Source organism: Molossus molossus, unplaced genomic scaffold (genome assembly GCF_014108415.1).
Source record: "Molossus molossus isolate mMolMol1 unplaced genomic scaffold, mMolMol1.p scaffold_m16_p_13, whole genome shotgun sequence".
Classification (NCBI taxonomy): Eukaryota; Metazoa; Chordata; class Mammalia; order Chiroptera; family Molossidae; genus Molossus; species Molossus molossus.
In genome coordinates, this window is record NW_023425348.1 from 48250359 (window position 1) to 48307251 (window position 56893).

General features: G+C 35.4%; 3 protein-coding genes across 3 annotated transcripts; all 3 read right to left on the reverse strand.

Moving 5' to 3' along the window:
* Nucleotides 1-10072: 10072 nt before the first annotated feature.
* LOC118628566 (olfactory receptor 52K2-like) lies at nucleotides 10073-11017 on the reverse strand. The gene has a single exon (XM_036259546.1). It carries the CDS (start codon nucleotides 11015-11017, stop codon nucleotides 10073-10075), a length of 945 nt encoding a protein of 314 aa, XP_036115439.1.
* A 19034-nt stretch (nucleotides 11018-30051) lies between these two features.
* LOC118628567 (olfactory receptor 52K2-like) lies at nucleotides 30052-30996 on the reverse strand. Its single transcript, XM_036259548.1, has one exon. It carries the CDS (start codon nucleotides 30994-30996, stop codon nucleotides 30052-30054), a length of 945 nt encoding a protein of 314 aa, XP_036115441.1.
* An 11787-nt stretch (nucleotides 30997-42783) lies between these two features.
* LOC118628568 (olfactory receptor 52D1-like) lies at nucleotides 42784-43734 on the reverse strand. Its single transcript, XM_036259549.1, has one exon. It carries the CDS (start codon nucleotides 43732-43734, stop codon nucleotides 42784-42786), a length of 951 nt encoding a protein of 316 aa, XP_036115442.1.
* Between the last annotated feature and the right edge of the window lie 13159 nt (nucleotides 43735-56893).

The window sequence follows — 56893 nt, forward strand, 5'->3', positions numbered from 1 at the left end:
AATCAATAAATGTGATACACCACATAAACAAAATGAAAGATAAAAATCATATGATCATATCAATAAACGCTAAAAAAGCATTTGACAATCCAGCACCCATTTCTGATATAATTGCTCAGCAATGTGGGAATAGAGGGATCATACAGGCCATATATGAAACACCACAGACTACATCATACTCAATGGGAAAAAATTAAAAGCATTTCCCTTAAGAACCGGATCAATACAAGGATGCTCACTTTCTCTACTCCTATTTAACATAGTACTGGAAGTCTTAGCCCCAGCAATCACACAGGAAGCAAAAATAAAAAGAATCCAAATGTGAAAGGAGGAAGTGAAAGTGTCATTATTTGCAGATGACATGATACTATACGTAGAAAAACCCCGAAGACTCCATCAAAAACTTACTAGACTTAATAAATGAATTTAGCAAAGTAGCAGGATACAAAATTAACGTCAACAAATCGATGGCATTCTTATACACCAATAATGAACTAACAGAAATAGAAACTAAAAAAAAAAAAAATACCATTTACCATCGTGGCAAAAAAGTTAAGATACCTAGGAATAAACTTAACGAAAGAAATAAAGGACCTATTTGCGGAAAACAACAGGTCATTGAAAAAAGAAATAGAGGAAGATATAAAAAGTGGAAGCACATACCTTGTTCATGGATTGGGAGAATTAACATCATTAAAATGTCCTTACTACCCAAAGCAATGTATAGATTCAATGCAATCTCCACCAAAATACCAATGACATACTTTACAGAACTAGAACAAATACTTCAAAGGTTAACATGGAACCCAAAAGACGCTGAATAGCCACAGCAATCTTGAAAAAGAAGAACAAAGTAGGAGGGATCGTATTACCAGATTTCAGGTTATACTTCAAAGTCACGGTAATTGTCACAGCCTGGTACTGGCACAAGAACAGGCAGATAGATCAGTGGAACAGAACAGAGAACCCAGACATGGTCCCAAGGCAATATGCTCAATTAATATTTGACAAAGGTGGCAAGAGCATACAGTGGAGTAAAGACACCCTCTTTAATAAATGGTGTTGGGAAAATTGGACAGTTACATGCAAAAAATTGAAACTAGACCATCAACTTACACCCTACACCAGAATAAAGTCAAAATGGAATAAAGACTTAAATGTGACTCATGAATCCATAAAAATCCTAGTAGATACTGTAGGAAACAAAATTTAAGACATCATACCCAGCAGAATTTTCACTGATAAATCACCTAAGGCAACAAACAGAAAAAAAGGAGAAAATGAACACATGATGCTACATCAAACTCCAAAACTTCTGCACAGCAAAAGATACAATCATCAAAATGGAAAGGCAATCCACTGTATGAGAGAGCATAATTGTCAATGGTATATCAGATAAGGGGTTAATTTCCAATATATATTGAGTGCTCATACAACTCAACAAAAGAAAGAAAAAGAACCAAATTAAAAAATGGGCAGAGAAATTGACACCTCTCCAAAAAGGACATGCAAATGGCCAAGAGTCATATGAAGAAATGCTCAACATCACTAATCACCAGAGAGATGCAATTTAAAACAACAATGAGGTATCACCTCACACCTGTCAAAATGGCCGCCATCAACAAATCATCAACCAACAAATGTTGGTGAGGTGTGGAGAAAAAGGACTCTAGTACACTGCTGGTGGGAATGCAGACTGGTTCAGCCACTATGGAAAACAATATGGTGTTACCTCAAAAAACAAAAAATTAAACTTTCATTTGACCCAGTGATCCCACTTCTAGGAATATACCCTAAGAAGCCCGAGGCAACAATCAGAAAGAATATATGTACCCCCATGTTCATAGCATCACTATTTACAAGAGCTAAGATCTGGGAACAGCCCAAATGTCCATCAGTAGAAGAATGGATAAAAAAGCAGTGGTACATGTACACAATGGAGTACTATGCAGCTATAAGAAAGAAAGATCTCTTATCCTTTGAGACGACATGGAGGGACCTGGAAAGTATCATTGTAAGCAAAACAAGCCAAACAGAGAAAGACAAGTATCATATGATCTCACTTATTTGTGGAATATAATGCACATAACCGTCTGAGGAATGAGATAGTCCCAGAGATGTGGAGGTGGGGTACAAACTGACAATCCCCAGAAGAGGGAGTGTTGGGGGAGAGATAAACCATAGAACTTATATGCATGTGTGCATGAGCAATGGACATGGACAACAAGCTGGGGACCGTGTGGGGAGGGTTGGAGAGGGGGGAATCAGTGAGGGAAAAAGGAGAAACATCTCTAACAAAAATTAATTAATTAATTAATTTAAAAAATAAAATATATGTTCCATTTAAAAAAAAATTTAAGACCATCTACACTTTCTTTATCCTAAGATTGTATTACAAATGCAACTCAGAGAAGGATGAAAAGATAGACAACTGGTGAACTACTGAGAGGCCTTTGATAGCATATAAGGAATGGAAGAAGAAAATAAAAGTTAAATAATTGTCTAGTGCAAAGAAAGTAAACATAGACTGTCCACATTATGGAAAATTATATAATTTATATATACTCAAACCAAAGTTTCATGAAAAGATTACAAAATGCTCAATGTGTTTTTGTTCATATATTCAATTACATTTTTAAAAATTTTATTTATCTTTTCAGTGCTCCTCAAATTAAAAAAAAAATTCAGCATCATAATGAAAGAAAATGTATAGTCATTGTCATTATGAACAAATTGAGATGATCTATATCATATAAAGAGAAGTTAAAAACAGATGCTGCAGTGGGTGGGATGGGAATTGGAGGAAGGTGGTTTAAATGTACAAACTTCCAGTTATGAGATAAATCAGTACTGGGATATAATGTACAACGTGAAGACTATAGTGAACTCTGCTGCATGGTATATTTGAAAGTTGTTATAAGAGTAGATCGTAAAAAAAGTTATCTCTCATCACAAGAAGAACTTACTTTTATTTATTTTTTCATTGTGTCTATATAAACGGTTAACTAAATCTTTTGTGGTTATCATTTCACAATTATGTGAATCAAACAATCATGCTGTATATCCTAATTTACACAGTGCTGTATGTAAATTATGTCTCAATATAGCTAAAAAAATAAGAGAAGCTGCACGTCTCCTCAAAATTAACCCATGTTGTTCTTAGAAAGCGACTTTACAGAGTAATATTCTTGTTGGAGACGAAGTTGTATGCAGATTTCCACTAGACCACCATCAATTTCTATTTCTTTTCCTTTCTTTTTGTTGTATATATTTTTTCCAAACTGAGATTTTTTTAAGGTGTATGTTATTATTAAGGCAAAACATCTCCTAACTTCTATCTATGGCACATAGTAAGTTCTATAAAGCCTCTACATTAGTTAGCAAAATTACAGACTAAATTATAAGCAAAAATACTTTTAATAGGAATTTTCCTCAATCCTTGATCATTTTTTTGTTTGAATTCATATAGCATTGACATTGTTCAAAAGTCACAAACTTTATTAAAACGTATATTCAATTCAGGTATGTGAGGAAGAGATGTGGAATTAACCAGTAATATTTGTTTTAACCTTAAAATTCAAAAGGTAAAAGAGAGAGTGGACTCTACCATAGGGGAGAAAAAAGAACAGGCCCTAAAGCAAGGATGTTTTGCCCCATATCTCATTTACTCTCCCCTATATAAATACCACCTACTAAGTGCTAGAAATGTAGCATGTGCTTATTTAAATGGGTTATCATTTTATTAAATGTAAAAATGAATAAGAAAAAAAGAGGCTGGTTTTCAAGTGAGACTTAGAAAGTTATTTCTCTGATTATATCTCTAAAACGTGTTTTAACCTATGAGGCCCATTTATTTCTCTTCATTGAATAATTGTTTATGTATAAACCCATTATAATTACAAAGAAAATTTCTAGTTTAGATTAAAACAGTTCTTAAACCTAGTATAAGTCAAATTATGTGAGTGTATTCTGATTGATAGGCAAAGACATATTTGAATATTTGGACCATTTAAACAGAGCATGATATTTAGTTTTACTTGATCTCGACATTACTGTCACTTTATAAAGTGCAAACAAAGGCATCTAGCCATATTTCCCAGACACATTTCCATAGTGGTGGCCCAATGTGCACTATCTCAGAGTATACTTAATTTCATTTATCATTATTCTATGTTTTTAATATGTTTAAAACTCCAAAATATCTTGTTCAGCTGTTCATACTAGTGAGTCCTTAAAAAATGACCGCATTTAAACAATTCTGTTGTTGACAAATAGGCTACATTTTGAATTCACTAAGGGGGACTTTTTTTTTTTTTTTTGGTGGCCCACCACAGTCTATTTTTGAGACCCTGTAAATGCCCTTACAATTTAGCCACTAAAGAACAGTAATCAGGGCTGGCACAGCAGGAGACATTCCTGACCCTGCTTCAGCCCTATGGCTGGAGTCCATTTGTTGCTCATTATCCTTGCTGTGTAGATTGTTAAAGTTTTAAATTCCTCTCTGTTTGTCTTCTCCAGTAGAAGTGCAGCTGCCTCAGGCATGCCTACCTCTCCATCTAGCTGGCCTTCTGGCCTGGCTTGCAGTCTTTACTCAGAAGGCTGTAAGACAAAGCAGTTGCCTCCCACTCTTCCTCTGAACCTGCAGCCTTTCAAGAGGGTTGTACAACATGAAGGCCTCATGGGAATGGCTGTTGATCACAAATGACATTATCTGTCTTTGTTCCTGTCTAGAGGTTTCTTACTGTTTGGCCAATTGACATCCTTTGAGAGGTTTGCCATCACCACAGGACTAGCCTCCGGAACCAATAAATGAAAAGTCTGAGGGCAGACGTTAGGGTCGTGATGGTGATTGTTTTCTTGTACTTTTGGGAGACTATGAATTTACCGATTATAGAGGCAAAACTTTCTCTTCACAGCATGAAACTGATTGAAATGTCCATAATCCCACATTTAATAAAAATATATGTTTCAATGATTTTTTAGAGAGGAAGGGTGAGAGAGAGAAAAAACATCGATTGGCTGCCTCCGGCACACCTCCTAATGGAGATGGAACCTGAAACCCGGGCATGTGCTCTGACCGGGAATTCAAACAGGACCTCAGTCCATGGAATGCTGCTCACATTTTTTAACAGTATTATTATAAGTCAGTGTGGTTTAGAGTAGCAATTTTTAACTGTTTTCATCTCCTGGCACATATAAACTACTAGTAAAATTCTGCAGCACACCCAAAAACATATTTTTTTGCTGATCTGACCACAAAAAGTATAATTTTGATTGTTTTACAAATAAATAAATAAATGAATAAATAAATGAATAAGTAAATGAATGAATGAATGAATAAAAGTAATTACCTATCCTTTTTGCTCCAAAGTGATTGTTTAGGGTTAAATATTGTTTTATGAAAAATTTATTTCATTTATATATACATTAAAATTCTCATATGTGTGTAAGTATGTGTACATATGCTTATATTTTCCAGGGCATAATGCAACATATATTTTTCCTGGGGTCTCTGTCAAAACAGTTTGCAAAACAGTGTCCTAGAGAATCTTCTGAATGTGTGTCAAATGATGTCTGTACAAGAGTGTTCTCTGCAGTGTTGATCAAGCCCTAGGAAAGAATCTGAATGGCTTGCACAGAGTCCCCTATAATTCACCTAAGCATGAAGCACTTCCTTCACAGTAGTTGTCCTTTGGTGAGCATTCACATGCACACAAATATTCTGTAACTTTGGGCCTATTCGGAGCGGTCCATCCATGTACTTCCTCCTCAAGCCTTGGCACCAATCTTCCAGTCTTATTCAATACCCCAATTATCAACTACAGTCCCATACATCAGTGTAAACCCTGACTTTGGTCCTCTGTACTTCTTGCAAACATGGGCAGAAAAGTAAGATGCATTCATCAAAGTTCTCACTGCACAGATTTCCCTTTCCCCACTGTGCGTCAGGACCACATCTGATTGGGACTGTAATAACCACAGCCTATTTCCACATGGTTGCAGTACATCCTGGAGAGCCCTTCATTAAACCAGACTACTCAGTCTTTCTCCCAAGTTACCGGATCATAAGAAACTCCCAAAGAACTCACACGTGTGGGTTGAGGAACAGGTACCAGTATAGGGAGGACTAAAAGCCCAATTTTTGCATATATCCTTCCTCTTTGATGGTGGAGTTCTACTGGCTACACTATACTTTATGGCTTAGTCAACACTCAGTGGAGAATGAGCAGCTAAGGTCACACGATCATCTAGAGTCTCATGGTCTGTCTCTACCAGGGCCATTACAAAGCTGAGAGCAGTTTCTCCTCTTTTTTTTTTTATCCTCACCCGAGGGTATTTTTCCATTTTTTGTACAGATAGAGTGGGTGGGAAAGAGAGGAAGGGAGAAAGAGAGAAACATCGATGTGAAGGGACACATCGAGTGGCTGCCACCCGCACGACCAACCAGGGCCGGGGACAAACTGCAACCGAAGTACGTGCCCTTAGCGGGAACCGAACCCGGATTTCTCCAGACCGCAGGCTGACGCGAGAGCAGTTTCTCAAAAAGACAGTAAGTACTTGCAGATGGAGGCGTGCATTAGCTTCAGCCATAGGGTCCAATGATATGATTCTCTTATCAGAGATTACTGCAAACTCCATGTGGCACTGAATTCTATTACAGACACATGGAGCACAATTGGATTCCCTGGGTCACCAGAGCTTGCTGTCAGACAATTGAAGAGCCTTCCTTTACTCTGTGTCCTACTAAGTACTGGCTCCTTTTCTTTTTACCTATAAAATGGGTCGTGCCCAGCTGGTATGGTTCAGTGGATTGAGCCGCGTTCTATGAACTGAGAGCCCTGGATTCCATTGCTGGTCAGAACACATGTCTGGGTTGCAGGTTCAGTTCCCAGTGGGCTGTGCAGGGGGCAGCTGATTGATGTATCTCACTCACATCAATGTTTACATCTCTCTCTCCATCCTCTCACTCTAAAAAATCAATAAAAACATATTTTAAAAATATGGTTTGGAACAAGATACCCACCTGTGGCAAATTTTATCCTCAACGTCCAAATTGGCCCACCAATTTGAGATTTCGAAGTATATAACGGGGACTAAAGATATTTTGGAATTTTATTTGACAGGTAAATTTATTTTTTATTAGTTTTTAATTGAAAACTGCCCTTTTAACATCTACTTAAAGACACACTGGATTTTGGCTCTGGCCATTTTGGCTCAGCAGTTTAGCATCAGACTGCGGAGCAGAGTCTTGGGTTCGATTTCAGCTATTGGCAAGTAGGACATACGCTGGCTTCCTTTTGGAGCCATAGAGAAAAAGATATATTTACTTCCTATCACAGACCTTTAAACATGTGAAGACATCTATAAAAGGCCTTAGGCCATGCTGTTTTTTTTGTTTTTGTTTTTGTTTTTTTTAAGAGATGATGTCTATATGCTTCATCAGCTTACTTTCCTGGATATTTGCCAATCTGTTCATGTTCTTAAAATGAGGGTGCTGGAGCAGAACATAGATTCTTATGATCTTGACTTCAGATATATTCCTTTACAAAATCTTAGAGACTTTCTTCAAAGTTTATCATTTCGGAATTTCTTTTGATATAAGTAAATATTTCCAACAGTCTTACCCTAGAACATAGTTGCTGAATGAGGTCACATTAATTATGAGAGTTAGGTTTAAAATTGGTAAATTTTAAACTGCTTTGTGAGAGCAATTCCATAAAGCCACAATGGTTTTAATGGGAAATACACTTTATAATAATAGAGAAAATCATTATCATTTATAATTAAGAGCTAATTTTTAATTGCATGTTGAATTTCATGGCCCATAATGAGAGAAAATAAAATCAAAACAGTAATTTGCCAATACATTGTAACCAGAAATAGGCATTGTTGTGTGTTTAGAAGACTTGTGATGTAATTATTTGTAAAGCATATTAGACTTAGACTTAAATGGACTTTACACTTCATACAGAAACATAATTGCATAGTTAAATTTCTTAACAGCATTATTCCTGAGTCTAATCAGAATTAGGCACTAAGGTCAGAGCTATTTCTAGAATCATTTTTCTTAAGCCCAGACAGTATCCAATGTATCCCTAATACAAATATACAAATATAGAAAAGCCGAATGTCTAGTGATCCAGAGAACATGGCATTTCAATTACTTCAGCTAACTCCATGGGTTTATTTGTTGGTTTTATATTGAATTATTTAAACTCACATTTGAAATTTAATGAGTTGAGTTTTCCATTGTATCATAAATTCCCTACATGGACACTATATTTAAAAACTGTTTTCTTTCAAAACATGTTTGGAATTCTTATATTACACTTTACTCTCTCTATTTTTAATAATAATAAAAACAATGAGGGTAGCCAACATTTATAATGTGTTTACTATGGATCAGGAACTATAGTTAATGCTGTAGTGATATCAGTGATTTCTAACACAGTTGATGAACTGTAGGAAACATTTTAGAATTTTATTGGTATGTTTTTGTCACAATTTGGGAGGCTCTATTAGATTTAGCCAATATAAAACAGAGTGAATCCTCCTGCAATACAAAAAGTAATTCCTTGGTACTTCACACCCTCACCAAAATCTTCTGAGTCTGAGAGAAACTTCAGATATGCTACTGGATAATGTGTAGTTAAAAAAATACTATACATTGTGCAAAGTATAATAAAGCAGTCAGAGAAAGACAAGTTCCATATGATTTCACTCAATCGTGGAACGTAATAAACAAAGTAAAAAGCAAAACGGAGAGAGACTCATAGATTGAGCAGACTGACAGCTCAAGGTGGGAGGAACTTGTGGGCTACTGGAGAGATTGAGCAACAAGGGAAATAAAAGAGGAAGAATTCATGGAGGAGAGCAACAGTGTGGTGTTGTGGAGGGGAGAAGGGTGTATGGAGATGGGAGAGTGTATAGGGGGATACATGGTGATGGAAAAAATAAAATAAAACTTGAAAAATACTATAATGTTTTGAATGTATAATTTTACCTTGCTTTGTATTTACTATTCGGAATGTAGATTTTTTTATTACCTCGTTTTACTAGTTTTTATAAATTATCTTTTCATGCTTCTAACATGTAAACATGCGCTGGATATTCTAGAAAAGTAACTATCATGTATATCAGAGAATATTGTATATTTTTGTGTTCACATTATGAATAATAAAAGTTATTCAACATTTTTTATTTTTTCTACAAAAATATAATTTTTTTTCTTTTTTTAAAACTACATCACCAAATGCAACATTTCTCATAGAGTTCGAGTAATCCATAAAATACACCAAGATTAACTGGCATGTATAAATTTCCCATTCACTTTTATTCTATGCATGGGCACAAGGACCTGACTACTTTATTATGTCATCTAGTACTGTTATACAGAAGTAAATATGTTGCTATTTTTAATTTTATATTATTCTTTGTTGTTTCGTAAAAAACGTACTATATTTGATTCAGGAGGGATACATAGACATTAGGAAACTTTGTTACATAATGAAGAAACTATATTTGATTATGTCCAGAATTATTAATGCATATTACTTTATTTAAGACTCCAATTCACAACAATGGATTATAAGTTATTATCCCTGTATCATATATAAACCTTATTCAAAATCTCACATCTCAAGAAACAATTATTTTCAAAGAATTTATAGGAGACAATTTTCATAACCCAACGTTAAACAATAAATTTCTTAGATATGACACAAAAAGCATGACTCATAAAAGAAAATAACATAAATTAGACTTCATTAACATTATTTTAAGATAAGGTTACTTATGGCTTATTAAATCTTGAAGACTAGTAAATACTAATTTTGAGAAGATAAATAATAATAATAAAAATTTTGCTATAATTTTTTCTAATTCTGTATCCTCTGTTCTTGCTACTTCTCACTGAATGTCAACAGACTTACCAAGTTTTACTATTCAAGATTAATCCAAAATTCAGATGAAAAGTTTCCTACTTTAAGATAATGCTGATTCATTTTTAACATTTGCTGTTTAATAACTCTTATCTTTTTTGATGAGCTGGGGAATCTCAAACCTTGCTAAGTCAAACACATTTTACTACTAGCAACTTAAAGAATCCTTCCCTGATTCTTTTGGTTTTAACACCATAAATAATAGGATTCATCATGGGTGGAATTAGTAGGTATGTATTGGCTACCAAAATGTGGATATGTGGAGCAATGTGATGACCAAATCTATGAGTGAGAAAAGAGAAAAAGGCTGGTGTATAAAACACCAAGATGACCCACACATGAGAGACACAGGTACTTAAGGTCTTGAGGCAGGCAGCTTTGGATGGAAGATTGAAGACAGTGAAAAGAATAAAGACATAGGAACAGATGATCAATATGAAATCCACTCCCCCTGTCAGAAATGCCACAATTAGGCTGTAGGCTCTACGAATCTTGGTCTCAGTACAAACCAGCTTTATCAGAGACATAAACTCACAGTAAGTATGAGAGATGATATTCGTTTTGCAGTAGGAAAGCCACCTCAGAAGGAAAGGGTGTGGACTGAGGAGGACAGCTCCTCTGAAGACAATGAACATACCCAAACTTACAATCACTGTAGGTGTTAAGATAGTGGAATGTCTTAGTGGGTGGCAGATAGCTACATAGCGGTCAAAAGCCATGGCCAAGATAAATCCAGATTCCATTGTAGACAGAGAATGGATAAGGTACATTTGAGTGAGGCAGGCTTCAAAGTAGATCTCTCTGTCATTGAACCAGAAGAGACTGAGTATCTTGGGAAGTGTAGACGAAGTAAGCATCAAATCAGCCATTGAGAGCATGCATAGAAAGATGTACATAGGTTCATGAAGTTTGTGGTCTGTCTTGACAATTAATAAAAGGGCAACATTTCCCATCAGCGACACTAGGTAGACCAAGCAGAAAGGGATGGAGATCCATATGTGGGCATCCTCCAATCCTGGAATGCCAAGCAGTAGGAAGGTGGTGGGTTGAAAAATGGTCCTGTTATCACCTACCATTATGCAAATAATGGATATCCATGATCCTGTCCAAATTAAACATCATAAATATTTTAAATATACAAAGATTAAAGCTTTTTTGTCATTGTTATGGTCAGAGAAAAATGATAATATCTTGTAATATGCAACTGGTTATTGAATGATTTCTTTGCTAATAAATTGTCTTAATGTATCAGATACATGGGACTGTGCATTTTGGGTAAGAATAATAGTAGAAAGGAATTCTCTATCTTTCTCTCTCTCTTTCCCTTACCTACCTCACTTTTTCTCTCTCTTTCCTCTGCCTTGTCTGTCCTTTTTTGTCAGAACGTATTGTCCATTTGGCTAAATACATTTTATTAATATTATGTAGTATTATAGAGGTAGTCGTTGATATATTTCTTAATACTGAGATATAATTTCCTACCATCTGAAATAGTAAAAAAATTAAAAGGCCAATCATCATGAATGAGATTAGCCATTTGTACATTTAACCCCTCTTACCCTATTCCCAAAGTAGAGCTTACAGTTATAAGGAAAAAGAAGATGTGGGAAATACCAAAGATAAATTGAGTCAATAAAGAAGTGAGAACAAATCTGATCTTATATTGAAAAGTGAGTCATTGACTTCATAAAGGAAGGAGCCTTATCTTCATAAAATCATCCAAATAGAATTGTAAGAAATCATTATTTTGCAAAGATAATACAGCACAGAAAGTGACTAAGACTGGAAAACATGGGCATTAGGCAACTAGATATTTATCTTCTTTATAAATATGATCAATTAAATTATTCTAGAAGTTATATAATATATTCTTCAGTTATACAAAGAACTTGATGCTGATTTTTGCTTCCCAAAGTAAACTTAAATGCAACTCTTGGCTCAAGATATCAGGTTATTTATTTTATTTTTGTCTATACTCACCTGAAGATATTTTTCCACTGACTTTTTCTTTGTTAGATAGAGTGAAAGAGAGGGAAGGAGAGAGAAAGAGAGAAAGAGAGAGAAACATTGATGCAAGAGAGACTCATCGAGTGACTGTCCTCAACACAAGCCTGGGCCAGATTATCAGAAGTGTATCTTGAAATGTATGAAGAATTGTTTAGTCAAGATATCCTAAAAATTCTAAATTTTAAATTGATAAATTATTACTTTGGTTCAAATATTTATGTAAAATAAGCTTATATAATATGAGGCATCATGTTAGTCTGAATAAAACAAAGTTCAATAAAAACAAGGTTTTGAGCAAATGTAGTTCGGGACTAAACTCTGAGGCTAGGTTAACAAAAAACATGAAGAACGTTCACATGTCAGCTTAAATATGAGGTTAATCTTCTTCTACCTTATTTTTTGTCAAGTCAAGAAGTTGTGTCATTTTTCAGAGAATCACAAAGGCTATGTCTTCACTGCTGTGACTAGACCTAGGACCTCCAGCCTAGGCTCCTCCATTCCCTTCTCATGGAAGCACTGAATCTTCCTTTCTGACTTGAACCACACCTCTGCTGTCTATAACCTGGTTTTCTTACCTCCACAAAGAGATGGTCTCACTGTTCTGCCTGAGGCCCATCGTAATATTGGATACAATTACGACAGGTGCCATTACTCTTCTTACCCTGGGGGAACAGAGGCCTATGAGGAATATTCTATATATAGACTCTTAGGAGAATGCTGTTTGATTATAGGCAGTTTCATTAATTTCTCTCTACAGGCAACATTTGGTCTCTTGGAGGGATTCAGTCTTATGGTGTCCATACCACCTGATTCTGCCTTTTGAAAACAGTAGGAGAGAGTCTCTGGACTCCAGGTTTTGTGCTATAATTGATTTATTGTATCTTTGGATTTAAGCATTGAATGCTTTCTTATGAGAGCTAAGAATGGAGACTATTTTGGAGCAAGAGGTTTATAAATAATCAAGGTGATTATATCAATATCTTCACATGCCTCTAGATATTCTTAAGTAATCCATCTGGACCAGTTTTAGTTCTGAAAATCAATAAAAACTTCAGGACATTTTATGTCATGTTCTTATGCTTGCATTCCTCTGAATTTTATTGTTTAAATACAGGGTATGCATTTTCCCCCATGTGTTTTAGTTGGGATGCTATGTAATGATTGAATATGTTTTGCTACAGATACGTTCTTTCTCATCTTTTTCCTCTGCTTTGTATTTCAGGAAAAGTGAACATTACAGGCTATGTTTCATAGGATCACAGATCATCTGTATTTAGGCAGGGTTTGTTCAATGGAATGCGAGGATAATTCTCTCTATTTCTCAATTTCTTCAACTGTATCGATTTCGTGGCTTCAGATTCTGCCAGAGGGCACTTCCATGGTTTCATCTTCTTGTGGGAGACTCATTTCTGAGATGTGATTTAACAAGTGGTGCCTCAGGGTTTTGCTGGCTAGAGTTGGTGTGGATTTTTGTGGTTTCTAATTTCTGGGTGGCCTCACTGTCAAATTTTAGGCTTCTCAGACATTCTATAATTGTGTAAATAATTAGCTGTATTAAAGGTGCTCTGTAATAAATACATAAGTGTTATTTCCCGGTTCAGTTCTGACTAATAGAGAGGCCATTCATGATAATTTAGGACTAGTGACTTCAAAAATTTCTTTAGTTGATAAAATGATAGAGTATAGTCCTCCTACTTATCTCTTTTAAAATGTGAGAAAGGGAATAATTAAAAAAATAGTAGCAACCTCAACATTAAAATGGTTATATGTGAAAAACCCAGAACTACATTGTGCTAAATGATCAAAACTACCACTCTTTGGTCAGGCGCAAGATAAGAAGGCCCACTTTTGCTAGTTGTATTCAACATCACACTGAAAATCCTAGCCAGATAAATTAGACAAGTAAAAGAAATAAAAGTCACCAAAATTGTAAAGTAAAATGCTCTGTTTACAACTAAAATGATCTTATAAATTGGAAACCATAATGATCACACACACACACACACACACACACACACACAAATACACATTATAGACCTAATAATCAAATTGAGCAAATTACAGGATACAAAATTAACATGCAATAATCAGTTGCATTTCTACACACTATAAATAATCAATCTGAAAAAGAAATTATACAAATTATATCATTGACAATAACATTTAAAAAATAAAACTGGCAAAAACTTAAACTAAAATTAAAACTTGCACAATGAAAACTATAAAAAATGCTACAAAAAAAAATGAAGAAAACACAAATGAATGGAAATATATCTTATATTCATGAGTTAGGAGACAATATTTTTAATAAGCCCAAACTAAATATTTAACACAATTTCTATCAAAGATGCAATCAATGACATTTTTTTTTGCAGAAATATAAAAATCCACATTAAATCTCCTGGGACCCAAATATCCAAAATAATCTTGAAAAATAAATTTAATATTTTGGATTTCATGATTTAAAAACTGACTACAAAGCTATGGAAATCAAACCAATATTTTACTGGGATAAAGCCAGACATACAGACAATAAAATACACTAAAAAGTCCCAAAATAAACTCTCACGAATATGTTTAAATAATTTCTGCAAAGGTGCAAGACCATTCAATGGTAAAAGGGTAGTCTTTTCAACAAATTGTGTTGAAAAACCCAAATATCTACATACAAAAGAATGAAGTTGAACATCTATCTTACATGATTAGAAAAAAGAAAAAGAAAAAACTCTCAAAATAGATCAGAATCTAAATGGAAAAAATAAAACTATTAAATTCTTAGAGAAAAAAACTTTCATGACATTGAATTTGACAATGATTCATTGGTTATGACAAAGGCAACAGAACAAAGACAAGAAAAGTAGAAATAAATAAACTAAACTTCACCAAAATTAAAAAATTTGAGCATCAAAGGACACCATCAACACAGTTAAAAAGCAACCCAGAGAATCAGAGAAAACATTTGCAAACCGTATATGTGATAAGCAATTCATATTTAGAATGCATTTAAAAAAAAAATCTCAAACTCAACAACAATAACAAAAATGACTATCTTAAAAATAGATGAAGGACTTGAATAGACATTTGTTTAAAGAAAATATGTTCAAATAGATAATAATTACATAAAAAGATGCTCAACATCATTAATTATTAGAGAAATACAAAATAAAACTGCAATGAAATACCACATCATACCAATAAGAGTTGCTATTCTTGAAAGAAAGAAAGAAAGAAAGAAAGAGAAAGAAAGAAACAAAAGGAAGAGAATTCTTGATATAGATGTGAAAATGTTAGGAGTATTATCTGTAGATACATGAGAGGATTAACAAAAATGAATTCACATAACATTAAAAAGAAAGGAATTTCTTACACATGCTAAAACATGGTCGAACCTGGGAGATATTACGCTAAGTGAGATAGCTAGTTACAGAAGGACAAATATTTTGTGATTCTGCTTATGTGAGTTACCTAGAGTAGTTAAATTCATAGAGACAGAAGTAGAATGGTAGTTAGCATTGTATTTGAAGAAGTGGGAATGAGAAATTAGTGTTTTATGAATATGTGGTTTCAATTAAGAAAGATAAAAAAAACCTCTGAAGGGGCCGGTTACACAACAATATGAATGTACTAATTTCACTGAACTATACACTTAACAAAGTTAAAGTGATGAATTTTGTTATGAATATTTCACCACAATAAAAAAGCATACCAGTTAAATGCTCTTTAGTTATATTCCACAGTAATGGTAAAAACATGAGTGATGATATAAGTTAGATAGATAGATAGATAGATAGATAGATAGATAGATAGATCTTTATGAACTGTAGGGATAGCACTGGGATTTCACAGAGCTAAACTTGTGATTCAGCACACCTCAAATACATGGAAATATGTCATAAAAACACAGATATTTCAAGATTGCAGTTCTAAATATACTCAATGAGATGTGAAAAATACATATAGGCAATTTAATGCACTCAAAAAAAGATAAATGAACAAAATGAGTGCTTTACCAATTAGATTGAAACTTTAAAAAGCATCATTCAGAAATTTTGGATATGGAGCATTCAATTAAGGAGATCAGGAGTACTACTGAGCATAGCAAACAGAACTAACCAGATGGAGGAAAGAATTAGTGATACTAAAGATAGAGATCTAGAAATGAAACAGGTGGTAAAAGAGAGAGACTTGAACATAAAAAAAATAATAAAGACCTTTATGAGAACTATTTCACTTCATCAAAAAGAGCAATATAAGAATAATAGGCATTTCAGAAGAAAAAGAGAGGAAGAAAGGAATGAAGAGCCTACTAAAATAGTTGATGAGACCATCCCAAGCCTAAGAATAAAAGCTACATCCTTGAATCCAAGAAGCAAACAGAACACTTACTTACTTCAATCCAAAGAGGCTTTCTCTGGGGCTAATTGTATTAAAACTGTCAATAATTAATGACAAAGAAATAATTCTCAAGGCAGCCAGAGAAAAGAAGAAAGTAATCTATAAAGGAAAGCCCTTTAGGTTATCATCAGACATCTCAGCAGAAACTCCACAAGCCAGAAGAAAGTGGACTCAAATATTTAAACTACTGAAAGAGAGAAATCACCAGTTAAGAATAATACTCAGCAAAGTTATCCTTCAAATATGAAGGACAAATAAAGACATTTCCAGACATATGGAAGCTGAGGGAATTTCTCACCAGAAGACTTCCGCTGCAGGAACTACTCAAGGGGTTATTCTACCTGAAACAAAGATCAAAGGTCACAAAACTATGAGTAAGATCACCAACAAACTTACAGCATGAACAGGAATCATTTGTGACAAAAGAAACATTAAAGGGAAAGGGGTAAATGTCTGAATTTGCAAAGAAAGATGGAGATCAGATACATTCAATAGAAAAAGGACTATCGTTTATATAAAACTTTCTTTTATATAAACCTAATGGTAACACACACACACACAAGTGCAAAAAAAAAGTACTGAGACACATAGTTTTTAAAAAAGAGTAAATGAAAGATGTACAGAACACCACCAAACAAAAATAATAGACAGAAACACAAAAGAAAAAAAATACAATGTGGACACAAGGGCTGCCAAAAAACAAAGGGTGAAATTGCAACATAAAATCCTCATACATCAATAATTATCTTAAATATAAATGGACTGAATTCACCAATAAAGAAACACAGTGTAGCCATACTTATATCTGACAAAACAGATTTCAAGATAATAAAGGTAGCAAGAGAAAAAGATGGACATTTTATAAGGATAAAGGGTCACTACATCAAAAAGACAGAACACTTCTTAATATATATGCACCCAGCCAAGGAGCATCAAAAAGATAAAGCAACTACTAACAGAATTAAAGGGAGAATCAGACAAAAACACAATTATAGTTGGGTACTTTAATACTACACTGACAGCTCTACATAGATCATTCAAAGAGAAAATTAATAAAGAAATATTGATCTTAGAGAGGCCTGTTGCGGTCCAGCAGCTCACAGGAGCAGTGGGAAGCAGGAGCCCTAGAGGGACTGGTGCAATCCAGCTGCCAGGCCATGGTACCTGTGAGGTGCTGGGGCACCAGAGAGGCCTGTGAGACCCAGCAGGGACTGTGCGATCCAGGTACCCACGGGTCGTGCCCCGTGCTGAAGCACCAGAGAGGCCTGTACAACCCAGCAGCCCATAAGATAGGCATAGAGCCTGGTCCCCAAAGGCACTGTGTGATCCAGTTAGGCATAGGACCTGCAGGGTGCTGGGGCACCAGAGAGGTCTGTCTACTCAGCTGCTGACAAGATAGGCTTAGAGGATGTGAAAATGGAGGCGGAGTGAATGGAAGCTAAACAGAAGATTTCTCAGGACCAAACAGGAATTACAACTTAAATAAAGAGAAATCCTCAAAAAACCCCAACAGTAAAGCAGCAGGACAGGACCATATACCCAGGGACACTGGTAGGATCAATGGAGGACCAAGAGGGTGGTGGGCTGGGAGACCATGGACAGCAGCATTCTTAGCTGTGAGCAGTGCCCTTGGGGAATAAAGACCAAGACCTCTCCATAGCTCAGAGAGCCAGGACAGAGTGCTAAAATAGCCACAGCCACTCACCTGGAGGCTCCAGCAGAGGGAGGGCAGACTGGGCAGAAACTCTGTGGGGACAGAGTTTTTGCTGAGTTGTGGCCACAAAGGATGGTGGCCAGTGTGCTCCTTCCCAGAGCTGTGGAGAAATGAAGCAGCCCCCCACCACTGAGAGATTCAGAATTTCCCATGTGAGGCAAAGAAATGCAAATTGAGGCTCATTAGCAAACAGCATCTATCCCACCCTCTGGAAATCCTCTTATGCAGAACACCAGGGCTACATTTCAAGGCACTGAGTAACTGACTCTACTAGCCACCAGAAAAAAGCTAGAAGATAACTGAACATTTCCTGCCCTTGCAAAATTACTCAGGAAAGTAAGACTTGACAGTGGTGTTTAAATGTGGGCCTGCCTAGGCTCATCCAAACCCAATAGAGGGAGCCACAAACAGCATCAAAAAGATAAAGCAACTGCTTTAATTAGTGGAAAAAATGGGAAGAAAAATATAACCACACTAAACAAAAATGGCAATGAATAAGTACATACCAATTATCACTTTAAATGTGAATGGTTTGAATGATCCAATAAAAAGACACAGAGTGGCTTACTGAATAAGAAAGCATGACTGACATATATGTTGTTTACAAGAGACCCAACTCACAACAAAAGACTTACATATGTTGAAATTGATAGGATGGAAAAAAATCTTTCAAGCCAAAGGAAAGCAAAAATGCTGGGGTAGCAATACTCATATCTGATAAAGTAGCTTTCAAAATGAAGGCCATAACGAGAGGCAAAGAAGGCCCCTACATAATATTGAAAGGATCTATCCAACAGGAAGATATAACCTTGGTAAACATATATGCACCCGATAGAGGAGCAACAATATATACAAAAAATCTTCTGGAGGAATTAAAAGGAGAAATCAACAGCAATACACTTATAGCAGGGCACTTCAACACCTTGCTGATATCACTGGATAGATTTTTAGACAAAAAGTTAAGAAAGAAACACAGACTCTAAATGAAGCGATAGATCAAATGGATTTAATAGATATCTACAGAAATTACACCCCAAACCTACAGAATTCACATTCTTTTCAAGGGCACATGGGACATTCTCAAAGATAGACCACATGTTGGGACAAAAACTAAGTCTCTTCAAGTTGAAGAAGACTGAAATAACATCAAGAATCTTCTCAGATCACAATGGCATAAAACTAGAAATCAATTGCAACAAGAACATGCAAAGACATTTGAAAACATGTAGGCTAAATGGCATGTTATTGAACAATGAAAGGGTTACCATGGATATCAAGGAAGAAATTAAAAACTTCCTGGAAACCAATGAAAATGACCACACAACAACACAAAATCTATGGGATGCAGCAAACGCAGCTCTGAGAGGGAAGTTCATAGCACTACAGGCCTACCTCAAGAAGCAAGAAAAATTCCCTGTAGACTATCTAACCTCACAACTTAGAGAACTAGAAAACAAACAAAAAGAAAACCCCAGAGCAAGTAGAAGGAAGGAAATAGTAAAGATCAGAGGAGAAATAAATGACATTAAGAGCAAAAAAACAATTCAAATGATCAATGAAATAAAGAGCTGGTTCTTTGAAAAAATAAACAAGATTGATAGACCTTTAGCTAGACTCACCAAGAAACAAAAAGAGAGAACACAAATGCACATAATCAGAAATAAAAGAGGAGAAATAATAACTGACAGCACAGAAATATAAAGGATTATTAACAAATATTATGAACAATTATATGGCAACAAACTTGACAATCTAAGCAAAAGGGTCAAATTCCTAGAAACACATAGTCTCCCAAAACTGAACCGGGAAGAGATACAAAACTCGAACAGACTAATAAAAACAAAAGAAATTGACAATGTAATCTAGACTCTCTCAGCAAACAGAAGCCCAGGCCTGGACTGCTTCACGGGAGAATTTTACCAAACATTCAAAAAAGAACTAATACCCATTTTGTCAAACTATTTTTAAAAATTTAAGAAGAAGGAAGTCTTCCAAACTTGTTTTATGACTCCAGCATAATTCTAATTCCAAAACCAGAAAAAAAAAAAAAATACAAAGAAAGAAGACCACAGGCCAATATCCCTGATGAACATAGATGCCAAAATCCTGAACAAAATACTAGCAAATCAAATCCAGCAATACATCAAAAAAATTATTCACTATGATCAAGTGGATTTATCCCAGGGATGCAATACTGCCACAATATTTGCAAATCAATAAATGTGATATACCACATAAACAAAATGAAAGATAAAAATCATATGATCATATCAATAAATGCTAAAAAAGCATTTGACAAATCCAGCATCCATTTCTGATATAATTGCTCAGCAATGTGGGAATAGAGGGATCATACAGGCCATATATGAAACACCACAGACTACATCATACTCAATGGGAAAAAATTAAAAGCATTTCCCTTATGAATCGATTCAATACAAGGATGCTCACTTTCACCACTCCTATTTAATAGAATACTAGAATTCTTAGCCCCAGCAATCACACAGGAAGCAAAAATAAAAAGAATCCAAATGTGAAAGGAGGAAGTGAAAGTGTCATTATTTGCAGATGACATGATACTATACGTAGAAAACCCCGAAGACTCCATCAAAAACTTACTAGACTTAATAAATGAATTTAGCAAAGTAGCAGGATACAATATTAACGTCAACAAATCGATGGCATTCTTATACACCAATAATGAACTTACAGAAAGAGAAACTAACAAAAAAAATACCATTTACCATCGTGGCAAAAAAGTTAAGATACCTAGGAATAAACTTAATGAAAGAAATAAAGGACCTATTCGCAGAAAACAACAGGTCATTGAAAAAAGAAATAGAGGAAGATATAAAAAAGTGGAAGCACATACCTTGTTCATGGATTGGGAGAATTAACATCATTAAAATGTCCATACTACCCAAAGCAATCTATAGATTCAATACAATCTCCACCAAAATACCAATGACATATTTTACAGAACTAGAACAAATACTTCAAAAGTTCACATGGAACCCAAAAGATGCTGAATAGCCACTGCAATCTTGAAAAAGAAGAACAAAGTAGGAGGGATCATATTACCAGATTTCAGGTTATACTTCAAAGCCACAGTAATCATAACAGCCTGGTACTGGCACAAGAACAGGCAGATAGATCAGTGTAACAGAATAGAGAACCCAGACATGGTCCCAAGGCAATATGCTCAATTAATATTTGACAAAGGTGGCAAGAGCATACAGTGGAGTAAAGACAGCCTCTTTAATAAATGGTGTTGGGAAAATTGGACAGCTACATGAAAAAAATTGAAACTAGACCATCAAATTAAACCCTACACAAGAATAAAGTCAAAATGGATAAAGACTTAAATGTGACTCATGAATCCATAAAAATCCTAGAGGAAACTGTAGGAAACAAAATTTCAGACATCATACGCAGCAGAATTTTCACTGATAAATCACCTAAGGCAACAAACAGAAAAAAAGGAGAAAATGAACACATGGTGCTACATCAAACTCCAAAACTTCTCCATAGCAAAAGATACAATCATCAAAATGGAAAGGCAATCCACTGTATGGGAGAGCATAATTGTCAATGGTATGTCAGATAAGGGGTTAATTTCCATTATATATAGAGTGCTCATACAACTCAACAAAAGAAAGAAAAACAACCAAATTAAAAAATGGGCAGAGAAATTGACACCTCTCCAAAAAGGACATACAAATGGCCAAGAGTCATATGAAGAAATGCTCAACATCACTAATCATCAGAGAGATGCAATTTAAAACAGCAATGAGGTATCACCTCACACCTGTCAGAATGGCCGCCATCAACAAATCATCAACCAACAAATATTGGTGAGGTGTGGAGAAAAAGGACTCTAGTACACTGATGGTGGGAATGCAGACTGGTGCAGCCACTATGGAAAACAATATGGTGTTACCTCAAAAAACAAAAAATTAAACTTTCATTTGACCCAGTGATCCTACTTCTTGGAATATACCCTAAGAAGCCTGAAACAACAATCAGAAAGAATATGTGTACCCCCATGTTCATAGCAACACTATTTACAAGAGCTAAGATCTGGAAACAGCCCAAATGTCCATCAGTAGATGAATGGATAAAAAAGCAGTGGTACATGTACACAATGGAGTACTATGCAGCTATAAGAAAAAAAGATCTGTTATCCTTTGAGACGACATGGAGGGACCTGGAAAGTATCATTGTAAGCAAAATAAGCCAAACAGAGAAAGACAAGTATCATATGATCTCACTTATTTGTGGAAAATAATGCACATAACCGACTGAGGAATGAGATAGTCCCAGAGATGTGGAGGTGGGGGTACAGACTGACAATCCCCAGAACAGAGGGTGTTGGGGGAGAGATAAACCATAGAACTTATATGCATGTGTGCATGAGCAATGGACATGGACAACAAGCTGGGGACAGGGTGGGGAGGGTGGGAGAGGGGGGAATCAGTGAGGGAAAAAGGAGAAACATCTGTAATCAAAATAAATTAATTAATTAATAAAAAAAGATAAAATATATGCTCCATTTTTAAAAAATTTTAAAACCACCTACACTTTCTTTATCCTAAGATTGTATTACAAATGCAACTCAGAGAAGGATGAAAAGATAGACAACTGGTGAACTACTGAGAGGCCTTTGATAGCCTATAAGGAATGGAAGAAGAAAATAAAAGTTAAATAATTGTTTAGTGCAAAGACAGTAAACATAGACTGTCCACATTATGGAAAATTATATAATTTATATATATTCAAACCAAAGTTTCATGAAAAGATTACAAAATGCTCAATGTGTTTTTGTTCATATATTCAATTACATTTTTAAAAATTTAATTTATCTTTTCAGTGCTCCTCAAATTAAAAAAAAATTCAGCATCATAATGAATGAAAATGTATAGTCATTGTCATTATGAACAAATTGAGATGATCTATATCATATAAAGAGAAGTTAAAAACAGATGCTGCAGTGGGTGGGATGGGAATTGGAGGAAGGTAGTTTAAATGTACAAACTTCCAGTCATGAGATAAATCAGTACTGGGATATAATGTACAACGTGAAGACTATAGTGAACTCTGCTGCAAGGTATATTTGAAAGTTGTTATAAGAGTAGATCGTAAAAAAAATTATCTCTCATCACAAGAAGAACTTACTTTTATTTATTTTTTCATTGTGTCTATATAAACGGTTAACTAAATCCTTTGTGGTTATCATTTCACAATTATGTGAATCAAACAATCATGCTGTATATCCTAATTTACACAGTGCTGTATGTAAATTATGTCTCAATATAGCTAAAAAAATAAGAGAAGCTGCACGTCTCCTCAAAATTAACCCATGTTGTTCTTAGAAAGCGACTTTACAGAGTAATATTCTTGTTGGAGACGAAGTTGTATGCAGATTTCCACTAGACCACCATCACTTTCTATTTCTTTTCCTTTCTTTTTGTTGTATATTTTTTTCCAAACTGAGATTTTTTTTAAGGTGTATGTTATTATTAAGGCAAAACATCTCCTAACTTCTATCTATGGCACATAGTAAGTTCTATAAAGCCTCTACATTAGTTAGCAAAATCACAGGCTTAATTATAAGCTAAAATATTTTTAATAGGAAATTTTCCTCAATCCTTGATCATTTTTTTGTTTGAATTCATATAGCATTGACATTGTTCAAAAGTCACAAACTTTATTAAAACATATATTCAATTCAGGTATGTGAGGAAGAGATGTGGAATTAGCCAGTAATATTTGTTTTAACCTTAAAATTCAAAAGGTAAAAGAGAGAGTGGACTCTACCATAGGGGAGAAAAAAGAACAGGCCCTAAAGCAAGGATGTTTTGCCCCATATCTCATTTACTCTCCCCTATATAAATACCACCTACTAAGTGCTAGAAATGTAGCATGTGCTTATTTAAATGGGTTATCATTTTATTAAATGTAAAAATGAATAAGAACAAAAGAGGCTGGTTTTCAAGTGAGACTTAGAAAGTTATTTCTCTGATTATATCTCTAAAACGTGTTTTAACCTATGAGGCCCATTTATGTCTCTTCATTGGATAATTGTCTATATATAAACCCATTATAATTACAAAGAAAATTTCTAGTTTAGATTAAAACAGTTCTTAAACCTAGTATAAGTCAAATTACGTGAGCGTATTCTGATTGATAGGCAAAGACATATCTGAATATTTGGACCATTTAAACAGAGCACGATTTTTAGTTTTACTTGATCTCGACGTTACTATCACTTTATAAAGTGCAAACAAGGCATCTAGCCATATTTCCCAGACAGATCTCCATAGTGGTGGCCCAATGTGCACTCTCTCAGAGTATAATTAATTTCATTTATCATTATTCTGTTTTAAATATCTTTAAATTTCCAAAATATCTTGTTTATCTGTTCATACTAGTAAGTCCTTAAAAAATGACCTTATTTAAACAATTCTGTTGTTGACAAATAGCCTACATTTTGAATTCACTAAGGGGGACTTTTTTTTTTTTTTTTGCCCACCAGAGTCTATTTTTGAGACCCTGTAAAGGCCCTTACAATTTAGCCACTAAAGGAATCAGGGCTGGCACAGCAGGAGACATTCCTGACCCTGCTTCAGCACTATGGCTGGAGTCCATTTGTTGCTCATTATCCTTGCTGTGTAGATTGTTAAATTTTTAAATTCCTCTCTGTTTGTCTTCTCCAGTAGAAGTGCAGCTGCCTCAGGCAGGCCTACCTCTCCATCTAGCTGGCCTTCTGGCCTGGCTTGCAGTCTTTACTCAGAAGGCTGTAAGACAAAGCAGTTGCCTCCCACTCTTCCTCTGAACCTGCAGGCCTTTCAAGAGGGTTGTACAAAATGAAGGCCTCATGGGAATGGCTGTTGATGATCACAAATGACATTATCTGTCTTTGTTCCTGTCTAGAGGGTTCTTACTGTTTGGCCAATTGACATCCTTTGAGAGGTTTGCCGTCACCACAGGACTAGCCTCCGGAACCAATAAATAAAAAGTCTGAGGGCAGACGTTAGGGTTGTGATGGTGACTGTTTACTTGTACTTTGGGGAGACTAAGCATTTACCGATTATAGAGGCAAAACTTTCTCTTCACAGCATGAAACTGATTGAAATGTCCATAGTCCCATATTTAATAAAAATATATGTTTCTATTCATTTTTTCGAGAGGAAGGGTGAGAGAGAGTGAAACATCGATTGGCTGCCTCCGGCAAACCTCTTAATGGAGATGGAGCCTGCAACCCGGGCATGTGCCCTGACCGGGAATTCAAACAGGACTTCAGTCCATGGAATGCTGCTCACATTTTTTAACAGTATTATTATAGGTCAGTGTGGTTTAGAGAAGCAATTTTTAACTGTTTTCATCTCCTGGCACATATAAACTACTAGTAAAATTCTGCAGCACACCATAAAACATATTTTTTTGCTGATCTGACCACAAAAAGTATAATTTTGATTGTTTTACAAATAAATAAATAAATAAATAAATAAATAAATGTATGTAATTACCTATCATTTTTGCCCCAAAGTTATTGTTTAAAGTTAAATATTGTTTTATGAAAAATTTATTTCATTTATACATACATTACAATTCTCATATGTGTGTAAGTATGTGTACACATGCTTATATTTTCCAGGGCACAATGCAACATATATTTTTTCTGGGGTATCTGTCAAAACAGTTTGCAAAACAGTGTCCTAGAGAATCTTCTGAATGTGTGTCAAATGATGTCTGTACAAGAGTGTTCGCTGCAGTGTTGATCGAGCCCTAGGAAAGAATCTGAATGGCTTGCACAGAGTGCCCTATAATTCACCTAAGCATGAAGCACTTCCTTCACAGTAGTTGTCCTTTGGTGAGCATTCACATGCACACAAATATTCTCTAACTTTGGGCCTATTCGGAGCGGTCCATCCATGTACTTCCTCCGCAAGCCTTGGCACCAATCTTCCAGTCTTATTCAATACCCCAATTATCAACTACAGTCCCATACATCAGTGTAAACCCTGACTTCGGTCCTCTGTACTTCTTGCAAACATGGGCAGAGAAGTAAGATGCATTCATCAAAGTTCTCACTGCACAGATTTCCCTTTCCCCACTGTGCGTCAGGACCATATCCGATTGGGACTGTAATAACCACAGCCTATTTCCACATGGTTGCAGTACATCCTGGAGAGCCCTTCATTACACCAGACTACACAGTCTTTCTCCCAAGTTACCGGATCATAAGAAACTCCCAAAGAACTCACACGTGTGGGTTGAGGAACAGGTACCAGTATAGGGAGGACTAAAAGCCCAATTTTTGCATATATCCTTTCTCTTTGATGGTGGAGTTCTAATGGCTACACTATACTTTATGGCTTAGTCAACACTCAGTGGAGGATGAGCAGCTAAGGTCACAGGATCATCTACAGCCTCATGGTCAATCTCTACCAGGGCCATTACAAAGCTGAGAGCAGTTTCTCAAAAAGACACTAAGTACTTGTAGATGGAGGCGTGCATTAGCTTCAGCCATAGGGTCCAATGATATGATTCTCTTATCAGAGATTACTGCAAAATCCGTATGGCACTGAGATCTGTTACAGACACATGGAGCACCATTGGATTCCCTGGGTCACCAGAGCTTGCTGTCAGACAATTGAAGAGCCTTCCTTTACTCTGTGTCCTACTAAGTACTGGCTCTTTTTCTCTTTACCTATAAAATGGGTCGTGCCCAGCTAGTATGGTTCAGTGGATTGAGCCGCGTTCTACGAACTGAGAGCCCTGGATTCCATTGCTGGTCAGAACACATGTCTGGGTTGCAGGTTCAGTCCCCAGTGGGCTGTGCAGGAGGCAGCTGATTGATGTATCTCTCTCACATCAATGTTTCCATCTCTCTCTCCCATCCTCTCACTCTAAAAAATCAATAAAAACATATTTTAAAAATATGGTTTGGAACAAGATACCCACCTGTGGCAAATTTTATCCTCAACGTCCAAATTGGCCCACCAATTTGAGATTTCGAAGTATATAACGGGGAAAAAAGATATTTTGGTATTTTATTTCACAGGTAAATTTATTTTTTATTAGTTTTTAATTGAAAACTGCCCTTTTAGCATCTACTTAAAGACACACTGGCTTTTGGCCCTGGCCATTTTGGCTCAGCATTTGAGCATCGGCCTGCAGACCAGAGAGTCTTGGGTTCGATTTCCACTATTGGCAGGTACGACATACGCTGGTTTCCTTTTGAAGCCATAGAGAAAAAGATATATTTACTTCCTATCACAGACCTTTAAACATGTGAAGACATCTATAAAAGTCCTTAGGCCATGCTTTTTTTTTTTTTTAAGAGACGATGTCTATATGCTTCATCAGCTTACTTTCCTGGATATTTTCCAATCTGTTCATGTTCTTAAAATGAGGGTGCTGGAGCAGAACATAGATTCTTATGATCTTGACTTGAGATATATTGCTTTACAAAATCATAGAGACTTTCTTCAAAGTTTATCATATCGGAATTTCTTTTGATATAAGTAAATATTTCCAATAGTCTTACCTTAGAATATAGTTGCTGAATGAGGTCACATTAATTATGAGAGTTAAGTTTAAAATTGGTAAATAAACTGCTTTGTGAGAGCAATTCCGTAAAGCCACAATGCTTTTAATGGGAAATACAGTTTATAATATTAGGGAAAAACATTATCCTTTATACTTAAGAGCTAATTTTTAATTGCATGTTGAATTTCATGGCCCATAATGAGAGAAAATAAAATCAAAACAGTAATTTGCCAATGCATTGTAGCCAGAAATAGGCATTATTGTGTGTTTAGAAGACATGTGATGTAATTATTTGTAAAGCATATTAGACTTAGACTTAAATGGACTTTACACTTCACATAGAAACATAATTGCATAGTTAAATTTCTTAACAGCATTATTCCTGAGTCTAATCAGAATTAGGCACTAAGGTCAGAGCTATTTCTAGAATCATTTTTCTTAAGCCCAGACAGTATCAAATGTAGCCCTAATACAAATATACAAGTATAGAAAAGCCAAATGTCTAGTGACCCAGAGAACATGGCATTTCAATTACTTCAGCTAACTCCATGGGTTTATTTTTGGTTTTATATTGAATTATTCAAACTCACATTGGAATTTAATGAGTTGAGTTTTTCATTGTATCATAAATTCCTAACATGGACACAATATTTAAAAACTGTTTCATTTCAAAACATGTTTGGCATTATCTTATTACACTTTACTCTCTCTATTTTTAATAATAATAAAAACAATGAGGGTAGCCAACATTTATGATGTGTTTACTATGGATCAGATACTATAGTTAGTGCTGTAGTTGTGTCAGTGGTTTCTAACACAGTTGATGAACTCTAAGAAAATTTTAGAAATTTATTGGTATGTTTTTGTCACAATTTGGGAGGCTCTATTAGATTTAGCCAATATAAAACAGAGCGAATCCTGCAATACAAAAAGTAATTCCTCGGTACTTCACACCCTCACCAAAATCTTCTGAGAGAAACTTCAGATATGCTACTGAATAATGTGTAGTTAAAACAATACTATACATTGTGCAAAGTAAAATAAAGCAGTCAGAGAAAGACAAGTTCCATATGATTTCACTCAATTATGGAAACTAATAAACAAAGTAACAAGCAAAACAGAGACAGACTCATAGATTGAGCAGGCTGACAGCTCAGGGTAGGTGGAACTTGTGGGGGACTAGAGAGATTGAACAACAAAGGTTATAAAAAGAGAAAGAACTCATGGTGGAGAACAACGGTGTGGTGATTGTGGAGGGGAGAAGCATGTATGGAGATCAGAGAGGATATAGGGGGATACAGGATGATAGAAAAAATAAAATAAAACTTGAAAAACATTGTAATATTTTGAATGTATAATTTTACCTTGCTTTGTATTTACTATTCTGAATGTAGCTTTTTTTTTTTTATTACCTCGTTTTACTAGTTTTTATAAATTATGTTTTCATCCTTCTAACATGTAAACATGCACTGGATATTCTAGAAAAGTAACTATCATGTATATCAGAGAATATGGTATATTTTTGTGTTCACATTATGAGTAATAATAGTTATTCAACATTTTTTTTCAATAAGAATATATATATATATTTTAAAAACTATATAACCAAATGCAACATTTCTCATGGCGTTTGAGTAATCCATAAAATATACCAGGATTAACTGTCATTTATAACTTTCATATTCACATTTATCTATGCATGGGCACAAGGACCTGATTATTTTATTATGTCATCTAGTACTGTTATACAGAAGTAAATATGTTGTTATTTTTACTTTCATATAATTCTTTGGAAATTATGTTATTTTTTTAAAAAATGTACTATATTTGATTCAGGAGGGTTACACAGACATTAGAAAAATTTGTTACATAAAGGAGAAACTATATTTGATTATGTTCAGAATTATTAATGTATATTACTTTATTTAAGACTCAAATGTACAACAATGGGTTGTAAGTTATTATTCCTGTATCATACATAAACCTTAATCAAAATCTCACATGTCAAGAAACAGTATTTTCAAAGAATTTATAGGAGACAATTTTCATAACCCAAATTAAGCAATAAATTTCTTAGTTATGACACAAAAAGCATGACTCATAAAAGAAAAGAAAATAAGATAAATTAGACTTCATTAACATTATTTCAATATAAGGTTACTTATGGCTTAATAAATCTTGAAAATTAGTAAATACTAGATTTAGGGAGATAAATAATAATAATAATAAATTTTCCTCTAATTTTTTCTACTTCTGTATCTTCTATTCTTCCTGCTCACTGAAGTCGACATACTTACCAAGCTTTACTATTCAAGATTAATCCAAAATTTAGCTGAAAAATTTTCTACTTTAAGGTAATGCTGATTCATTCTTAAGATTTGCTATTTAATAAAACTCTCATCTTTGTTGATGAGCTGGGGAATCTCAAACCTTGCAAAGTCAAACACATTTTACTGCTAGCAACTTAAAGAATCCTTTCCTGATTCTTTTGGTTTTAACACCATAAATAATAGGATTCATCATGGGTGGAATTAGTAGGTATGTATTGGCTACCAAAATGTGGATATGGGGAGCAATGTGATGACCAAATCTATGAGTGAGAAAAGAGAAAAAGGATGGTGTATAAAACAGCGAGATGACCCACACATGAGAGACACAGGTACTTAAGGTCTTGAGGCGGGCAGCTTTGGATGGAAGATTGAAGACAGTGAAAAGAATAAAGACATAGGAACAGATGATCAATATGAAATCCAATCCCGCTGTCAGGAATGCCACAATTAGGCTGTAGGCTCTACGAATCTTGGTCTCAGTACAAACCAGCTTTATCAGAGCCATAAACTCACAGTAAGTATGAGAGATGACATTCGTTTTGCAGTAGGAAAGCCACCTCAGAAGGAAAGGGTGTGGACTGAGGAGGACAAGTCCTCTGAAGACAATGAACAGACCCAAACTTACAATCACTGTAGGTGTTAAGATAGTGGAATGTCTTAGTGGGTGGCAGATAGCTACATAGCGGTCAAAAGCCATGGCCAAGAAAAATCCAGATTCCATAGTAGACAGAGAATGGATAAGATACATTTGAGTGAGGCAGGCCTCAAAGTAGATCTCTCTGTCATTGAACCAGAAGAGACTGAGTATCTTGGGAAGTGTAGACGAAGTAAGCATCAAATCAGCCATTGAGAGCATGCATAGAAAGATGTACATAGGTTCATGAAGTTTGTGGTCTGTCTTGACAATTAATAAAAGGGCAACATTTCCCATCAGCGACACTAGGTAGACCAAGCAGAAAGGGATGGAGATCCATATGTGGGCATCCTCCAATCCTGGAATGCCAAGCAGTAGGAAGGTGGTGGGTTGAAGACTGGTTCTGTTACAATCTACCATTATGCAAATAATGGATATCCGTGATCCTGTCCAAATTAAACATCACACATATTTTAAATATATAAAGATCAAAGCTTTTTTGTTGTTGTTATGGTCAGGGAAAGATGTTAATATCTACTAATATGAAACTGGTTATTGAATAATTTCTTTGGTAATAAATTGTCTTAATGTATCAGATACTTGGGTCTGTGCATATTGAGTAAGATAAGTAGTGGAAAGGAATTCTCTCTCTCTCTCCCTCTCTTTCTCTCTCTCCCTCTCTCTCCCCCCTTACCTACCTCTCTTTTTCTCTCTCTCTTTCCTCTGCCTTGTTTGTCCTTTCTTTCAGAACATATTGTCAATTTGGCTAAATATATTTTAGCAATATTATGTAGTGTTATAGAGGTAGTAGTTGATAAATTCTTGAATACTGAGATATAATATTATACCATCTGAAACAGTAAAAAAAAAAAAAAGGCTAATCATCATGAATGAGATCAGCCATTTGTATATTTAACTCCTCTTACCCTACTCCCAAAGTTGAGCTTACAGTTATAAGGAGAAAGAAGATGTGGGAAATACCAAAGAAAAATTGGGTCAATAAAGAAGTGAGAACAAATCTGATCTTATATTGAAAAATGAGTCATTGACTTCATAAAGGAAGGAGCTTTATCTTCATAAAATCATCCAAATAGAATGGTAAGAAATCATTATTTTGCAAAGATAATCCAGCACAGAAAGTGACTAAGACTGGAAAACATGGGCATTAGGCATTCTTTTTAAAAATGATCAATTAAATTCTTCCAGAAGTTACACAATATATTCTTCATTTATAAAAAGAAGTTGATGCTGATTTTTGCTTCCCAAAGTAAACTTAAATGCAACTCTTGGCTCAAGATATCAGGTTATTTATTTTATTTTTGTTAATCCTCACCTGACAATATTTTTCCATTGATTTTTCTTTTTTTTTCCAATATAGTGGAAGGGAGGGAAGTAGAGAGAAAGCGAAAGAAACATTGATGCAAGAGAGACATAATGACTGACTGTCCCCAACACTGCCCTGGGCCAGATTATCGGAATTGTGTCTTGGAATGTATGAAGAATTGTTTTGGAAAGATATCCTAAGAATTCTGAATTTTAAATTGATAAGTCATTACTTTGGTTCAAATATTTGTGTAAAATAAGATTATATAATAGGCATCATATTAGTCTGAATACAACAAAGTTTAATAAAAACAAGGTTTTGAGTAAATGTAGTTCAGGACTAAACTCTGAGGCTAGGTTAACAAAAAACATGAAGAACGTGCACATCTCAGCTTAAATATGAGGTTAATCTTCTTCTACCTTATTTTTTGTCAAGTCAAGAAGTTGTGTCATCTTTCAGAGAATCACACTGCTGTGACTAGACCTAGGACCTCCAGCCTAGGCTCTTCCATTCCCTTCTCATGGAAGCACTGAATCTTCCTTTCTGACTTGAACCACACCTCTGCTGTCTATAACCTGGTTTTCTTACCTCCACAAAGAGATGGTCTCACTGTTCTGCCTGAGGCCCAACATAATATTGGATCAATTACGACAGGTGCCATTACTCTTCTTACCCTGGGGGAACAGAGGCCTATGAGGAATATTCTATATATAGACTCTTAGGAGAATGCTGTTTGATTATAGGCAGTTTCACTAATTTCTCTCTATGGGCAACATTTAGTCTCTTGGAGGGATTCAGTCTTATGGTGTCCATACCACCTGATTCTGAGCTTAGACATCAATAGGAGACAGTCTCTGGACTCCAGGTTTTGTGCTATAATTGACTTATTGTATCTTTGGATTTAAGCACTGAATGCTTTCTTACAACACATGTAATGAGAGCTAAGAGTGGACGATATTTTGGAGCAACAACTTTATAAAAAATCAAGGTGATTATATTAATATCTTCACATGCCTCTAGATATTCTTAAGTAATCCACCTGGACCAGTTTTAGTTCTGAAAATCAACGAAAACTCCAGAACATTTTATAGTCATGTTCTTATACTTGCATTCCTCTAAATTTTATTGTTTAAGTACAGGGTAGGCATTTTCCCCCATGTGTTTTAGTTGGGATGCTATGTAATGATTGAATATGTTTTGCTACAGATATGTTCTTTCTCATCTTTTTTTTTCTGCTTTGCATTTCAGGAAAAGTGAACATTGCAGGCTATGTTTCATAGGATCACAGATCATCTGTATTTAGGCAGGGTTTGTTCAATGGAATACGAGGAAATTCTCTCACAATTTCTTCTACTGTATCGATTTCGTGGCTTCAGATTCTGCCAGAGGTCACTTCCATGGTTTCATCTTCTTGTGGGGGGAGCCTCATTTCTGAATGTGATTTAACAAGTGGTGCCTCAGTGTTTTGCTGGCTAGAGTTGGTGTGGATTTTTGTGATTTCTAATTTCTGGGTCACCTCACTGTCAAATTTGAGGCTTCTCAGATGTTGTATAATTGTGTAAATAATTAGCTGTATTAACAATGCTCTGAAATAAATACGAAAATGTTATTTCCTGGTTCACTTCTGACTAATAGAGAGGCCATTCATAATGTTATAGGGCTAGTGACTTCAAAACTTTCTTTAGTTGATTAAATGACAGAGTATTGTCCTCCTAATTATCTCTTTTAAAATATTAGAAAGGGAATAATAAAAAAATAGTAGCAACCTCAACATAAAAAAGGTTATATGTGAAAAACCCAGAACTACTTTGTGCTAAATGATGAAAACTATCCCTCTTTGGTCAGGAGCAAGATAAGAAGGCCCACTTTTGCATGTTGTATTCAACATCACACTGAAAATCTTAGCCAGATAAATTAGACAAGAAAAAGAAATAAAAGGCACCAAAATTGAAAAGAAAAAGTAATATTCTCTGCAACTAAATTGATCTTATAAATAGAACACTATAAGGATCACACACACACATATCCACATACACATAATATACCTAATAAACAAATTGAGCAAATTACAGGATACAAAATTAACATGCAAGAATCAGTTGCATTTTATACCCTATCAATGATCAATCTGAAAAAGAAATTACGCAAACCATTTTCTTGACAATAACACTTAAAAAATAAAACAGGCAAAAAATTAAACTAAAATTACAAATTTCACACTGAAAACTACAAAAAATGTTACAAAAAACTGAAGAAAACACAAATGAATGGAAATACATCTTATATTCATGGGTTAGAAAACAATATTTTAATAAGCAAATACTACCTAAACTACATATTCAACACAATTTCTATGAAAGATGCAATCAATGACATTATTTTTTTGCAGAAATATAAAATTCCATATTTAATATCAAGGGACCACAAATACCCAAAATAATATTGAAAACTAGATTACATATTTTGGATTTCATGATTTCAAAACTTACTACAAACCTATGAAAATCAAACCAGTATTTTACTGGAATAAATTGTAAACAGACAATGGAATAGACTGAAAAGTCCCAAAATAAACTCTCACAAATATGTTTATATAATTTCTGCCAAGGTACCAAGACCATTTAATTGGAAAAGGTTAGTCTTTTCAAGAAATTGTGTTGAAAAACCCAAATATATACATACAAAAGAATGAAGTTGAACATCTATCTTACATGATTAGAAAAAAGAAAAAGAAAAAACTCTCAAAATAGATCAAAATCTAAATGGAAGAAATAAAACTAATAAATTCTTAGTGAAAAAACTTTCATGACATTAAGTTTGACAATGATTTCTTAGTTATGACAAAGGCAACAGAACAAGGACAAGAAAAGTAGAAATAAATAAACTAAACTTCACCAAAATTAAAAAACTTTGTGCATCAAAGGACACCATCAACACAGTAAAAAGTCAACTCAGAGATTCAGAGAAAACATTTGTAAACTGTGGATCTGATAAGCAATTAAAATTTAGAATGTATTTTTTAAAAAATCTCACAACCCAATAACAATAACAAAAATGACTATATTAAAAATAGATGGAGGACTTGAATAGACATTTGTTCAAAGAAAGTATGTTCAAATAGATAATAAGAACATAAAAAGATGCTCAACATCATTAATTATAGGAGAAATACAAAATAAAACCACAATGAGATACCACATCATACCAATAAGAATTGCTATTATTAAAGAAAGAAAGAAAGAAGGAAAAAAAGCAAGAAAGAATTATTGATGTAGATGGGAAAATATTAGAAGTATTATTTATAGATTCAAGAGTGGATGAACAAAAATTAAGGACATTAGAGCATACAGTGGAGTAAAGACAGTCTCTTTAATAAATGGTGTTGGGAATATTGGACAGCTACATGCAAAAAAATGAAACTAGACCACCAACTTACACCATACACAAGAATAAACTCAAAATGGACAAAGCCTTAAATGTCACTCATGATTCCATAAAAATTTTAGAAGAAACTATAGGCAACAAAATTTCAGACATCATAGGCAGCAGAATTTTCACTGATATATCATCTAAGTCAACAGAAACAAAGGAAAAAATGAACACATAGGACTACATCAAATTCCAAAGCTTCTGCACAGCAATAGATACAATCATCAAAATGGAAAGGCTACCCACTGTATGGGAGAGCATAATTGACAACGATATATCAGATAAGGGGTTAATTTCTAATACATATAGAGTGTTCATACAACTCAACAAAAGGAAGACAAAGAACCCAATTAAAAAATGGGCAGAGGAACTAAATAGGTACCTCTCCAAACAGGACACACAGATGGCTAAGAGACATATGAAGAAATGCTCAACATCATTAAACATAAGAGAGATGCAAATTAAAACAACAACAAGATATCACCTCGCACCTGTCAGAATGGTCGCCATCAACAAATCATCAAACAACAAGTGTTGGAGTGTGTGGAAAAAAGGGGCTCAAGTACACTGCAGGTGGGAATGCAGATTGGTGTAGCCACTATGAGAAACAATATGGTATTACCTCAAAAAATAAATATTGAACTGCCATTTGACCCAGTGATCCCACTTCCTGGAATATACCCTAAGAAGCCTGAAACAATTATCAGAAAGAATATATGTACCTCCATGTTTGTAACAACACTATTTACAATAGCTAAGATCTGGAAAGAGCCCTCGACTCCATCAGTCGACGAATGGATAAAAATGCTGTGGTACATATACACAATGGGGTATTATGCAGTTGTAAGAAAGAAAGATCTCTTGTCCTTTGCGACAACATGGAGCAACCTGGAAAGTATTATCCTAAGTGAAACAAGCCAAACAGAGAAAGACAAGTATCGTATGATCTCACTTATTTGTGGAATATAATGAACATAACAGCCTGAGGAATGGGGTAGTGCCAGTGACGTGAAAGTGGGGTACAGACTGACCATTCCCAGAATAGGGGGTGGTGGGGGAGAGATAAACCACAGAACTTAATTGCATGTATGCATGAATAATGGACATAGACAACAAAGCTGGGGACAGGGCGGGGAAGAAAGTGGAAGGGGCATCAGTGGGAGAAAAAGGAGTAACCTCTGTAACAATAATAAATTAATTAACTAAATAAAAAAAAGAAATATTGTTCTTAAATGATACATTGGACCAAATGTATCATTTACAGAGCATTTCAGTCCAGAACATCAGATTAAACATTTTTTTCAAGTGCATAAGAAACATTCTCAAAGATAGACTATATGTTGGGTCACAAACTAAACTCAATAAATTCAAAAAATTTGAAATTCTATCGAATTTGACACAGTACTTTGAAATTAGAAATCAAGTACATAAAAAAACTAGAGAACTCCATAAATATGTGAAGATCAAATAAATACCATCAAAAATGACTATGTCAAAGAAGAAATAAAAGGTGATATCCAAAGATATAGAGAGACAAATGAGAATGGCAATGTGACACATCAAAACTTCTGCAATGTAGTGAAAGCAATAATGAGGGGAGTTTATGTCACTACAGGACTGTCTCAAAAAATGAGACTAAACCCAAGTAAACAACCTAACATTACATCTTACAGAACAAGAAAAAGAAGAACAAAAGCACTCAAAGTCAGCAGAAGAAAGAAAATAATAAAAATTAGAGCAGAATTGAGTGAAATAAAGAACTAAAAGATTATACAAAAAAATTAATACAACAAATAGCTGATTCTTTGAAAATATTAATAAAATGGACAAATCCCTGACTAGATTCACTAAGGAAAAAAAAAAAGAAAAGGCTCATATAAACAAAATTAGAAATGAAAAAGAAATTGCCACAAACATCACAGACATAGAGTCAACTAGAACACTGTGAAACACTATATGTCATCAGAATCAATAACCTGGAAGAAATGGATACATTTCTAAACATATATAATTTTCTTAGACTGAATCATAAAGAATTAGAAAATCTTAATAGACCAATCAACAATGAGAAAATTTAAACAACCATGAAAAACCTCCCCAAAAATCAAAGTCCAGGATGGCTTCACTAGTGAATTTTACCAAATATTCAAAAATTTGATACCTATTCTCAAACTCTTCCAAAAAATTGAAGAAGAGGCAATACTTCCTAATTCATTTTATGAAGCCAACATAATCCTCTTACCAAAATCTGGCAAGGATAACACATAAAAAAAGGAAAGTACAGAGCAATATCTTTGATGAATACAACTGCAAAACTCCTAAACAAAATACTAGCAAATCAAATACAACAATGTATTTTATAAAGTTTATATCATCTTCAAGTGCAGTTCATTCAAGGGGCACATGGGTGGTTCAACATATGCAAATCAATCAATATAATACACCACATTAATAAAACAAAGGATAAAAATCATATAATTTTATCAATAGATTCAGAAAAATCATTTGATACAATATCCATTTATGATTAAAACACTCAATAAAATGGGTGTAGAAGAAAAGTACCTCAACATAATAAAGACCATGCATGACAATCCCTTAGAACATATCATACTCGGTGAAAAACTGAAAGCTTTCCTTGAAAATTAGGAACAAGACAAAGGTACCCATCCTCACCAATCTTACTAAACATTATTTTGGAAGTCCTAGCCAGAGCAATCAGGCAAGGGGAAAAAGTTAAAAGCATTTAAATTGGGAAGGAAGAATTAAAAGTGTCACTTTTTTCAGATAACATGATTCTACAAATAGAAAACTCTAACAAATCCACCAAAAAGTATTAGAAACAATCAACAATACAGAAAATTTGCAAGATAAAAAACCAATGTACAAAAATCACCTGCTTTCTCATGTGCTAACAATGAAACCTCAGAAAAAGAAACAAAAAATAATTCCTTTTGCAATTGCAACAAAAAGAATAAAATAGCTAGGAATAAGCTTAACAAAGAATATGAAGGACCTATATACTGAAAACGACAAAACATTATTAAAAGAGATTGAAAAAACAACAACAACAATGAAATGAAAAGATATTTCATGTTTATGGATTGGAAAAACCAACATAGTTAAAATGGCCATGTTATCTAGAGCAATATACAGGTTTAATGCAATCCTCATCAGAATCCCAGTATCATTAAAAAACAAGAAAACAAAAAATCACCAGATTTCTATGGAAGCATAAAAGACCCTTAATAGTCAAATAATCCTGAAAAAAAAAAAAAAGAACAAAGTTGTAGGTATCACAATACTTACCTGACTTCAAATTATACCACAGAGCTTTGATAATCAAAACAGCATGGTATTGATAGAAAAACAGATACACAGACCAATGGAACAGAATTGTGAGCCCAGAAATGAAACCACATGTATATGGGCAAATTATTTTTGACAAAGGAGTGTAAAACACACAATGGAGAAAAGAAAGCCTCTTCAATAAATGGTACTGGGAACATTGGAAAGCCATATGCAAAATAATCAAACTAGACTATATTTAGTTTTCATGCACAAAAATTAACTCAAAATGGATCAAAGACCTAAATATAAGCTTTGAAACAATAAATTGCATAGAAGAAAACATAGATACTGAACTTGTAAACTGGTCTTAAAGAACATCTAATGAATTTGACCCCAAAGGCAAGGAAGTAAACGCAAAAATAAATAAATGGGGCTATATTAAACTAAAGAGCTTCTGCACAGCAAAAGAAATTGGCAATAAAATGAAACAGCAACCAACCAAATGGGACATGCTATTTGCAAACAATAGCTCTGACAATGGATAAATATCCAAAATATATAAAGAACTCATACAACTCAACACCAAGCAAAGAGTCCCATTAAAAAAATGGGCAGAGAACATGAACCAGACACCTCTCTCAGGAAGACATACAAATGAACAACAGATACATGAAAATATGTTCAACTTTGCTAGCCACTAGGGAAAGATACCACCTGACCATAGAATGGCTGTTATCAACAACACAGGTAATAATAAGTGTTAGGGAGGTTGAGGAGAAAAAGAAACCCTTATTCACTACTTGTGGGAATGTAAACTGGTACAGTTATTATTGAATCAGTTCGGCAGTTCCTCAAAAAAAATTAAGAATAGAGGTACCATATGAGCCAGCAATCCCTCTTCTGGGTAGCTACTTAAAAAATTCAAAAATATTTATTTGCAAAGATATATGCATGCCTATGTTCATTGCAGCAGTATTCATGGTTGCCAACACCTGAAGACAACCAAAGTGTATTCAGTAGGGAATGGATAAAAAAGATGTGGCACATATATGCAATGAAATACTACTCAGCCATAAGAAAAGATTAAATACTGCCATTGGTGACAACATGGATGGACCTTGAGCATATTATGCTAAGCAAAATGAGTCAGGCAGGAAAAGTTAAGAACCATATGGTTTCACTCGTATGTGGGATCTAAAACCGAAATGCACAGACACAGACAGCAGTTTGGTGGTTACCAGAGGGGGGCGGGCAGTAAAGGGGCCAAATATATGGTGAGAGCAGATGATCTGACATTGGGTGGTGGGCACACAATGCAATATACAGATCACGTATCTTAGAAATGTATACTTGGAAAATCTATATGATTCTATCTACCAATGTCAACCCCATAAATTTAAATATATAAATAAATTATTAAATGATTTTTATCAACAAAAGACATTAAAAGTAATTACTATATTCTTATCATTATTCTATTGCACTGCATTAACATTATCTTACTCTCCAGAAGGGCTTAACGTTATCAATGTATGGCTTAAAGTTATCACTGTACAGCTTAAAGTTATCAATGTATGACATGGAATTAAGCAACATACTCTGCAGAAAAGAGAAAAAAAGATTTTTGTTTTTAAGGGTTTGGTAGATTTACCAAATAAGTGGCTAAGAGGGAATGGAATCAAATATTTTTATTCTATAAATAAAAAATACAAATATTGAACAGTTGCAAAGACTGTAATAATAAATAGGATGTAATAATAAATAGGGTATAATAATAATTTCCTTAAGCAGTTTAAACACAGTGCAGAGGACATTGAAAATTATAATAATTGCCGAATTTAAAAAATAAGATTTATTGTGTTTCCTCTGTGCCATAGCACTGATATTCTTCACATGTTTCATTTAATCATCACACAACTGTAGGAGGTAGGTGCTATTCTCACTTATGTTTAAATATTAGGAAATTGAGGGGAAGAGAAATTAAATAACAATAAGTCTAGCCAAGCTAAGAATACTGGACTTGACCTCAAGCAGTTTAACCATAAAGCCTGGATCCTTTAATATTGAGTGATTAGACTACTTGGAAAAAGGTCGTGAAGTCTAAATTACACCAAAGTAAGAATATGTTTAGTTTGCACACCTATTAGAAAATCAAAGAAAAGATGACCACATATTTCTAGTTCTCCAAAATAGAAACTTCACACTCTCCCCATATTTTTAATCTTTTTATTTTATTATTTTAAATTTATTTTTATTGTTGAAAGTATTACATATGCCCCCCGTTCCCCCCATTGACTCCCTCTTTCCCACTCCTACCCCCTCCTGCCTTCCCCAGCCTAGTGTCAGTGTCCATCGGTTGTGCATATATGCATATAAATTCTTTGGTTTATCTTTTTCTTCCCCTCTCACCCCCCCCCCCATCCCTCTGAGATTTCTCAGTCTGCTCCCTACTTCCATGATTCTGGATCTCCTTTGGTTGACAACTTATTTTGTTCATTATGTTCCACATGTAAGTAAGATCATGTGGTACTTGTCTTTTTCTGATTGGCTTATTTTGCTTAGCGTAATACTCTCCAGGTCCCTCTATGTTGTCTCCAAGGGTGAGACATCTCTTTTTCTTATAGCTGCATAATATTCCATTGTGTAAATGTACCACAGTTTTTTAATCCACTCATCTACTGATGGGCACTTGGGCTGTATCTAGATCTTAGCGATTGTTAATAGTGTTGCTATGAACATAAGTGTGCATATGTTTGTCCTGATTGGTGTTTCAGGCTTCTTAGAATATATTCCAAGAAATGGGATCACTGGGTCAAATGGCAGCTCCATTTTTAATTTTTTGAGGAAACACCATATTGTTTTCCATAGTGGCTGCACTGTCTGCATTCCCACCAGCAGTGTGCTAGGGTACCCTTTTCTCCACACCCTTGCCAGGTGTTGTTTGAGGATTTCTTGATGGTCACCATTTTGGTAGGTTTGAGGTGATATCTGATAGTCATTTTAATTTACATCTCTCTGATGATTAGTGACGTTGAGCATTTTTTTATATGTCTCTTGGATTTTTGTATGTCCTGTTTGGAGAAGTATCTATTCAGGTCCTCTGCCCATTTTTTAGTTTGACTGAATTTTGAAGTGAGACTACTGAATCCAGAGATGTTAGTCTGTGTGTTTAACAAAGGGTGTGAGCTTCTAATATAATAAGCAAGGAAAGATAAAATGTCTCAAAGCATAAGTTTCAAGAAACAGTTTTTACAGATCCAAAGCCCACATAAACAGGCCCACAGATTTTAGGTTATATATTTTTAGAAATAATGAGAAATAGGTAACTGGGTTGGGAATCTAGTGCCAATGAACTCCAGAAAAATGTAAGTCTTTGGTACTGGGGCAGTAAATGGACTATTTCAACATTGTTGCTAATAAGAAATTTCAGGGCTTCTATCTTGGTACTGGGTCCCAAGTCACCTAATTAATAAAAGAGGCAGAATCAATGCACATGATAGCCTAGTAATTATCAAAATGGGAATTCATGACCTCAATTTTAATGGATAACAGACTTCATATTAGCTTATTTTATGAAATATACTCACCTCTATCAAATTTTCTCTAGAAAATGGAGAAGCCTTAATACTAAAATTAGAGCCTTCACACTAAATCCAATTTGTTGAGAAATTTGCTTAGTATATAATGTTTAATATTTATAGATGATTACTCCCACTCTTTTATCTAATGAACAATAATTCTTTTTTCTATTACAGAAGAGATACAACACTGATCACCTGTTCTATGAAATTATAGCCACATACATAAATCAACTGGTTTCAAATGGCCAGATATATACTGCCCATCATTTAGTTCTCTGGAGAAGTTATTTTCTGTTACTTATTTATCCTTTTCCCCTTCCTTTATTGTTCACTCTCTAGTCATAATTATCCTCCAAAAGACACATACTTAGAAGGAAATTATTATTTTCTCCAATATTAAATAAAGAAAAAAGCTGAAATACCTTCTCAAGTTAGAATTTTTGGAATTTACAGACTTTAATAGATAAAATATCTTTTAAGTGGTAAGTGGAATTCGGCTTGTGGGAGTGAAAATTTATTATTTTCCTTACATCACCTCTTTTTCTTCCATTTATTCTTGAACCCACTCTTTCATTGATCCATCTAAAATTTAGAAACTTTGACCATTAGTATCCTAAGAACATGTTCACGTATTTTCTTGGTCCTTACTCCATACACAATGGGATTGAGAAAAGGGGGCAGCAAAAGGTACATATTTGCAATAAAAATATGGATATGTGCAGGTATATTTTTCCCAAAACGGTGAGTAAAAATGGAAAACCCAGCTGTGGAGTAGAAGACAAGAATAACACAGACGTGGGAGCCACAGGTGCCCAAAGCTTTAAAGCTAGCTTCTCGCGATGGCAGGCGGAATACAGAGCGCAGAATGAAGGCATAGGATGCAGCAATGAGAGCGGCATCACAGGAGCCAATGATGGTAGCCACACTGAGGCTGTAACGCTTCGTGGTTCCTGTGTCCACACACGCCAGCTTCACCACAGCCATGAACTCACAGTAGGTGTGGGCAATGATTCGAGTCCTGCAGTAGGGCAGCTGTTTGAGCAGGATGGGATGTGGGGAAAAGAAAGCTACCCCCCGAATCACCACAATGATAGACATTACAGTGATGTGAACATGGGTGAGAATGGTGCTATGGCGCAGTGGATGACAAATGGCCACATAACGGTCAATGGCCATGGCCAAAAAGAAGCCCGATTCCACGGCAGTAAAGCTGTGGATGAAGAACATTTGGGCCAAACAGGTATCAAAGGCAATGTCGTGGGCTCCGAGCCAGAAGAGACAGAGCATGCGGGGCAGCGTAGATGAGGAGAGGACCAGGTCGGTGACCGACAACATGCACAGAAAGAGGAACATAGGCTCGTGAAGGCTTCGCTCTGCCCTCACCACAGCCAGGATGGTCACATTGCCCACCACAGCCACCACGTACATGGAGCAGAAGGGAATCCCAATCCAGACATGCAGGCGCTCTAGTCCTGGGATGCCCATCAGCAAAAAGGTGTCGGGAGAGGGATGAGAAATATTGAGAAGAGGCATGATCATTTTTCCTTTGTATTTTTATGAGTACTTCCGAAGATAAAGTTGCTATGCCAAGATGATCACAACCACATGCTAAAACGTATGGAGATTTTGTGCAGAAGGGCCATTAATGATGTGTTGTTAAAAGCAATTCAAATTCATAATCTGGAATATTTAAAGTCAGTAGAATCAGATTAATAAAATTACTAATAACATACCAAATGACTGTTTTTAGAAGTACAGAGATAATGCTTATATAATTTCATATTATTTCAGAACCTATTAGTCACTTTGTCCCTTTATTTCCAGTTAAAGATTTCATCTGCAGAGACACTTATACTTAATTCAACAAATATTTATTGAGCAGTTGTTATGCTTTTTCTTTGAGCTCTTATCCAGTACTTCTCTCATATGAATGCATTTTTCATTACTGGAAGTGATCAAAGCACAAGCCTTGTGAAAATTTCAAAGCATTATTTAAAAGACCCTTGCCCAGGATGGTTAACTCAGTGGTTAGAGTGTTGGCTCTCAGACCAAAGATTTTCAGGTTCAAGTCCGATCAAGGGCATGTACCTCGGTTGTGGCTTGGTCCTTGGTGCTGGTCGGGGTCATGTGGGAGGCAACCAGTGGATGTGTCTCTCTCACATCGATGTGTGTATGTCTGTTTCTCTCTCTCTTCCTCCCTTCTTTACTCCCTCCCTCCCCCTGTATTTGAAGATAAATGAAAAAATATCCTGGGGTGAGGATTTAAAAGAAAAGACCCTTAAGTGAGAATAGATAAATGGTCTGTGTCCCTCTCTGTCTGAATATGATATTAAAGTCTTTGGAATAGCTTTTGACAAAGGATTAACACAATATATATCTTCAACCTTTCATTTGCCCCTCTGCATCTGTGACTAATCTGACAAAATATTCTGGTTTCCTTTTCTCCTATTATTTCCTTCTATCATGTTCCTTTTAGGTAGGCATATATGTTTTTTTCAGCCAACCACTATCTATTGTTAAGGATAATGTATTTCTTAACATTAATTCCACTCACTAACCTCTCATCTTTCTTTCTTTAGACAAGATATTTTCACGGTGAAGATATATCCTAACTGTGCTCATTCAGTTATTGATCCAGAAACCCACATTCTAACCTATGCACAGCAGTCTATTTATAGGATTGGTAAATTGACCTAATGGTACCTGAAAAATTTGTTACTGACTAAAACAGATTGCTTTATGCTCCTTCCCATAGTTTCAATGAACAGTCAAATCTCCATGGCAGAGATTCCCTGGAATAAAGTAGCTGAGCATGAAGCAAGGAGTGGAAGGGTTAAAAAAGAAAAGAACTCTTAAGTCACCACAAATGCTTCAGCTATAGAGAAAACCTTGGTTACTAATTTCCTGTTTTTCCCATCTCCCATCAAGGCAGTATTTGGTACTTGGGTAGTACTGCCATTAACTCTTAAGGAAAATCTATTTTCCCTGTCTGAAACTAATTGTTATAAATATAATGGGTACTAATAAGAACTTACATACCTCTACATATGCTTTGCAGAATCGTGTCAACACACTTACCTTCTCCAAATATTATTAACTGAGAAAATATTATCTAGGATTTTACATTTACATTTACATTTCTGGGATTTACCATAGTGAAATACACTTGAGCAATGTAAAGATCACTTAAAAATTGTTTAACTTTAAATAAATAATTACACTTTAACTTTAAGCAAGTGATTTGTAAGGCAAAAACTTACCCCAAATGGGCGTAAAGGATGAATTAAGTAGAAATGATAGTAAGGCATCAAATTGAATTTAATCAAGGAAAGCCTTCTTGAATAAATAGCACTTAGGTTGGAATGTAAAGACTTTAGCCCATGGAATTTCAATATAGATAAATAGGCATTGATATATCTATCATCTATCTATCTATCTATCTATCTATCTATCTATCTATCTATCTATCTATCATCTATCTATCTATCTATCTATCTATCTATCTATCTATCTATCTATCATCTATCTATCTATCTCTATCTATCATCTATCTATCTATCTATCTATCTATCTATCTATCTATCTATCTATCTATCATCTATCATCTATCTATCTATATCATCTATCTATCTATCTATCTATCTATCTATCTATCTATTATCTATCTATCTATCTATCTATCTATCTATCTACACATGCACACAAATAAACCCCCCCAAAAAAAGGAAAGAAATATAAATGATGTTCTACAAGGAAGGAAAATCTTGATGTAATAAAATAAAATCTAATGTAATTGGGATTCAAAGATTACAAAGAGACTCAAGTGAGATGAGATTCTATAGGTTAAAAAGGGTCCTAAACATTCATGTATAATCACATAAACAATAGAACTTTTATAATCCATTCACTCAGGTACTCAATAAGTATATGTTGGAGGCATAAATACAATACAGAACACTACAAGAACAGAATTGCAAAGTAAACACACATACATATACTAGTCTCCAAAACATTTTGCTTTGCAAACACACGATATAATCTCTGTGATACCATCTCCCTAGAAATACCAACCTGTATTTGAGCCCAAACATCATGAAGTATTCATATTTTTGTTCCTTAATAGATTCATATAAAATGAAATATGTTCAAAATGAGATTATTTTCACTTCTATAATATCCTTAAATAAGACCTTTGCTTCCTAGAATCTAATTTTGTATTCATTTCATCCACAGAGAATGAGAGACGTGCATTTCCTTTGTTTCAAAGGATTATATCTCCTCCCTTGAATCTAAGTCATTTGTAAAATTAAAAAGATGTTGTTTGAGGGAGTCCCACATACTTAAAAAATTTTTAGGACACTCAGATTATCTCTTTCTCTACATCCCTGTCCAATTTCAAAACAACCTTGATTAACCCATAGAGAAACTGATTCAGAGCAAAGAAGCAACCTAAAAATGGAGCTTCCATAGATAGCTACTTCCAGTGGCAATCTCAGGGCATAAACAAGAATAACACTTGACACAAACAGGTCCTTATAGAACCACTGAGAGAAGGGAGGGCTGCTTGTATTCTTGGTAAATTGATAATCTTTCTAATCTTAGGGATGGTAATTTACCTGTGCATTCCCTTAGGTTTATAGCTCAAGATACAACAGTCCCTTGGTATTTTGATGTAATTGTCAATCAGTTAAAAATATCAGTCCTAAGGGAACTGAAAAGATACAGAAGACTTTATTTATTCCTTACATACATCAACTGCATTCCAATGTCAACTTGGGACATAAATCTTGCAGGTCAGAAGAGAGTTGAATGGTATATTTATATTATTGGGGGGGGAGGGGCGGTGTGTGTTAAAAAATTCTATATCTGTCCAAACTTTTCTTCAACAATAAGGAAAAAATTAAGATATTCTCATGTAAACAAAAGTTAAGGGAGTTTATAACCACTAAACCTGCTTTACAAGAAATGCTGAAGGGCATGGCTGGTGTGGCTTAGTGGCTGGGCATCAGCTCATGTGCCAGGAGGTTGCCGGTTCAATTCCCAATCAGGGCACATGCCCAGGTTGTGTGCCAGGTCCCTGGTGGGGAGCATGCAGGAGGTGGCCGGTCAATGTTCTCTCACATCAATGTTTCTATCTCTCTCTCCCTCTTCCTTCCTCTCTCTCTGGAAATAAATAAATAAATAATAAAAAAAAAAGGAAATGCTAAATGGAGTCCTTTATGTTGAAATTAAGGGATGCTAGAGAGTAACTCAAACCTATATAAAAATATAAAATTCTTCAGTAAAGATAAATACATGTACAAATATAAAACTATCATCATCAAAATTTTGTGTTAACTCAACATCTTATCTTTCTACAGAATTCAAAAGACAAAAGCACAAGCATGATAATAAATCTATGTGAATGGGCACATACTGCATAAAGATGTAAACTGACAGTAATAACCAAGTGTGATGATGGAGCACTAAAGGAATAGAGCTTTTGTATGTGATTGAAATTAAGTTGTTATCAGTTTTACATATATTTTTATGAAACTAGGGTGTTATATGTAATCCCTGTTCTAACCACAAAGAAAACATAAAATATGCACAAAAGGAAATGACAAAGACTCAGAAGGTGTCATTACAAAATTCAACTAAACACCAAGGACTGCAGTGTGGGAAGAAATGAAGGGCAAAAAAGTTTAAGACATACAGAAAACAAATAACAAAAAAATAGCAATAGTAAGTCCTCCCCTATGAGTAATTGCTTTAAATGAAAGTGTTTTAAACTCTCTGGTCAAAACACATAGAATGGCAGAGTGAATTGAAACACCAGGATGTAGACTTCAGTTACTAGTTCAGCAAGTGAAAAGTTGGAAGTTGGCCATTTGCCCTAACAAAAGTAAAAAGTTGGACCAATTAAGCCCTGGAAGGTTTGGTTCAGCAGTTAGAGCATCAGCCCAGGGACCAAAGAGTTGCTGGTTCAATTCCAGTCAAGGGCATGTACCTCATTTATGGTTCATTCCTGGACCTGGTCAGGGTCATGCAGGAGGCAACAAATTGATGTGTCACATCGATGTTTCTTTCTCTCTCTCTTTCTCTCTCCTTCCTCCCACTCTATTTGAAGATAAATTAAAAAATATATTGTCAGGTGAAGATTAAAAAAACAAACAAATGTTGAACCAATTGAAAAATCAACAACTCTTTTTATATCCATAAGACAGGGTAACCTGCTGCCCCCAATATTAAAGAAATCAGTGAAAACGGAAAATCACAATATACTAGAGCAGAAATCTTCATGAAAAACAGTGCCAGGGCAGGAAAGTGAACTGTAATTAACTAATTGCTAGAGGCTTAGTGTAGGGAAGTCTGAGAGATAAACCCTGGGGGGACTCAGTCATTGCTGGGTGGTACAATTTTGTGTTTTGCCTCAAGAAGCTCACCATGTCCTGTGAATGAAACCACAAAAAAATCCTCTTATGCTTATGGCAGTGTGAGGGAAAAATGAACCATTATGAAAATCACCAGACCATTCTACTCTTCTTAATAAGGTTTTCCTTCATGAAAAACGATTTAACTATTTAACCAGACACTTATCGGCTAGTTTTTCAAAAAAATTAATTGTATTGCTTTTTAGAGAGAGAGAGAGAGAGAGAGAGAGAGAGAGAGAGAGAGAGAGAGAGATTGATTTATCTGTGAGAAACATCAATCAGTTACCTCTACATTAGGGATGAAACCTGTAACCTGGGTATGTGCCCTGACTGGGAATCCAACCCACTGCCTTCTGGTATACAGGATAGCACTCCAACCACCTGAGCCACACCAGCCAGGGCACCTGCTAGGTAATGATCTACTATACTAAATAAACTGGGTGAACTACACTAAGTCTCACACATAAACTTTTATATTCATTATTTTACTGTAGTCTTTACACAGACAAAAAGAGCTGATTAATATAAATATAAAATTGAGAATGGATCATATGTGAACAATCATTTGAATAAGATAAATATGTTATAAAATGTAGTATAGAATAATGTCTTTTTCTGTTCAATATATTATGCTGAGTAAATTACGTATTCACATGGAAAAATATTAACCTTGATTCCAACCTCACACCACTGAGGGGGAGCAGAGTTTTCCACCCGAAATATATACTTCTTTTAAGATAGTTATTTTTAAGAAACAAAAGATTCAAGAAAAACCATTGACCTTCCCCCTAAGTGCCTCAAAACATTTGGAGGACCTGCTCCAGCAAGAAAGCTATCATCATAGATAGTTATAGTTTAATAGGAACTAGTGTGTGATTAGTGGGGAACCTAGCAAGGCCCATTCGATCGAAGACTTCTGTGTCCCATTGTTAAAGGTGGTCTGGCAAAAACATTTGACGACATTAGAATTTAAAAACCTATAGGGATTCCAAAATGGCGGCGGAGTGAATGGAAGCTACACAGACCATCTCCTAGGACCAAACTGGAATTACAACAAAAACAAAGACAAATTGCCAGGAAAAGCAACAGAAAAACAGCTTGGAGGACCATATAACCAGGGACACTGACTCAATCCTGGTAGGATTGCAGAGGCGCAAGATGGAGACTGGGATCCCACAGAGGGCAACGGCCTTAGCTGTGAGCAGCACCCTTGGGTTAAACTCCCAAATGGTTCCACAGTGGAGAGCAGGGACAGAGGCTAAAATAGCAGCAGCCACTCATGTTGCGCTCTGGCAGAGGGAGGGCAGACTGGACTGGAACTGTGTGGGGACACTCAGGATTTGGATGGCTCTCAGAGATTTTGCTGAGTTGCAGGCATGTAGGACAGTGGTCATCTTACTTCTTCCAAGAGCTCTGGGGAGAGGCAGTGGCCCCTCCCTCAGAGTTTCAACCCCACCCAGGTGGGCCATTGAAATGCAAATTGAGGCCCATTAACAACCAGCATCTGCCCCAGCCTCAGGAAATCCCCTTATACTGAGCACCTGATGGAGTTTTTCATTCAACTGAAAGCCAAGGCTCTTCCAGTAACCTCTACTGATAGCCTCCAGGGAAAAAGCTACAGGATAACTACCATTCCTGGGCTAGCAACTCAAACCAGAAGAGTAAGACTTGAGAGTGGTGTTTAACGTGGGTCCTCCCTGGCTCAGCCTGACCCAGGAGAGGGAGCCACAAACAGCAGAACACCAACACACACAGGAAAAATTTGGCGGGCTCCAAAGCCCACTGTGAGAGCCAAAATGGTGAAACACAGAAACAAAAGCCAAATGAAAGAACAAGAGACCTCTACCAAAGATGAGATAAATGAGGTGCAGTTAAGCAAGTTAACAGAACTAGAATTCAGAACCATGATCTTGAGGAAGCTCAACAGCATGTGTAAGGACATGAGCACCATGAGTAAAGACATAAAAATGTTGAAAATCAACCAGTTGGAAATTAAAAACCAGCAAGAAGAAATGAAGAATGACATATCAGATATAAAGAACACATTGGAAAGTCTAAATAGCAGAGTAGAGGAAGCTGAAGATCGGATCAGTGAATTAGAAGATAGGGTAGAAAAAATCAACCAATCAGAAAACCAAAGAAAAAACAATTAAAAAACAGGAAGACTGTGGGACAACTGATAACGAAATAATATTCGCATCATAGGAGTCCCCAAAGAAGAAGAAAATGAGGAAGTGTTAAAGAATATATTCAAACAAATAGCGACAGAAAACTTCCCTAATTTGGTGAAGAAAGAAGGCATTCAAGTTTAAGAAGCACAGAGAGCCCCAAATAAGAAGATCCCAAACAGGCCCACACCAAGACACAATAATCAAAATACCAAATATTAAAGACAAAGAGAGAATCCTAAAAGCAGAAAGAGAGAAGCAACAGGTTACCTACAAAGGAAACCCCATAAGGCTCTCAGCTGACTTCTCACAAGAAACACTACAAGCCAGAAGGGAGTGGCATGAAGTAATCAAGGTCATGAAAAACAAGAATCTGAATCCAAGACTACTCTACCCAGCAAGGCTGTCATTCAAAATAGAAGGTCAAATAAAGAGCTTCTCAGACCAAAAAAAAAAAAAAAAAAAAAAAAAAAAGGCTAAGGAAATACATAAGCACGAAGGCAGCACTGCAAGAAATGTTCAAAGGACTACTGTAATTAGTAGAAGAAATAGAAAGAAAAATATAATCACACTAAACAAAAATGGCAGTAACATCAACAATAACCTTAAATATAAATCGATTGAACACTCAGATCAAAACACAAGAGTAGCTGATTGAATAAGAAAGCATAACTCTTATACATGTTGTTTATAAGAGACCCACTTCACAACAAAAGACTCACTTAGGTTTAAAGTGAAGGGATGGAAAAAATTTTCCAAGAAAACAAAAAGAAGAAAAAAAAGCTGGGTAGCAATAATCATATCTGATAAAATAGATTTCAAAATGAAGGTCATAACTAGAGACAAAAAAGGCCACTACATAATATTGAAAGGATCTATTCTACAAGTGTATTAAAAAGTCCATATTTCTCAAAGCAATCTATAGATTCAATGCAATCCCCATCAAAATACCAATGACATATTTCACAGAACTAGAACAAATACTTCAAAAGTTCATATGGAACCATAAAAGACCCTTAATAGCCACAGCAATCTTGAAAAAGAAGGACAAAGTAGGTGGGATCACAATACCAGATACAGCTTATACTACAAAGTGACTGTAATCAAAACAGCTTGATACTGGAACAAGTATAGGCATATAGACCAGTGGAATAGAATAGAGAACCCAGAAATGGACCCAAGACACTATGCTCAATTAATATTTTACAAAGGAGGTAAGAGCATACAATAGAATAAAGACAGACTCTTTAATAAATGGTGTTGGGAAAATCAGACAGCTACATGCAAAAAAAAAAAAAAAAAAAAATGGAACTAGACCATCAACTTACACCCTACACAAAAATAAACTCAAAACGGATAAAAGACTTAAATGTGACCCGTGAATCCATAAAAATTCTAAAAGAAAATGTAGGCAACAAAATTTCGCACATCATATGCTGCAGAATTTTCACTGATACATTAACTAAAGTAACAGAAATAAAGGAAAAAATGAACACTTGGGACTACATCAAATTAAAAAGCTTCTGCACAGCAAAAGAAACAGCCATCAAAATGGAAAGGCAACCCACTGTATGGGAGAACATCATTGCCAATGATACATCAGATAAGGGGTTAATTTTCAAAATAGATAAAGTACTCATACAATTCAATAAAAGGAAGACAAAGAACCCAATTAAAAAATGGGCAGAGGAGCTGAATAGATACTGCATCTCATAGATTTTGTGTTGTTGTGTCCTCATTTTCATTGATTTCCAGGAAGTTTTTAATTTCTTCCTTGATGTCCTTGGTAACCCATTCGTTGTTTAATAACATGCTATTTAGGCTCCATGTGTTCAAATGTCTTTGCATGTTCTTGTTGCAATTGATTTATATTTTTATGCCATTGTGAACTGAGAAGATGCTTGATATAATTTCAGTCTTCTTGAACTTATAGAGATTTAGTTTGTGTCCTATCATGTGGTTTATCTGTGAGAATGTCCTATTTGTACTTGAGAAGAATGTGAATTCTGTAGTTTAGGGGTGTAATTTTCTGCAGATATCTATTAAATCCGTTTGATCTAGCGATTCATTTAGAGTCTCTGTTTCCTTGCTAATTTTTGTCTAGAGGATCTATCCAGTGATGTCAGTGGGGTGTTGAAGTGCCCTCCTATGATTGTATTGCTGTTGATTTCTCCTTTGAAGTCCTCCAGAAGATTTTTAATATATTTCGGTGCTCCTATATTGGGTGCATATATGTTTATCAAGGTTATATCTTCCTGTTCGATAGATCCTTTCCATGTTATGTAGTGCACTTCTTTGTCTCTAGTTATGGCCTTCATTTTTAAATCTATTTTATCAGATATGAGTATTGCTACCCCAGCTTTTTTTTCTTTCTGTTTGCTTGGAAGATTTTTTTCCATCCCTTCACTTTCAACCTATGTGAGTCTTTTGTGGAGAAGTGGGTCTCTTGTAAACAACAGATAGATGAGTCATGCTTTCTTATCCAATCAGCTACTCTATGTTTTTTTTTTCTTCTTTTTATCAGAGCATTCTGTCCATTTACATTTAAGGTGATTATTGATATGTACTTATTTATTGCCAGTTTTATTTAGTTTGATTATATTTTCTTCCTATTTCTTTTAGTAATTACAGCAGTCCTTTTAACATTTCTTGTAGTGCTGGTTTGGTGCTAATGTATTCCCTTAGCCTTTTGTTTTTGTCTGGAAAGCTCTTTATTTGACCTTCTATTTTGAATGACAGCCTTGCTGGGTAGAGTGGTCCTGGATTCAGATCCTTGTTTTTCATGACCTTGATTACTTCATGCCATTCCCTTCTGGCCTGTAGTGTTTCTTGTGAGAAGTCAGCTGAGAGCCTTATGGGGTTTCCTTTGTAGGTAACCTGTTGCTTCTCTCTTTCTGCTTTTAGGATTCTCTCTTTGTCTTTAATTTTTGGCATTTTGATTACTATGGGTCTTGGTGTGGGCCTGTTTGGGTTCTTATTTGGGGCTCTCTGTGCTTCTTGAACTTGAATGCCTTCCTTCTTCACTAAATTAGGGAAGTTTTCTGTCGTTATTTGTTTGAATATATTCCCTTCCTCCTTTTCTTCTTCTTTGGGTACTCCTATTATGCGAACATTATTACATTTCCAGTTGTCCCACAGTCCTCTTAAGCTGTCTTCCTGTTTTTTAATCATTTTTTTACCTTTTGATTTTCTGATTGGTTGATTTTTTTCTACCCTGTCTTCTAATTCACTGATTCGATCCTCTGCTTTCTCTACTTTGCTCTTTACACCTTCCAATGTGTTCTTTTTTTCTAATATGTCATTCTTTATTTCTTCTTGCTGGTTTTTAATTTCCAATTGGTTGATTTTCAACATCTCTATGTCCTTACTCATGCTGTTGAACTTCCTCAAGATCATGGCTCTGAATTCTATCTCTATTAACTTGCTTTACTGCTCCACATTTATCTCATCTTTGGTAGAGGTCTCTTGTTCTTTCATTTGGCTTTTGTTTCTGTGTTTCACCATTTTGGCTCTCACAGTGGGCTTTGGAGCCTGCTAAATTTTCCCTGTGGGTGTTGGTGTTCTGCTGTTTGTGGTTCCCTCTCCTGCATTTGGATGAGCGAGGGAGGACCCATGTTAAACACCACTGTCATGTCTTTCACTTTCCTGGTTAGAGTTACTAGCCCAGGAATGGTACAGTTATCCTGTAGCTTTTTGCCTGGAGGCTATCAGTAGAGGTTACTGGAAGAGCCTTGGCTTCTCAGTTGAATGAAAAACTCCCTCAGGAGATTTCCAGAGGGTGGGGCAGATGCTGGTTGTTAGTGAGCCTCAATTTGAATTTCAATGGCCCACCTGGGTGGGGTTGAAACTCTGAGGGAGGGGCCACTGCCTCCCTCCAGAACCCTAGGAAGGTTAAGATGGCCACTGCCCTGTGTGGCTGCAACTCAGCAAAAGCTCTGAGCCCCCTTCAAATCCCAAGTGTCCCCATACAGTTTCTCCCCAATCCACCCTCCTCTACCAGAGCCCAAGGAGACTGGCTGTGGCTAGTTTAGCATCTGTCTTGGCTCTGCACTGTGGAGCAGCTTGGGAGTTTAACCCAAGGGTGCTGCTCACAGCTAATTCCACTGCTCTCTGTGGACTCTCAGCTTCTCTCTTGCAACTCAGCAAGAGAGTCAGTGTCCCTGGTTACATGATCCTTGCAAGCTGCTTTTCTGTTGTTTTTTTCCCATCAATTTGTCTTTATTTTAGTTGTAATTCCAGTTTGGTCCTGGGAAATGGTCTGTGTAGCTTCATGCACTCTGCCGCCATTTTTCAGGGATCTTGATTCTTAAATCTAGGGACCTGGTAAAGCTCTCCATTTATTTAAATCTTAAAATTTTGAATATGTGGATTCTATACATTTTTTTTTTCTTTTCCTCCAGTTTCAACCATTTAATGAGCATTACTACATGCCAGCCATTGAACTAGATGCTACTTTATAGGCATAATTTACAAACAGCGAAATGTACAAGCCTTACATATACAGTGTAGTGCATTTGACAAATGTATACATTTACAAAACCAGCAGCTAATTATATACTTTACCTTCTAAAACTCTCATGTTATCTCAAGTTGTCAAACTAATTTTTTTTGAAAGAGGTTAAGTAATTTGACCAAGGTCACACAATTAACTCATGGAGAAGCTCGGATTACAATCCAGATGTAACCTTTCTAGAAGGTAATGCCGGCTTCAGATGATACAAATGCATAGTTTGTAAAGTTACACTTGGTACTTATTCTTTTTTATTCCAACCTGGCCTACATGAGAAGGGAACTTGTTAGCTAGTAAAACTGGAAAGTCCAGGTGCAAACTTCAGACTTGACTTGATCAAGGTTTCTGTTACAAGGTCCTCTTCTTTGCCAGCACCCTTGGACTCTGATTCCTTGTCTGGGTTCATTATTAGATACACTTTTCCCTCATGGAGAGAAGGCTCATCAGCTCTAGCCACACATACTCATTCAGACCCTGCCAGGAAAGAGAAAGGAGGGGAATCACATGTACCTCTATATTTCCCTGGAATTCTGTTAGTATTAAAACCTACAAGGTTGGTGTTTTGTAATAAAATAAATAATGCATAGCATAGTGACTTTATAATTTTATTTATTTTCAATTTTTAATGATTTATTTTTGTTACAGATGTTTCTCCTTTTTCCCCCTTAGAGACTTTCCTCCTGATTCCACCCTCCTCCCAGCATTATTGTCTATGTCCATTGGTTATGCATACATGCATATAAATTCTTTGGTTTACCTCATCTTTCCCCCCCACCCCCTCTTCTGAGGTCTGTAAATCTGAACTGTACTCCTTTCTATGTCTGTGGGTCTATTTTGTTCATCACCTTATTTTGTTCATTATATTCCACAAATAAGTGAGATCATGTGTATTTGTCTTGCTCTGAATGGCTTATTTTGCTTAGCATAATGCTCTCTAGGTCCCTCCATGTTGGCTCAAAAAATAAGAGATCTTTCTTCCTTACAGCAGCATAGTGCTCCATTGTGTATATGTACCATAGCTTTGTTATCCACTCATCTACTGATGGACACTTGGGCTGTTTCCAGATCTTAGGAATTGTAAATAGTACTGCTATAAATATAGGGGTACATATATTCTTTCTGATTGGTGTTTCAGGCTTCTTAGGATATATTCCTAGAAGTGGGATCACTGGGTAAAATGGAAGTTCAATTTTTAGTTTTTTGAGGTAACACCATAGTGTTTTCCATAGTGGTTGCACCAGTCTGCATTCCCACCAGCAGTGTACTAGAGTCTCCTTTTCTCCATACCCTCGCTACACCCTCGTGTTTGATAATTTGTTGATGGCAGCCATTCTGACAGGTGTGAGGTGATAATTCATTGTTGTTTTAATTGGCATCTTTCTGATGATTAGTGATGATGAGCATTTCTTCATATGTCTCTTAGCCATTTGTTTGTCCTGTTTGGAGAGGGGTCTATTTAGTTCCTCTGCCCATTTTTTAAATTGGGTTCTTTGTCTTCCTTTTGTTGAATTGTATGAGTACTCTATATATTTTGGAAATTAAGCTCTTATCTGATGTGTCATTGATGATTATGCTCTCCCATATAGTAGTTCCAATTTGAT

Coding starts and splice junctions, on each gene's coding strand:
- LOC118628568 (XM_036259549.1), bottom strand. CDS start 43,734: ATGCCTCTTCTCAATATTTCTCATCCCTCTCCCGACACCTTTTTGCTG.
- LOC118628566 (XM_036259546.1), bottom strand. CDS start 11,017: ATGGTAGGTGATAACAGGACCATTTTTCAACCCACCACCTTCCTACTG.
- LOC118628567 (XM_036259548.1), bottom strand. CDS start 30,996: ATGGTAGATTGTAACAGAACCAGTCTTCAACCCACCACCTTCCTACTG.